The 71,688-nt window shown below is 33.2% G+C and overlaps 3 protein-coding genes and 2 long non-coding RNA genes across 11 annotated transcripts in view; 1 reads left to right on the top strand and 4 right to left on the bottom strand.

Moving 5' to 3' along the window:
• Window positions 1-9,641: 9,641 nt before the first annotated feature.
• On the bottom strand, window positions 9,642-11,969 carry LOC123905284. Its single transcript, XM_045954895.1, has 2 exons — window positions 10,596-11,969; window positions 9,642-10,253 (listed from the first exon to the last, which is right to left on the bottom strand). The coding sequence occupies exons 1-2, from the start codon at window positions 11,967-11,969 to the stop codon at window positions 9,642-9,644; spliced, it is 1,986 nt and encodes a 661-aa protein (XP_045810851.1).
• A 925-nt stretch (window positions 11,970-12,894) lies between these two features.
• Window positions 12,895-13,767, bottom strand: LOC123911334. The gene is made up of 3 exons (XR_006810458.1): window positions 13,696-13,767; window positions 12,995-13,041; window positions 12,895-12,917 (listed from the first exon to the last, which is right to left on the bottom strand). It is a non-coding gene; the product is annotated as an uncharacterized LOC123911334 (long non-coding RNA).
• An 81-nt stretch (window positions 13,768-13,848) lies between these two features.
• LOC123911333 lies at window positions 13,849-14,860 on the bottom strand. Its single transcript, XR_006810457.1, has 5 exons — window positions 14,769-14,860; window positions 14,457-14,514; window positions 14,308-14,349; window positions 14,140-14,181; window positions 13,849-13,915 (listed from the first exon to the last, which is right to left on the bottom strand). It is a non-coding gene; the product is annotated as an uncharacterized LOC123911333 (long non-coding RNA).
• Window positions 14,861-27,097: 12,237 nt separating this feature from the next.
• LOC123908949 lies at window positions 27,098-43,536 on the bottom strand. Its single transcript, XM_045959699.1, has 2 exons — window positions 42,920-43,536; window positions 27,098-27,337 (listed from the first exon to the last, which is right to left on the bottom strand). The coding sequence occupies exons 1-2, from the start codon at window positions 43,495-43,497 to the stop codon at window positions 27,220-27,222; spliced, it is 696 nt and encodes a 231-aa protein (XP_045815655.1). The 5' UTR covers window positions 43,498-43,536; the 3' UTR covers window positions 27,098-27,219.
• A 7,112-nt stretch (window positions 43,537-50,648) lies between these two features.
• The window catches only part of LOC123907790 (serine/threonine-protein kinase ATM-like), a 31,577-nt gene continuing 10,537 nt past the window's right edge, over window positions 50,649-71,688 (top strand). The window contains exons 1-41 of one of the 7 annotated variants that reach the window (XR_006809385.1): window positions 53,634-53,655; window positions 53,795-53,870; window positions 53,953-54,054; window positions 54,172-54,251; window positions 54,353-54,595; window positions 55,152-55,230; window positions 56,135-56,175; window positions 56,296-56,348; window positions 56,469-56,552; window positions 56,654-56,934; window positions 57,440-57,541; window positions 57,660-57,733; window positions 58,578-58,757; window positions 58,849-58,949; window positions 59,233-59,466; window positions 60,073-60,185; window positions 60,270-60,371; window positions 60,461-60,559; window positions 61,256-61,328; window positions 61,546-61,879; window positions 62,251-62,361; window positions 63,061-63,143; window positions 63,242-63,334; window positions 63,684-63,895; window positions 64,059-64,158; window positions 64,259-64,433; window positions 64,535-64,752; window positions 65,196-65,239; window positions 65,665-65,740; window positions 67,207-67,272; window positions 67,339-67,402; window positions 67,541-67,685; window positions 68,218-68,372; window positions 68,608-68,819; window positions 69,192-69,276; window positions 69,391-69,488; window positions 69,580-69,678; window positions 70,643-70,674; window positions 71,118-71,169; window positions 71,279-71,337; window positions 71,412-71,470. Coding sequence is in view for 1 of the 7 variants with exons in the window: in XM_045958173.1 (XP_045814129.1) it covers window positions 51,488-51,614; window positions 52,745-52,940; window positions 53,033-53,189; window positions 53,445-53,495; window positions 53,563-53,643 (612 nt within the window). In the remaining 6 variants the exon portion in view is untranslated. Of the gene's footprint in view, window positions 50,940-51,331; window positions 51,615-52,744; window positions 52,941-53,032; window positions 53,190-53,444; window positions 53,496-53,562; window positions 53,656-53,794; window positions 53,871-53,952; window positions 54,055-54,171; window positions 54,252-54,352; window positions 54,596-55,151; window positions 55,231-56,134; window positions 56,176-56,295; window positions 56,349-56,468; window positions 56,553-56,653; window positions 56,935-57,439; window positions 57,542-57,659; window positions 57,734-58,577; window positions 58,758-58,848; window positions 58,950-59,232; window positions 59,467-60,072; window positions 60,186-60,269; window positions 60,372-60,460; window positions 60,560-61,255; window positions 61,329-61,545; window positions 61,880-62,250; window positions 62,362-63,060; window positions 63,144-63,241; window positions 63,335-63,683; window positions 63,896-64,058; window positions 64,159-64,258; window positions 64,434-64,534; window positions 64,753-65,195; window positions 65,240-65,664; window positions 65,741-65,963; window positions 66,015-67,206; window positions 67,403-67,540; window positions 67,686-67,760; window positions 67,899-68,217; window positions 68,373-68,607; window positions 68,820-69,191; window positions 69,277-69,390; window positions 69,489-69,579; window positions 69,679-69,739; window positions 70,195-70,642; window positions 71,024-71,117; window positions 71,170-71,278; window positions 71,338-71,411; window positions 71,471-71,688 lie in introns of those variants that run through there. The other 6 variants (XR_006809386.1, XR_006809387.1, XR_006809388.1 and 3 more) reach the window with 6 other exon arrangements.

Raw genomic sequence — 71,688 nt, forward strand, 5'->3', positions numbered from 1 at the left:
AACTCTGAATTCTGTGTATACAAGCTCTGAACCTCTGATCTAGTGTTTTTGCACTTGTAGTTCAAATACTTTGTATTCATTGTATTTGCTCTCGTTTAGGTTCTTCTAAGAGCAATTGTATACTTTCATCTATTTTACTATTTCTAATAGTTGAGGAAACTTAAGCTTGTGTGCTTAAGTGTGAAGTCTTAAGCTTGTGTGCTTGAGCATTGTGGTGAAGTCTCTTGCTTGTGTGCTTGAGCATTTGTAATCTTGTGTGATTATAGTGAACTCCCTTGGAAGTGCAAGGGGACTGGACTACTCTCGTTTTGTGAGAGGAACCAGTATAAATTTGCTTGTGTGCTTTCTCTCTCTCTATCTTGTTATTATTTGTGTTACTTATCCGCTGCTAACGTAGTTAAGTTAAGAACTTTGAAAAAGTTTTAACTTAGCTAAAACACAATTCAACCCCCCCCCCCCTTCTTGTGTTTTCACACCTTCAACTTTAAGAGTAATGCTAAGGTCACACTCTTAAACACACTCTTTTGACACACTCCTATAACATAATGTCACATCACCCTCAATTAGGGGTGTGCAAAAAATTTGGTTATCCTTAACCAAATTACTAACCAATCCATATCCAATTTTAGTTTGCAAAATCCATTTAAAAAAAAACCACACCACTTCAATTAAAAAACACCAATTATAAACCATAACCACATTTTGTAATTTGGTTTGAAATTGGTTTGAAAATTTAGGCCCAATAGCTAATTCAGGCCCAATCTTCAATTTTTTAAAATTCTTTATTATATAATAAAATAATTAATTAAAAGAGGTTAGGTAACTTTATTCGCTCACTGTAATGGTAAGGCTAATAATCAGACTTTCTGTTTCCTGGCTTCGCTCGAGATCTCCGAACGAAGTTCCTTACCTTAGCTGGATCTCGCTGGTGCCACCTAAACGGTAAGTAGGCGACGGATGTGTGACGTTTGGAGTTGTCGTTACCGATAAAACACAACTTTTCATAACTTAATGCCGGGAAAAGTGAGTTCAAAGAATTACCTTCTATGTAAAAGACGATTTCCTCCTTCACTAGTAGAGTACTGGTACTCTATTTGAATTTGATTCCTACCTAAATAAGGCCCCTCCCTAGTCCTTATTCTCTTTTTATTCCTTATAAAATGAAAGATTCATTCTTTAGCCAGATCAACATCCTTCTTCCTATTACCTATCTCCAGATCAAGATCCTAACATGATTTAAGCCATAACTCCCACTAGATATGACCTAAACTTGTCAAATGCAAAGACAACAGCCCTTCTCAGTGGTGGGCTGAGCTTCACTTGCATAATAGATTGAGGAGATTTGAAGTGGTCTATAATTTACTGAGTACTCGGTATAACTCACGCATTCTTATACAAACCAGTGCAGACGAAGTAACACGAATATCTCCGGTAGTCAGTCTATTTCCATCAGCCGGCTGGAGGACCGGTGGTCAACCGGTGGTCAACGCCGGACCACCGGCGGCCGGTGCGGCGGCGCTCCGGTCAGGACGACAGCAGACGGCGGTTTTCGGCGGACCTCCGGCGACTTTCGCGGCGGTCGGTGGTGGTGCTCCGGTGACCGGCGATGGTGCTCCGGCGGCCGGCCACCACCAACCACCCATACTATTTTAATATTATTTTATTTTAAAAATCAGATTTTTAATAATTATTTTAAAAATAATTAAAAAAATCTGATTTTAATGTTTTTAATTTTTAAAAATAATTAAAAAATTCAGGTTTTTTTTAAATAATTAAAAAATCAGTTTTTAATGTTTTTAGCTTTTCAAAAATTTAGTATTTTAATTTTTTTCCTATTTATTTGTTTTTTTTGTATTTAAAAATCAGATTTTTTAATTTTAAAAATTACTCTTTTTTTAAATAATAAAAAATATTTTTAAAACAATATAAAAAATAAGTTTTCGGCTAAGTAAAAAATAATTTGGGTTTAAAAAAATATTTTGTGGGTTGATTATAAACCAATTCAATCATAAAATTAATGAAAAATTATGTTTTTAAAATAATTAATAAATCTATTTTTTTTTAATCAACTAATAAAAAAAATTAGTTTAAGTAAAAAACCTATTTAAAATTGGATCATGTGAATAACTTAAATTTTATTACAAACCGGTTATAAATTGGTTCGATCCGGTTAATAACCAAATCCAAATTAGTTTTAAAAAATAACCGGTTTGTTATTGAAATGGTTTTGGTTTAGAACCAAAACCATCAATTAGGTGTGGTGTGGTTTCCAAACCATGCACACCCCTACCCTCAATTTTCAAGCTTTTGCTTGTTTACCGGTTCAACAAGCTCAAACACAACACCACTTTCTTTCTTCTTTTTTTTTAATTCATGCGTTGCCTATCTTCTCCAAGACTCTCACGGTTGCAGGTCTGCCATGAACTCTAACACAAAAATAGCTCTACAAGCCAACAAAAATATATGATAGATTTGAGTTTTATGAATTACTAATTGCTGCTAAGGAAAAAGTTTCTTATTTTCTTAGGATTTGTAGTACTTATTTTTAACATCATTCTCATTGTCCACCACCAATTCTCACACACTTTCTTTGGTAAAAAATCCATATTCTTCAAAATTCTCTCTAACCTTCTCACCGCCACAACAAGTCAACAAGCACCAGTTTAACAATTAGAGACCAGATCTGAGTCCTATCTAAAACCACAATTTATTTACCAATCATTAAAACCAGATTTCAAAAGCAAGTATGGTGAGTGCAAGGGTTATCGGGGATGCTTAGGGTTATCGGGGATGATGGCGAGCGGTGACTGATTGTTTGAGAGAGAGAGAGAGAGAGAGAGTGTGAGTGATTTGGGCGTTTCAATTTTTGCACCAGCTGTTTCGGTTGCCAGTTACTATGTTTAATGAAAACAGTGACATGACATGCTATTAGAGGATGTGTTGAAACGTGAGTGCTAAAACGAGTGACCATAGCAGTGCTCTTTACTTTAAATTTAGTCTTGGACTGATATTCCCTTAACATATTTATTGATTTTATAATAGTGTCTTAACTAATTAACGTTTTAGATTGACTCTTTAATTAACTTTTTTTATAAGCTTCCTTTGTTTATATTAGTTCTTTTAGTTAATTTTTCTCAAAAGGGGGGAACTTTATCTCAAGTTTAAAAAAGGTTTATGAACTATAATCATATTACTTAACGCCTAACAATATTATTCATAAATAAATTATTTATGCGTATATATAACGAATAACATAAAGTAAAGTTAACATTTTTTGATAAAAACTAACGAAAATGACCAATATGAATAACAAAATTAAAGTTAAAAGATCAATTTGTAACATTAATTAGTTGATGGACCAATATAAAACCGATAAATAAGTTAAGGTATCAACTGTGCAATTTAGCCTTAAATTTACTTTAACCGACTATAACCCATTTTCTCCACTATCTTTTTGAAAAAAATAAACAAATAAATTGTAACTTAATCACCCACATTTTATTTTATTCGTAGAACAAAATAAGTATCACAATATAAGTCGTTTTGATCAAATTACACAGACTAAAAATTGCAATTAATATTGTATGGAAAAAAGAATTATGAGTTATTTTACAAAATTGTCTTTCATTAATAATATATGAAAGATAAATTGAAAAATTGAAAAAAGAGATAATAAAAAGTATTTAATCGTATAATAAGAAAAATAGCATTAAATACGTTATTAGTAATATAAAGTAATTTATAATTTGATACGGAGGAAGTAACAAATTAAATTGCCGGTAAAACTTAAAACAAAAAATATGGAAAATGTAAAGCAAAGTTCACTGTAGTCCTAACTATCATATATAGCAAATTGTGTGACGAGAGAAATGAAGTGGAAAGAAAGTGGCACGTATAAGTGGAAAGAAGAGTTTAGGGGAATATGCTTGGTGAAAAAAGGGAAAAGTATTGTGTTTGTGCTAAAATGGGAAATGAAAGGGAGGGGAAGTAGGGAACCATGAATGAAATAGACTTCATATCGGACGAATTAAAAAATAAATCTGGGAACTACCTACGTAAAAAAAATAAATTAATATGTTATGTACGATTTTTTTTTTAAAAAAAGTTTAGTTTTCAAAATATATATTAAATCTTTTTCGGTTTCAACAACTACTCCTAAATATTTGGAATTTACATGAGGGTATAATAGACAAAATATAACTTTAAATTATCAAAACGACAAGTAATTTGAAACAAATTTTTTTTTGCTAAAACGACAAGTAATTTGAAACGGAGGGAGTATTTGATAAAATGAATAACATTGTGATATTGTTTCATTTCTTTTTACACGTCGTTTTACCTCAGATTTAGCGTTCCTATTAAACTATCGTTTTGATATTTTAACATTACGAATTATCAATTATATCCTTTATTGATTACTCTTATTTTTTTCAATAAATCTAATTAATGTTATATATTTGATTTTTTTTTTGGTACATAACATGTTAAAGTTATTGGAAAGAGAAAATTTGTAAAAAAAAATAAGAATTTATTGGTGGATTAAAAGGAGAATATAATAATAAAAATGTATAAAAATGCAATTTGTTAATTTGGTATTACTATTTCAAAATGACATGTAGAATGAAATTGAGGGATTGATAATTATTACTACTTCATCAACCTTAATTACAAGCAAATTTTTTTTTTTTTAGATTCATTAGATAACAAATGTATATTACCTTAATTATAAATTAGGTACGCTAATTTATTAATGAATCTAAAAAAATGAAAATTTATTTATAATTTAGGGCGGAATGAGTTTTATTTTGGGAGGAGAAGACAAGTGATGTGAAGGATGTGGTCATGAATAACCGGTGGGGTGGAAAAGAGGTGTTTGCCTTTAAATTACTTCCCATTACATAATTAACACATGTACATACGATGTTGTTCAGACATTTTAGTATTTTACTTTAAGAGTAATGCTAAGGTCACATTCTTAAACACACTCTTTTGACACACTCCTATAGCATAATGCCAGATCACCCTCATTTTTTAAGCTTTTGCTTGTTTACCGGTTCAACAAGCTCAAAGACAACACCACTTTCTTTCTTCTTTTTTTTTTAATTTTTTTTTTTTTGGAATTCATGTGTTGCCTATCTTCTCCGAGACTCTCACGGTTGCAGGTCTGCCATGAACTCCAACACAAAAATAGCTCTACAAGCCAACAAAAATAGATGATAGATCTGAGTTTTATGAATTACTAATGGCTGCTAAGGAAAAAGTTTCTTATTTTCTTAGGATTTGCAGTACTTATTTTTAACATCATTCTCATTGTCCACCACCAATTCTCACACACTTTCTTTGGTAAAAAATCCATATTCTTCACCATTCTCTCTAACCTTCTCACCGCCACAACAAGTCAACAAGCACCAGTTTAACAATTAGAGACCAGATCTGAGTCTCTCTAAAACCACAATTTATTTACCAATCATGAAAACCAGATTTCAAAAGCAATTCATTTGGTGAGTGCAAGGGTTATCGGGGATGGTTAGGGTTATCGGGGATGATGGCGAGCGGTGACTGATTGTTTGAGAGAGAGAGAGAGAGAGAGAGAGAGAGAGAGAGAGTGAGTGATTTGGGCGTTTCAATTTTTGCACCAACTGTTTCGGTTGTCAGTTACTATGTTTAATGAAAACAGTGACATGACATGCTATTAGAGGATGTGTTGAAACGCGAGTGCTAAAACGAGTGACCATAGCAGTGCTCTTTACTTTAAATTTAGTCTTGGACTGTTATTCCCTTAACATATTTATTGATTTTATATTAGTGTCTTAACTAATTAACGTTATAAATTGACTCCTTAATTAACTTTTTTTTTATAAGCTTCCTTAATTAACTTTAATTATGTTTGTTTATATTAGTTCTTTTAGTTAATTTTTCTCAAAAGACGTGAACTTTATCTCAAGTTTAAAAAAGGTTTATGAACTATAATCATATTACTTAACACGCCTAACAATATTATTCATAAATAAATTATTTATGCGTATAGATAACGAATAACATAAAGTAAAGTTAACATTTTTTGATAAAAACTAACGAAAATGACCAATATGAATAATAAAATTAAAATTAAAGGATCAATTTGTAACATTAATTAGTTGATGGACCAATATAAAACCGATAAATAAGTTAAGGTATCTAATATAAGACTGGCATAGAGAAGTTAATTAATTTGAATAGTAAAAAATAACACAAGAATGTACCTTGCACCTTCATCTTGCCAATAAGATTTTTCGGTTTAGGTGCAACACCCTCACTCGAAAGCTCTGCATTGCATTTCACCAGTAGCTTCTCTTCTGGTTGAAGTAGCACTTGTCGCAATCTACACATTTAGCCATTAATTACATCAATAACACTCGAAGAAGAAAAGTAATAGAGTACAGACTGAAGAGTCTCAAGTCTTAACTTACCCAAATGCATCCCTTAGTAAAGAACATTCATTTTCCAAAAGCATAGGAGCTTCCATGCACTGCATTGCCCAAGCATGAAGGCACAGACGCGCACAAGCATCATACTCCCTCCGTCCCAAAATATAAGCAAAAAGTGGTCAACCAAAATGAATGTATTTGGACTAAATTTTTAACCAAATACATCCACTTTGGTTGACCACATTTTACTTATATTTTGGGACGGAGTAGTATGCAATTACTGCATGCCATCGTCCAAGAGCACTGAAATGAAATTATGTAGTTATATTAGAATATTCATAAGGAGAAAAATATTCAGCACAAACAAGAATTGGGATATTGATACCTTGCATGCAATGTTGGAAGGCGAGGTGGTTCTGGATTTGAAGTTTATTCATTATATAAAAATGTTTGCTTACATTCAATTTTTGTGCTATTCTATTTCGTGGACCAATTCTTTGCCCACTATCAATCCAGTAAGAAGGAATTCTGCGTTCCTCATATCTTGAAGGTGCAATGTATTATTGAGGTTTGTGCGGTTTTGACGGTGAGAATTGAGACAAATTGGAATTGAGGTTTGTGCAGTGTCGCTGGTGGTTTTGAGCGTGTTAGGGTTAGCGCGTTCTGACTCTGAGAGAGAGAAAGAGAAGGAAGAATGGTCTACTAGAAAGAGAGAGAGAGAGAGAGAGAGAGAGAGAGAGAGAGAGAGAGAGAGAGAGAGTGAATAGGGTTAGGCTAAATTATAATTTTGATCTCTTAAATTAAGTTTAAGTTTTTTATTTCATTTTGGTCCCTAAAATTAATTTTAGCTTTTATTTTGGTCTCTTAAGTTATGAATTTTGAACAAGTTAGTCTTTTAAATTACAAATATTAAGATATTTTGGTATCTAATATGAGGACTAAATTGTCTAAATTTTGTGACTTAAAGTATCAAAGTGTCCAAACAAAATAACCTTGAAGACCAAATTATATAATGTGTGTGACACAAGGGACTAAAATGAAACAATAAAATTTAAGGGACCAAATTTATATATTAAAGATGGAATTCGGATTAAATCAAAGACAAATGAAATATGTATTGGCACATTTTCATTTGATAGGGGTGCATTCAAAAAAGTTGAATCCTTGCGAACATTATATCAATTAAAATTTAACACCTTCAATTTTTTTATTACTTCCCATCCCGTCTTTCTCTTTGGTTTTATCCACAAGCAGTTTCAAGTTATCATCATGCGAAATTTTAATACATTTGAGGTATTTAGAGCTTTATGATTTTGATGGTATAGAAACAATATTCTGACTCAATCTATAACTTGCAGAAACTGGAAATTTTGAAATTGAAATCTTTTTTAAAACTGAGTTGTATCGAAACACTTAACTCGCTTAAAAAATCTCAGACATCTTATCATCTAGAACTGTTTATAATTGGTGTCTCGCGTGTCTTCTTTCATTGGAAAATTTAGAGACACAACACAGGCAGAAGATTGAAAATTTCTAAATAATGAAGAAAAAATAAATACCTTTTTGCAAGGAAAACCATGTTTATTATGCAATTTTTCACTTCCACGTCAAATCTAATTCTCGAACAACCTGTTAAAAAAGAACACAGATTAATACATGTTGAAATTTAAAATTGAAATGAATTGGAAAAGGGAAACTAAAAATAGAGTACTTGCCTTGCCTTGACATGTAGATTGAACTATCATCTAGGAACATTAAAAGAATTCATAAAGCCATTATTAATTGGACTTCAAGGTCTGATTAGTCAGCACAAAACCAATTCCCTCTATTTTGTTCTTCCACATTAATATGACACACAAAAAAGAACAAACTGAACACTAATTGGTCTGATTAGTCACCCAAATAAAATCACCAAACTTGTAAACAACATGGTATGTGGAGTAAAGCTTGTAATACTCTTGATGCACAATCATAGTAGTCACTGAAAGGTCACAGACTAAACCATAACATATACAAACTAAATGTATGTTTATGGATCATAAGAATGTACTTTCTAATTAATATAAGATTCAGAAGAACCATGGTCTTCAATATATATATATATATATATATATATATATATATATATATATATATATATATATATATATATATATATATATATATATATATATATATATATAAAATCAAAGAAAGAAATTAAGGAGATAGTTAGACATATTTTATCAAATACATACCTTTATACTAGACAAGAAAAAATTCACTTATGAGCAAAAAATTCAAAGAACCCATTTTTCATTGCATTAAATAAACCAGACAATCCATTTTGCAACAAGGAAAAAAGAAAGAACTAACTCGTGTTTGATATAGCCGGTGCAGAGTGAGAGACTTTCGAGAATCGCGTTTGAGAATCTATCTAATCGATAGGAATTTTGTTGTTCAATAGTTCTACTGACTTTATAGAGAAAGAATAGTTTATCTATAAGATAATTCACTTGCATTGAGTCATGGACTCATGATGATGGTTTGTTCCTTTCTAGTAGTAGCCAAATTAAGTTTTCTGAAACAAATGCCAGCACAAGTAATATAGTCATAGCCTTTTCTACATACGTAAATATCTTGACACTTAAATCCAAATTGATCATGTTGACTAGCAACAATAAAAATTCTAAATAAGATGTTCAACTTACCTCAGAATAATGTGTGGACACACGATACTCATTGTCTTTCTCCAGCCAAAACTAGACAACACCATGCTCATCCTCTGCTGATGGACACCATTTGATGAAAATTAGGATAGAATTTGACACAATCACTTTTAGGAACAAAATTGAAACAAAGTAAAGGAAAATAGAAGAAATGGAATAAGTAGAAGGGGCGCCACACTCTTTCTAATCCAAGAGAGAATGATAAGCCTATGGATGAAGATCACCACAAGAAAAGGATTCCTTGATAAGATCAATTTTGGTCCAATCCAGAACCTAAGAGCAAATGCTCTCAATTACACAATGTGTAAAACTTAACAAAATTCATTCATTTGGCAAGAGTTACATACCTCCTTTATATAGGAAAGGCTTGTGATGATGTAATAAGCAAAAAAATAACTCCTAAGAAAGCAAAAGGATTTCAACCACTAACTATCATGATAGTGGGGCTGATTTATTACAAGGAAAGTGCAAAATAAAGAAGAGATAGTGGTGCTTTTTTATTTCTTGGTGCACCACTTTCATATGCTTAGTGGAGGAGCTCTTTATTTTCCACTATCCATGCTTGGATGATAATCTTCAACTTTGGTTCTTTTTCTTCAATTTGGGCCAAGCCTTCATCAACTTGGGCCGGACCTTCTATGGATTTGATCATGAAGTGAACTAAGACATCATTGATTCTTCTTGCACAAGCCCTTTTCATAGGACCTCCTAAGCTTTGGATTGCATCACTTATGTCTTGGTTTATGTCCTCATCATTCCCTCCTTCTTGAAGAGAATTCGACCTCGAATTGAACAATTCTTCACCCTTAAGTTTGGACTTCTTTTGTGATTTCAATAATTCTGTTTTCATTTGTACTCGAATCCAATTCCCGGGATCAAAAACAACCACCATCCATCCTTTGTTAGCCTTTTTTGCATAAATTTCAATTTTCTCTCCATTTTTCATTTTCACTTGCTCATGCAATTTTCTCACAAATTCAACCACTTGTTTTTGTGATTCTTTAGTTTGTGGTTGATTGATTCGGTAAGTTGGCCGGGTTGACATGGATGGTCTTAGATTGAGGTCATTGTGATGCTCAATTCCTATTATAGGTGGTAAATCACTTGGTACCTCCTTTGGAAACATGTCTTCAAATTCCTGCAAATGAGTTTCAACACAACTTGGAAACTTTTGTGGGTTAGGAGTGTTAGCTAGCAGCTCCACATTTTTGCAAAATAGAAAATATAGGTGCTGTTTTGAAACAATTGCATTTCCAACCTCTCCTTTTTTTGCAATCAAATTCTCTTTCATTTCATCATTATTTCTTTTGTCACTCTTTTTCTTTTCTTTATCTTTTTCATTCTTTTCTTTTTCTTGCTCATTTTTTTCTCTCATTTTCTTTTGATCTTCTCTCACTTCATTATGACTCAATGGTACAAGAACAATCTTTTGGCCATGATGCACAAAAGAGTATTTGTTGGAATACCCTTCATGACTAACCTTCTTGTCAAATTGCCAAGGTCTTCCTAACAACAAATGACTAGCCTCCATAGGTACTACATCACACAACACAACATCCTCATATTTCCCAATTGTAAAACAAACCTCAACTTGTCTATTAACAACAATTTCAACACTTTCATTAAGCCATTGAAGTTTATATGGCTTAGGGTGAGGTTTTGTTTCTAAATTAAGTTTCGACACTAAACGAGTACTAGCCACATTGGTACAACTCCCACCATCAATAATTAAAGAACATACCTTTTTTTGGACTAGGCATCTTGTGTGAAAAAGGTTTTCTCTTTGAGTGGTGTCTTCTTCTTTGACCAAGTTCCACAACATTCTCCTCACCATGAGTAACTCTCCACTAGGTATTTCTTCTTCTTCTTCATCATTCTCTTCAACATCCTTATTACCTTCCTCCTCTTCTTCATTTTCCTCCATAAGCATAGTTCTCTTTGTTGGACATTCAGATGCAATATGCCCTTTGCCTTGACACTTGAAACATGTAACCTTTTTGTTAGTTGAAACACTTTGAGAAGGTGCAATAGCTTTACCTTTGTTTTCAACTATGGGCTCCGTAGATGATGAAGATGAAGCACCCTCATTGTCTTTCAAATTTGGAGAATTGAAATTGGTGGAACTTCTCCTTGCTTGGCTCTTTCTTTTGAGTTGTTGTTCCACTTTGATAGCTTGGTGTACCAATTCATCCATTTCAACATAGTGATGAAGTTCCACTATGTCACTAATGTCACGATTTAGACCATGAAGAAACCTAGCCATGGTTGCTTCATTGTCCTCCTCCACATTAGCTCTAATTTTGGCAACTTCCATCTCCTTGAAATATTCTTCAACACTTTTAGAACCTTGAGTGAGTCTTTGCAATTTGTTGTGTAAATCCCTATGATAATAGGAAGGAACAAACCTTCTCCTCATGATTCTCTTCATCTCTTCCCAAGTATCAATTGGTCGTTCATCATACCTCCTTCTATCTTTGATCAATTGATCCCACCACACTAAAGCATACTCCTTGAACTCAATGGAAGCAACCTGCACTTTTTCAACATCAGAATAATTGTGACAATTAAAAATTTGCTCAATTTTAGTCTCCCATTCTAGATACGCCTCCGGATCACTCTTCCCAACAAAAGATGGAACTTTAATTTTTATGCCCCTCAAAGGATCTCTCCCTTGTCTCCTCCTACGCCTTCTTTCCTCCTCATCACCACTACCATCATTAGACCTCCTTTCTAACTCATCAAATTTTTGTTGGAATTGTTCACCTTGTTCTCTTAACAATCTCTCAAAATGGTCACGCATGGCTCTCATTTGAATAGCCATAGCTGCTGTTCTAGGTGAAGGTGGACTAGACATGGTTGTGAAATATTTATAACAACAGAAAAAAACTCTAAAACAAAGGAGAAAATGAATAACAAAGGAGACAAAGAAAATTTAGAGTGTGGCAAGAACACACAAAGAGTAGCAATTTTTTTTTTTTTCTTTTTCTTATAATGATATTTGGAACACAAATAATAATGAAAAACAAAAATAAAGACACTTTACCACAATTTGGCCCTTTTTTTTTTTTGGAACTTGCTCTGATACCACTTGATGGACACCATTTGATGAAAATTAGGATAGAATTTGACACAAACACTTTTAGGAACTAAATTGAAACAAAGTAAAGGAAAATAGAAGAAATGGAATAAGTAGAAGGGGCGCCACACTCTTTCTAATCCAAGAGAGAATGATAAGCCTATGGATGAAGATCACCACAAGAAAAGGATTCCTTGATAAGATCAATTTTGGTCCAATCCAGAACCTAAGAGCAAATGCTCTCAATTACACAATGTGTAAAACTTAACAAAATTCATTCATTTGGCAAGAGTTACATGCCTCCTTTATATAGGAAAGGCTTATGATGATGTAATAAGCAAAAAAATAACTCATAAGAAAGCAAAAGGATTTCAACCACTAACTATCATGATAGTGGGGCTGATTTATTACAAGGAAAGTGCAAAATAAAGAAGAGATAGTGGTGCTCTTTTATTTCTTGGTGCACCACTTTCATATGCTTAGTGGTTGAGCTCTTTATTTTCCACTATCCATGCTTGGATGATAATCTTCAACTTTGGTTCTTTTTCTTCAATTTGGGCCAAGCCTTCATCAACTTGGGCCGGACCTTCTATGGATTTGATCATGAAGTGAACTAAGACATCATTGATTCTTCTTGCACAAGCCCTTTTCATAGGACCTCCTAAGCTTTGGATTGCATCACTTATGTCTTGGATTATGTCCTCATCATCTGCATAACTTTTTCACCTATAATAACTAACACTTATCACCAGAATGTGGAAAGGCTTGCATACAAATTTACAAAGAAAGACGAGAGCACTTACCACATTCGCCGCCTGGGAACCCAACTATCCTTCTGTCAAAGAAAGACCTAACAACAAAAATGCTTCCCATGAACCAGAATAAACAATGAAAGAGGACATATATAGAGAATACTTCAGAACTATTATAAATATTAGACAATGTGACTCTATAACAATCATTCGCAAAACATATATGGATCATACTTTATGAACATCTTTATGTACATTTTTTAATGGACAAACCTGGATCTCATAAATAAGGTAAAGAATTAAAAGGCAATTAAGCCAAGAAAATAAAATAAGAATATAATATGTTTTTTTTTTAAGAAGCTAAATTAGCCCACTCAAATTGGCACCAGAGGAAATCGAACCTCAGACGTCAAGAGGAGCACACTCCCAGGTCCCAAGCCAATACCAATGCACCAACCCAAGTGGGTTAAAAATATAATATGTTGAACTTGAACCTTGAAGGGACAAGGTAGCACTACTGACTGAGTAGTGAGCAAAAGTACAGTGAAAGAAACAAGGTTGGATTTGAGACTTTCAAGATTCGAAAATTGCGTTTGCGAATAAGAATTGGACTTGAGGGTCGTTGAGTCAACATCTAATAAGGGTTACATTGAAGCAACATATACCCTAATTTATGTAGACAACAAGAATTGGACTTATGGGTCATAGGAAGAAGATTGAAAATTTCTAAATAATGGAGAAAAAATGGATACCTTTTTGCAAGCAAAACCATGTAATTATGCAATTTTTCACTTCCACGTCAAATCTAATTCTCGAACAACCTATTAAAAAAGAACACAGATTAATACATGTTGAAATTTAAAATTGAAAAGAATTGGAAAAGGGAAACTAAAATAGAGTACTTGCCTTGCCTTGACACGTAGATTGTACTATCATCGAGGAACCATTTAACCATTTCCAAATTTATTTCGTCTGTTATCGAGTCAAGAATTAAACTAATTTATAAAGCCAATATTAGTTGGACTTCAAGGTTTGATTAGTCAGCACAAAACCAATTCCCTCTATTTTGTTCTTCCTCATTAATATGACACACAAAAAAGAACAAACTAAACACTAATTGGTCTGTTTAGTCACCCAAATAAAAAATTAAAAATAACAAATATTTATGTACTTAGCAAACAACTCATTGAACTTACTTGTCATATGATCTGCTGCTATATTAAATTAAATTTTGGTACCTAAAAAGATGTCTTTAATAATCGTTAAAATGAAAAGGAAAAAAAAAACAGTTGAAATTAACAATCAAATTACTAAGAAGTTAATTAAGAAGGCACCGATGCCTCACTATAAGTAGTTTGACTTACTTTCAATTGCTTATAGTTTCCATACTACTCCAAAAATGTTCACTACAGAGCAAAAACAGTACCACATGTTCAAAAGTGTCATTTCCACTAAATTTAAGAGTTTAAGGGTGAGAAGCGAAGAGTTTAAGAGTGAAAATAGTATGTTATACCTCATATTGGTATTAAACTTTCACCATAAAGGCGTTGAAAAAGAAGTTGGATTAAAAACTGCAGGGACATAAAAGTTAAAATAAGTAGAAGGAAACAAAAGTAGTGGATAGGACACCATGAATATAATCTTCACGATGTTTGAAACAGTCATATGGTACGCATGAATCAAGGACTTGTATCTTAGTGTGAAGTACACTTGATAACAAAGAGAGATAAATGAGGCACAACCTTAACAACAAAAAGATTGCATATGTGACAACACAACATTTACGCGTGCTTAAAAACAGGGAAAACAAATATCAATACTTAACTTATTGAGAAGAAACATGCGAAGAAAAAACTCCTGAAACTTCAAAAGAATGAATGAATATCCATTTATTTATTTTCCTTTGGAGAATGGACCGTCTGAAGGTGTGAAAACACAAGAAGGGGGGGGTTGAATTGTGTTTTAGCTAAGTTAAAACTTTTTCAAGTTCTTAACTCAACTATGTTCGCAGCGGATAAATAACACAAATAATAATAAGAGAGAGAGAGAAAAGCACACAAGCAGTTTATACTGGTTCCTCTCACAAAACGAGAGTAGTCCAGTCCCCTTGCACTTCCAAGGGAGTTCACTATAATCACACAAGATTACACCTGCTCAAGCACACAAGCAAGAGACTTCACAACTATGCTCAAGCACACAAGCTTAAGACTTCACACTTAAACACACAAGTTTAAGTCTCACACTTAAGCACACAAGCTTAAGTTACACACGTAACAATAAAGTATATAAAAATATACAAGTGCTCTTAGATGAACCTAAAGAGAGCAAATACAAGTATTACAGAGTATTTGGCTAAAGTGCAAAAACACTTGAGAGAGGTTCAGAGCTTGTATATCAGAGAGTTCAGAGTTTGTTCAGCGCACGTTCAATTCTTGATAATTGTATATATGTTGTAGCTGAATCTTCTAGTATATATACCACTAGAAAAGAGTCGTTGCAAGAGAACCGTTGGAGTTGATAACCTTTTGTCTTCAAGCAGTCTGTCTTGATGCAGTTGGTTGTATCCAAAACTAAGAAAGAGTTTCAGGTACTTTGACTACTGCAGAGTGGACTTTCCTTATTCAGCTAACAAAACTGAAGACCCACGTTCTCAAGACAGGACAGACAAAACAGAGGTAGCTGAACTGATCAGGCTTGAAAGGTCCTTTTCTCCATTGGTAGAAGAGTTGACTGGTGAAAGGAATCTTCACAGCTTTCAAAGAGATCTTCAGAGTTTGATGAAGCTCGTAGACAGACAGAAGTACTGAAGTCTTCATCCTCTGAACGTTGTAACCTCTGAAGTCCAACATCTTCTGAGCGCTTGTGAACTTCTGAATTCACATCCTCTGAACTCCACTCAGGACTTAAATGATGCTTATATCTGCGCACTCAAAATAAATTTTTAGTCCTTCCAATTGTTAATTAATACTTTGTTATCATCAAAACCTTTATAGATTTAGGGGCAAACATTTTTAAATCAATTTTGTTCCAACAATCTCCCCCTTTTTGATGATGACAAACATAAGTATTAATTGACAATTGTTGTTAAATTAACTTATCATGTTTCTCTTAGGTTTCTGAGGTTTGCAAGCTCCCCCTAAGATTGATACTCCATAAAGTCTGAACTTTATGTTTTATCCATGATATTTTAATTTAGTATAAGATTAAGATGTTTGAAATAGAACAAATTTCATATCTTTCTTCAGAGTGAGAGGTTTGCAAGCTCTCCCCCTAAGTCTCATAAGGCTAAGTTAAAATTGCACTCTTAACTTATCCTTACTTATGAAATTTATTTTAGTTTCAACTAACTTAGTCTCCTCCTTGAAATACGTAAAACAACTTAAAAGTAACAACTTTTAACATAACAGATAAAAGCGAGATAAAAGGCGTGGTTTCAGTTTTGGAACATATCAATTAATGCGTAACTACTCCCCCTTTTGTCATTATCAAAAAGTAAGACAAAGTTATAAAACCAAGACAGTCAAAGAAGAAAGAGTGGTTGTTACAAAGGTGAATTAATTTTAAAAACAAAAACCAACGCGCTCAAGGGTTTATAAAAAGGAGCGATTTAGCATGCCTGCTTCACGTAAAATCAAGAAGAAACAAGTGAAGCAAGAGAAAGTAGGAATAATGAAAAGATTTAGTTTACGCATCGCAGAGTTTAAGAGAAAGAAGAACGAAGAGAAACGCGAGGACGAAGAGAAGGATAAAAAAGACAACAAGAAACCAGAAGATGCTGAGATAATAATCATCTCATCAGACTCTGAAGCTGAAGAGAATGAAGATGATGCTGACTATGTTGAGTTCTTGGCTAGCTATGTTCCAGAGGAGGAACAAGAAGAAGAAGAACAAGAACAAAACCCAGATCCCATAGAAATTTCATCAGATGATGCTGAGGAGAAATCAGAGATTTCTTCTGAGTTTTATCCATCTGATTAGGATTAGGTTGTCTTTTTCTTTTTCTTTTTACCAATGTACTCAACATGGTTAGAGCATTAATAAAAAAATTTTCGTTTAAAAGCATCTTGTGTTCTTATGTTCTTATTTATCAAAAAATTAGCACAAGCAAAACAAACAAAACATAAACCAAACCACATAACAAATAGCTTAAAAAGAAAATTGTTCAGAGGATAAACAGAGAATAAAAAGAAAGCATAAAACATGTGCATAGAATCCTAGGGTTTCTTAAGAAAGGCTAAGAGTTGGTCGAATTTGTCATTCAAGGATCCCACATTGGAAACTAAACCATCCACCTTGGTTTCCAATGTCTCTTGAGCAGCTCTTTGACGTTCTAGACCTTCTTGCTGTTCCCTCAGGGCTTCTTGAAATATTTGCAACTGATCTGCCATAGCAGGAGCTTGATCTTCAATCACAGGTTCTGGTTCTTCAATCATAGGTGCCTTGCCTTTATCAGAGGGTTCTCCTTCCTCTGGATAGTCTATCATCAGCACATCCTCTTGATTCTGAGAGGCAAGCACATCCAGTACATCCTCTTCTGTGGCATCTTCATTCTGTAGCTCATTACCCAACTCAGCAACTCTAGCAGCAGCTTCTTCCAGACGTTCATTCTCAGTCCGTTGATCCTCAAGACGTTGCAGAAGAGTAGAATCAACCCAGCAATCTTGAAATTCAGACAAACGCCTCACAGCAGCAGCTATAGCAACAAGCTTAGCACGCTCATGCTCTTCATGATTGAATGGCGTTAACCTTTTCAACTCAGCCCTAGCTAGATTGTTCCTCATGAAGCTTATACCTTCCAGATCCCGTTTACCAATAACAGCCTTAACCTTTGCAGCAGCAACATCCAAAGCATTGCAAAGCCTTGCCTTAATGCTTGATACTTCAAGATCCACATCAGAAGGACAAACTAAGAACCTGTCCTTTATTGTAGATAATCTAAGCAAGTCTTCATGAAATTGAGTGGATAGATTTCTAAAAGTGTTGGATGATGATGGTGAAGGATTGGGAATGGTAGAGAGAGTAGGTATTTCAGGAGTAGGGTTGTCAATAATCACAACTTCTACCTCTGAAGGCTTGGGAGCACAAGTGTGAATACGCTCAGGAGAAGCAGGTTCAGCACTTGGGTTAGAATGAGGTTCAGGGGTTGGTTCAGATGATGAGATGTCAGAAGTTGATTCAGGGTGAATATGTTCAGGAGATGGTTCAGGGGATTTATGTTCAGGAGATGGTTCAGGAGTAGTTTGTTCAGGGGTTGGTTCAGGAGATTTGTGTGGAGAAGGTTGTTTTGTGGGAGAGGTTGGTTTAATGACAGAAATATCTGGTTGAGGTTCAGATTGTGGAATGTCAGGTTGAGGTTCAGGTTGAGGTGATGAAGGTTTAGGAGGTGAGCTAGATTTGTGTTGAGTTTCATGAGAAAAAGGGTGATTATTAAGAGGGTCAGGGCTCAGATGTTTTTCAAGCTCAGATAGGGGGTTATCAGAGGTTGGATTATCAGTGGTTGGTAAAACAGTTCTGAGAGGTTTGGTGTAACCTAATCCAATCTCATTTTCATTAAAAACATACTTAGACGACTTACCTTTGTCTTTGGAAATAGGAGCAGGTCTTTTCCTCAAACGAGCAGCAAGAGTCTCCTCATCAGATTCAGTTTCATCTTCAGAGTCAGATTCCTCAGATGAACTGTCAACTTCAACAACCATAGGCTTTTTGGAAGCTCCTTCAGCAGCCTTGGTTGCAGTTTCTTCATGCTTCCTCTTAGTTCTTTGCTCAGCCATAGATTGCTCAACCTTAACCTTCTTTTGAGCCAAAAGATCTGGCTTTGGTAGATCATCTTGAGCTTCAGCCTTTCTTTTAGGTTTCCTCTTAGGATTATACTGACTTACAGGAGCAGGAGGAATCATACTTCTATCAACAACAAATCCTTCTTGTCTGAGCACCTCCAAATAGTCCTGAATAATGTGCTCAGCATCAGCTTCAGATATAAGTGGATAGCCTGCGACATACAGACGATCCTCAAGCCTAACAGTGAACTCTTGTGGGGGAGCAACAGGCTTAGATGCAATCAAACGCATCTTGGACAGAAAGTTAGCATTCAGAATTTCTGGATAGAACCTCTTCTCAACCAATTCAGGGTGGAACTTCCTCAAGTTCTGAACAACATGACCTTGATGCAGAAGGTCAGACAACAGCCTAGGATAAACTATAGTAGTTTTCCTCTGAGATTTACTTGCAAAAATGGCTTCACAGATACGTTCAAAAAAGTAATCTCCAAGATTAACCTTCTTTTCAGTCAGAAGAAAGTACAGCAGATGACGATGCGTCCAGGAGATTGTATCAGTCCCACCAACCCTTGGACTGATAGCAGCTAGGATGATCTTGAAGAGAACTCTACATTCATCAGTCAAACCCTTGACCTTCCCTTTCAAAGAGAAATCTGTGCAGATGAGATGCAGAAGATCATCCCTGTATCTTGTATCCTTTTCAAACACATCTAACTCTATCCCAGAGTTAGGTAGACCAAGAAGAGCATTGAGATGGATAGGCGAGATTGCCATGTTCATCCCACAGATATTTGACCTAATCTGTACACCTGTATAATCCAGCAAACCCATTTCCTTCCTAGTTTTACCCTTCAGACTAGGATTCCTCTCAATAGCAGCAAGCTCTTCCTTCTTAGCTTCATGCTTATCAAAAACCTTTGCTTTCATCCAAAATTTCTTCAACAAATCTGGATAAACGGGACCATTAAGCATGTCGAAGTACTTATCCCATCCCTGAGCGATAAAGTACTTTTTAACATCAAACCCATTAGCTTGTAGACCATCAAAATCAACCATCTTCTCTGAGAGAAAAGTAAGTTCAGATTCTGGAAACTCCATCTCGTTCCCAACGATCTGAAGGTTCTTGAATATGAACGGTGGAATCCTTTTTGACGAAGAAGACGAAGTACCAGCCATTGTTGGAGATTAGGGTAAGGTTTGGAAGACTAACGAGAGAGAAAGAAAGTTTGTGTTGGAGGTTTAGAGAGAATATGAAAGTGTAGGTTGTGAAAGTGAATAGTGTGCAAGTGTATTGTGTAAGTTTATTTAAATGAGTACAGTTAACACGAAAATAGCAAATATGGGAAGTTACGCTAATTGACAGAAAGTTGAATACCAAAAATCATCATTAACCACCCACTACCTGACACACGTAGACCACGTGCAGAAAATTTACTCGGTAACTGCTATTTTAATGGACAACTGTTCAGCAGTGAATACTGAACGTTTCCCACTTAAATAGTTCAGAGCCTCTGAGTTATTTAAAATTCTCTATCAGAGTCAAGTACTTCAGAGCTTGTGTTTCAGATGTTCTGAATCATAAGTTCTGATATACATAACCTCTTACACTTTAATTGCCAAAAACAATTTTTCATTCAGAGATTGAAAACATGTTCAGATGTTTCTTTATAAAATCAAATCTTTCAACAGATAAAGCTTTAGTAAATATATCAGCCCATTGATTTTCAGTATCAACAAACTTAATATCTATAATGCCTCTCTGAACATAATCTCTGATAAAATGGTGTTTAATTTCAATATGTTTGGCTCTAGAGTGTAGAATAGGATTTTTAGATAAATGAATGGCTGCAGTATTATCACAATATAAAGGAATATTGTTACTGCTTACCTGATAATCTTCTAACTGATATTTTAGCCAGAGTAGTTGTGTGCAACACTTAGCTGCTGAAATGTATTCTGCTTCCGCTGTAGACAAAGCTATAGTAGTTTGTCTCTTACTAGCCCAGGAGATAAGGTTTTCACCAACAAATTGACAATTGCCACTTGTGGATTTTCTTTCAATTTTATCTCCAGCATAGTCAGCATCACAGAATCCATTTAGCACATAATCATTAGATTTCTTATAGAGAAGTCCAAGATTAGTTGTTCCTTTCAGATACCTAAAGATTCTCTTTACAGCAGTAAGATGAGATTCTCTGGGATCTGACTGGAATCTTGCACATAAGCAAACACTGAATAGAATATCTGGTCTAGAGGCTGTCAGATAGAGTAAGGAACCAATCATACCTCTGTAGACCTTTTGATCTACCTTTCCTTCATCATCTGACTTGCCCATGTTGGTAGTTGGATGCATAGGAGTATTCATTATCTTGCAGTCATCTAGATTGAATTTCTTCAGAAGTTCTTTAGTGTATTTTGATTGATGAACATAAGTTCCTTCCTTCTTCTGATTGATTTGAATTCCAAGAAAGAACTTCAACTCTCCCATCATGCTCATTTCAAATTCATCCTGCATTATCTTAGAAAAACTCTTGCACAAAGCAGCATTAGTAGAACCAAAAATAATATCATCAACATAAATTTGAATAATTAAAATGTCTTCTTTGGTTGTTTTTCTAAAGAGTGTGCAGTCAACCTTTCCTTTTTCAAAACCCTTTTCAAGAAGGAAATTACTGAGTCTATCATACCAAGCTCTTGGAGCTTGTTTCAGACCATACAGTGATTTCTTCAGTTTAAAAACATGTTCAGGGTTTGAGATATCTTCAAAACCAGGAGGTTGCTTAACATACACTTCTTCAGAAATAAAACCATTTAAGAAGGCACTTTTAACATCCATCTGATATAAGGTTATTCCATGATTAACAGCATAAGATAGAAGTAACCTGATTGCTTCAAGTCTAGCAACTGGTGCAAAGGTTTCAGTATAGTCAATCCCCTCTTGTTGACTATAACCTTGTGCAACCAATCTAGCCTTGTTCCTTACCACTTCACCTTGTTCATTCAGCTTGTTTCTGAATACCCATTTTGTTCCAATAATGTTCTTGTGTGAAGGTTTAGGCACTAGAGTCCATACATCATTCCTTTGGAATTGATTCAGCTCTTCTTGCATTGCTACAATCCAAGCATCATCCTTCAGAGCTTCATCAATCTTTGAAGGTTCCATCATTGAGATAAGACCAACTAATGATTCCTCATTTCTCAGTTGAGATCTTGTCTTCCTTGGACTATCCTTGTTGCCTAATATTAGTTCCTCTGGATGTGATGATTTGTATTTGAAAGTATTTCTTGGGGGCTCATCATCTTCAGACTCATCAACATCAGGTTCAGCAGATGCTTCTGTTCTTGGTTGTTCAGAGTCTGTAGGAACTATTGTGTTCAGAGGTACTTCAGAGAATGGATGTTCTGAGTAGTTTGGAATATCTGAATATTGATCCTCTGATACCTGAAATCTAGATAAACCTTCCACAAGCTCTGACACTTGGTCAGGCTCTTTGTCATCAAATTTGACATGCATACTTTCTTCCACAGTGTGTGTTTCAGAAATATATAGTCTGTATGCTTTTGAGCGTTCAGAATATCCTATAAAGATACCCTTATAACCTCTAGCATCAAATTTCTTTAGATGGACTTTGTTATTTAAGATGTAACACGTACATCCAAACTGATGAAAATAAGAAATATCAGGTTTTCTTCCTTTGAACAATTCATAAGCAGTTTTGTTCAATTTAGATCTGATATAGATTCTATTTTGAACATAACATGCTGTGTTTACAGCTTCTGCCCATAAAAACTTTGCTACATTTGTTTCATGCATCATGGTTCTGGCCATTTCTTGCAGAGTTCTATTCTTCCTTTCTACAACCCCATTTTGTTGAGGAGTTCTAGGAGAAGAGAATTCATGCAGAATGCCAAATTTTTCACAAAAGTTTTCAAAAGGTTCATTTTCAAATTCTCCACCATGATCACTTCTAACTTTTAAAATAGTGTAGCCTTTTTCATTTTGAATTTGTTTGCAGAAGATGCTAAACTCATCATAAGCTTCATCTTTTGTTCTTAGGAATTTTACCCAAGTCCATCTACTGTAATCATCAACAATCACTAATCCATACTTCTTTCCATTGATTGAAGCAGTGTTAACTGGTCCAAAAAGATCAATGTGAAGAAGTTCCAATGGTCTTGAGGTAGAGACAATGTTCTTAGGTTTAAAAGAAGATTTTGTAATCTTTCCTTTTTGACATGAACCACAAAGTGTGTTTGAGTGATATTTGATTTTAGGTAAACCTCTGACAAGGTCAAGCTTGCTAAGCTTGGAGATTAACCTCCAGTTAGCATGGCCTAACCTCTTATGCCAGATCCATTTTTCTTCACTCAAGGTCAAAAGACACATCACTTTTTGTTCATTCAAATCAGAAAGATTAATTTTATAAACATTGTTCTTTCTCAGACCTTTGAAAATCATGGTGTTATCAGATTGTTTAGACACAGTACATGATTCCTTATTAAAGACAACTACATAACCATTGTCGCAAAATTGACTTATGCTCAATAAATTATGCTTAAGTCCATCAACTAACCAAACATCATTAATAGATAGGGAGGAATTACCTACTGTACCTGTACCTATTATCTTTCCTTTCTGATTTCCTCCAAAACCAACAGAACCTCCTTCTTTCATAGTCAGCTTAGAGAATAGTTGTTTATCACCAGTCATGTGCCTTGAACACCCACTATCCAGATACCATGAATGATTCATGATACTTCTTTGAGTGACAGGCTGTATGAGAAACAACTTTAATCACTACGGTGGAACTCTTTATCACAGTTAATGATAAGGTCATCCCAGTATTCTTCCTCTTCATTTATCAAGTTCTGATTGTTATCTTGAGAACTTGTCAGCCATTGGTCAAGGACATAAGCCCTTCTTCCTTTGCATAGAACTTGTTTCCAAACTCTAGGTAGGACATATCCTTTCCTAGTTGGTAAATCTGAATGATACATAATTTCAGCTTTTGGTACCCATCTTCTGGGTCCACGCTTGTTAGTCCAAACATGCTTATTATGTTGTCTAGTGTTAGAGAAAGACCTTGGTTTGGAATAATAACCTTTTTGAAATCTTTTCTTTGTTTGAAATCTGTTATTGTTCCAAGATTTGGATTGTTTATGATTCCAGGGTTTGTATCTATTATCAATCCTATTTTCTGATTGATTATATCTACTGACTCTAGAATCATAAATAATCTGAGTCTTGTACTTCATCTGAGATTTAGAATTTTTCTTTTTAAAAACTTCTGATGTTTTAGGTTGACTAACTTCAGGTACTGAAGTTCCTTTGAATCCAGAATTTGAAGTTTCAGATGTTGAAGCTTTCAGAACTTCTGAACTAATGTTCTCAGGTTCTGAACAACTTCTATCTTCTGAACTTTTCTTTCCAGATCCTGAAGGACTAGGTTCCTCTGAGCTGTCAGCTTCTAAATCACTCAGATCATCATTGTCATTTTCACAAATGCCAGGATTCTTTCCCTCTTTACTTGGTGGAACAACATAATAAACCCAAGATTTTCCAACCTTTTTGGCAAAGGTCTTCAGCTTTGAATATGTTCTACCATATTCATAGCCAAGTCCTTCTCCTCTATGTCTCAAGACATTATAAATTCTATTAGCAGCTTTGCTCTTCCCAAGGTTGAGATGCACAAACTGTTGAAGAGCTATTTCCTGCTCATCAATAGGTTTGTGACAAACAGCACAACCCTTTTCAAAGTCATCTACTCTATTCAGAGTTTCTTGATATAGACCTTGAAAATGTTCTGCTTGCTCAGTCAGAGTGTTAAGCTTTTCTTGTAAAACTTTTTGTTTACTTAACACTCTGAGATGTTTCTCAATGACCTTGTTAAGTGCAGTTATAAGTTGAGATTTAGAGCAGTCAGAAAATACCTCATCAGTTACTTCTGAATCTGATTCTGATTCATCGTCTGAGTCTACATCTGAGTCAGCTGAAGCCATCAGGGCTAGATTTGCCTCTTCTTCTTCCTCAACTTCTTCCTCAGATGATAGCTCTTCAAAAGTAGCCATCAGACTCTTTTTCAATTTGCTCTTGAATTGTTGCTTCTTTGAGCTGTATCTTTTGCTTTTGTCTTTAGCAGACATTTCTGGACAATCAGCAATAAAGTGTCCAGGCTTCTTACAGTTGAAGCAATTCTTCTGATCATCCTTTTTGCTGACAAAATTTCTGGAGCTGTTACCTCCTCTGAAATTTCTTTTGTTAAATCTGTTCCATTGCTGAAACTTGGTGAATAAAGCAAACTCATCCTCATTCATCTCATCCTCTTGACCATCAGCAGAAGATTCTTCTTCAATATCAAGAAGCTGAGTCTTAAGAGCCTTAGAAGTAGTCTTAGTTGACTGTAAAGCCACTGACTTAGACTTCTTCTTAGTTTCTGAGTCAGCATCCAGAACCATCTCATGGCTTCTGAGATTGCTTATCAGAGCTTCAAGACTCAGAGTCTTGAGATTTTGAGCTTCCTCTATTGCAGTGACCTTAGGTCTCCAAGCAATAGGAAGACTTCTCAGAATCTTCTGAACATGGTCATAGGTTGAATAACTTCTCTTAAGAGCTTTAAGCCCAGATACAAGGATTTGAAACCTTGTAAACATAGTCTCAATGTTTTCATCTTGTTGCATAGTGAAAAGTTCATATTGCCTTATCAAAAGACTAGCTTTAGCCTCTTGAACCTTTTCATTACCATCATAGGTAGCACACATAGAATCAAAGATAGATTTAGCAGTAGACTTGTTCTCTATTCTGACATAATCCTCATGTCTAATAGCTCCAACAACAATATCCTTTACTCTATGATGTTTTGTGTAGATTTTTAGGTTAGCTGGTGTGAGTAACTTTCTATTCTCCATGGACAACCTACCATGTTCATTCAAGTTTTCAAAAGTTACTCCCAACTCAACCAAATCCCACAACTCATGATCAATAGCAGTAATATTGCTATACAGTCTCTCTTTCCACCATTCAAATAATGAAGCATCACCATTGAATATAGGGGCTTTTCTATTGCCACTATGTTCATGTGATTCATTACTTAAGTAGTCATAACCAAAAGCATTTCTAGGACCACCACCAGCACCACTGGCCTCACCTTCACCAGTAGTTCTAGTACTACTATCATCTCCTCCAGACATAGTGTTCTCACAAGATCTTTACTGTCTCACTGTTAAGTGAAAGTAACAGACCAGGCGCTCTGATGCCAATTGAAGGTGTGAAAACACAAGAAGGGGGGGGTTGAATTGTGTTTTAGCTAAGTTAAAACTTTTTCAAGTTCTTAACTCAACTATGTTCGCAGCGGATAAATAACACAAATAATAATAAGAGAGAGAGAGAAAAGCACACAAGCAGTTTATACTGGTTCCTCTCACAAAACGAGAGTAGTCCAGTCCCCTTGCACTTCCAAGGGAGTTCACTATAATCACACAAGATTACACCTGCTCAAGCACACAAGCAAGAGACTTCACAACTATGCTCAAGCACACAAGCTTAAGACTTCACACTTAAACACACAAGTTTAAGTCTCACACTTAAGCACACAAGCTTAAGTTACACACGTAACAATAAAGTATATAAAAATATACAAGTGCTCTTAGATGAACCTAAAGAGAGCAAATACAAGTATTACAGAGTATTTGGCTAAAGTGCAAAAACACTTGAGAGAGGTTCAGAGCTTGTATATCAGAGAGTTCAGAGTTTGTTCAGCGCACGTTCAATTCTTGATAATTGTATATATGTTGTAGCTGAATCTTCTAGTATATATACCACTAGAAAAGAGTCGTTGCAAGAGAACCGTTGGAGTTGATAACCTTTTGTCTTCAAGCAGTCTGTCTTGATGCAGTTGGTTGTATCCAAAACTAAGAAAGAGTTTCAAGTACTTTGACTACTGCAGAGTGGACTTTCCTTATTCAGCTAACAAAACTGAAGACCCACGTTCTCAAGACAGGACAGACAAAACAGAGGTAGCTGAACTGATCAGGCTTGAAAGGTCCTTTTCTCCATTGGTAGAAGAGTTGACTGGTGAAAGGAATCTTCACAGCTTTCAAAGAGATCTTCAGAGTTTGATGAAGCTCGTAGACAGACAGAAGTACTGAAGTCTTCATCCTCTGAACGTTGTAACCTCTGAAGTCCAACATCTTCTGAGCGCTTGTGAACTTCTGAATTCACATCCTCTGAACTCCACTCAGGACTTAAATGATGCTTATATCTGCGCACTCAAAATAAATTTTTAGTCCTTCCAATTGTTAATTAATACTTTGTTATCATCAAAACCTTTATAGATTTAGGGGCAAACATTTTTAAATCAATTTTGTTCCAACACCGTCCAACAGAGGAATCAAAATAAGGACTTTACTCAGTGGCCTTCAGAAGATCGACATAATTTTATAACGACGTTTCTAGATGAATGATAAGTGGAAATACTTGAGCTAGAGACAATAAAAAATCAGTTACGATGCATAAGACGATCCTAATATGCATAGTTCTTCATAAGCAACCCAATGTAATGGATCCAAAGATAATGCTTGATTGAAGTGATGAATGACACTTTTCAGTCTATCGGTATACCTGAAATATTACAAAACAAAACAGGTTAAAAAAAATCATTCCCAGAATAACTAAACAGAAAACCAATCAATAAACTAAAAACAGTGCCTTGAAAATCTTGGATATAGTTCAATGCAAAAACACATTCTTCAAAGTAGTTCTAAAGTAGTACGGGCAAATAAATGGGGCAACTAAAATTCCCTAGCTACAAAGAAGAACCAAAATATCTTGATGCTTCTTTCTTGAATTGTCCTCTTTGTTGATGTGGTTCCTTAATCCTTAGTCCTTATCCAGTATCAGTAAGTCATTTTCATTGTCTATTGACTAAGAATCTTAGTCAACCAAAACAGGTTCGGTTTAGCAAAAAGAATATCAATATCACATCTTTACTTACTATAAAAGATAGAAGTTGCAACCCTAATTGGATGACATCATGCATAATGTCATTGGAAACCCTAACTCCTTTAAGAACCCTAATCTATCATGGCCAACCATCTCTTGACACCTATAAGCATGTGTGGTCCTATCATGTGTAGTCCAATAGTGATATGACAAGTGTGTCATGATCTTTGCACTTAGTGTCTTATATCATGTGTGATGCAATAAGTCCAATGCTCATGTGACAATTGTGTTTTGGTGATCACTCAAGAAGCTTTTGGAACCTCCATCTTGCATGCATTGGCCACATATATCTTCTTCAAGCCAAATGACACTCTAATCAAGTGACAAGTGTAGTGTTTCTACTATCCATCCATGATTTTGCATAATACCATTTGCTGTGTTTCTTCTCTACAATTCATCCATGATTTTGCATAATACCATTTTATGTTTTTCATATCCTCATTGCATTGCAACTGGAAGAATTTCATTGGCTTTAAAAGTTTTTCTTAGCATCCATCTATCCTCTTCCCTTTCAAACACTCTATATAAACTCTTTTCAATCCATCAAATACACACACTAGCTTAACCTTTCATTCACCACCCTCACTCTCACCGACACACACCACACACATCAATTTTCTATCTCTTTCACAACCTATATCACATTAAATCACATCAATTTTTTTTCTCTTTCACAACTAACATCACCTTAAATCTTCATATTCTTCCCCAAAACCACCACCACCACTACTTATCTTTTTTTATTCCTCTATCTCTCACAAACAAGATTGAAAAACAACAACACAAATTTTTACACAAAAAATTTACAAAAAAGAAAATAAAATAAGGAAGAATAGAGGATTCAATCACTTTGTTTAAGGGCTTGCTCAATCCATCTATTTAAGGTGCATCAAGTCAGAGCAAAAATCATGCAACTATAAGAAAAAGTAGAGGATTCAAGCACTTTGTTTAAGAGATTGATTTTGAAGAAAATGAAATTAAAATACTTATGAATGTTGTTTATTTTGTTTAAACTTGAGAGCATTATCAAGTAATGTGATGAACATGTTGTAACAATATATGTTTTTCTAAGATTTAGTGAAACTTAACAACAAACAAATGAATACAAAAAATCATTGGCTAATTATTTGTAATTAATATGACAATATCCCTAGAAAAAAAGTGTATCCCTATGAATGCTATTTGTAAGGGATTAATTATGAATGCTATTTTTTAGGGATGGTTGATAACTAAATTATCTCTATCTAAATCTTTCCATATTTTTAGTTACACAATTTAAGTTTTTCGCATTCTTCTCTGAATACTATTTTCTTCTAAGAGGTGATTAGATTTGTAAAACAAAAGGAAAATGATAATTATTTGAAATCAATGACTCATCTCACCACACAAGTGGACTTTGATTTCCGCTGACTTATGATTAACTTATATCATTCCAACTTATGCTTTACGATTAACTTATATCATTCCCGTATTACTTTCCATCTCATTTATTTATCACCATTTCATTGTTGGTCTTTGAATATGATGAGACTCATTCGCGTGTTAAATTTGATTAATGTACCACTTTGCTCATATAATTGGGTAGTATAACTTTGTTAATAAGTATTTTAATATCAACATCCATGATTGACAACATCCATGATTGACATATATATGACATTCCGTCGAACCCGTGCAACGCACGGGCAGTCGACTAGTACACAGAAAAGCAGCTGCTCCATGTAATAATTTTCTATTTCAACAAAATCTGTAAGCAGATTTCAGACAATGTCTATTAACATGAAACACAAAAAGTTAAGGGAAAGCGAGAGTGTTCGAGAGGGGGGGGGGGGGGGATATAGGGCAGGTGATTGTCAGTGTGATGCCCTTGTGGTTTATCAAGTTATGATCTCGTTTACGATAGTTCTACATAAATAAAGATGATTCTGGTAAAGGCGGGCACGCCATGAACGTATGTATGATATGGAACATGGACATGCAAATGTCAGATGAAGAAACAACATATTGCAATCTGTAAACAAGCCCAAGAAGGTAATGACCTGCTGCACCATTTATAGCCTTATGGTGTTTGTAGTCGTTTTTATGGTTTTTGGCCAATTTTAGTGTTTATAGTCGTTTTTATGGTTTTTGGCCTATTTTAGGGTAGATATTTGGTTTTTGGCCAATTTTAGTGTTTATAGTCGTTTTTATGGTTTTTGGCCAATATTAGTGTTTGTAGTCGTTTTTAATGGTTTTTGGCCAATTTAAGTGTTTGTAGTCATTTTTATGGTTTTTGGCCAATTTTATTGTTTGTAGTCGTTTTTATGGTTTTTGGCAAATTTCAGTGTTTGTAGTCGCTTTTAATGGTTTTTCGCCAATTCTAGTGTTTGTAGTCGTTTTTAATAGTTTTTGGCCAATTTTAGTGTTTCTAGTCGTTTTAATGGTTTTTGGCCTATTTAATGGTAGATATTTGGTTTTTTGGCCAATTTTAATGTGTATAGCCGTTTTTATGGTTTTTGGCTAATTTTAGTGTTTGTAGTCGTTTTTATGGTTTTTGGCCAATTTTAGTGTTTGTAGTCGTTTTTAATAGTTTTTGGCCAATTTTAGTGTTCGTAGTCGTTTTTAATAGTTTTTGGCCAATTTTAATGTTTATAGTAGTTTTTATGGTTTTTGGCCAATTTTAGTGTTTTAAGTCGTTTTTATGGTTTTTGGCCAATTTTAGTGTTTATAGTCGTTTTTATGGTTTTTGGCCAATATTAGTGTTTGTAGTCGTTTTTAATGGTTTTTCTCCAATTTTAGTGTTTATAGTCGTTTTTATGGTTTTTGGCCTAATTAACGGTAGATATTTGGTTTTTTGGCCAATTTTAATGTGTATAGTCGTTTTTATGGTTTTTGGCCAATTTTAGTGTTTATAGTCGTTTTTATGGTTTTTGGCCAATTTTATTGTTCGTAGTCGTTTTTAATAGTTTTTGGCCAATTTTAGTGTTCGTACTCGTATTTATAGTTTTTGGCCTATTTTAGGGTAGATATTTGGTTTTTTGGCCAATTTTAATGTTTATAGTCGTTTTTATGGTTTTTGGCCAATTTTAGTGTTTTAAGTCGTTTTTATGGTTTTTGGCCAATATTAGTGTTTGTAGTCGTTTTTATGGTTTTTGGCCTATTTAACGGTAGATATTTGGTTTTTTGGCCAATTTTAATGTGTATAGTCGTTTTTATAGTTTTTGGCTTATTTTAGTGTTTGTAGTCGTTTTTATGGTTTTTGGCCTATTTTAGTGTTTGTAGTCGTTTCTATGGTTTTTGGCCTATTTTAGGGTTGATATTTAGGTTTTTTTTGCCAATTTTAGTGTTTGTAGTCGGTTTTATGGTTTTTGGCCAATATTAGTGTTTGTAGTCGTTTTTAATAGTTTTTGGCCAATTTTAGTGTTTGTAGTCGTTTTTATGGTTTTTGGCTAATTTTAGTGTTTTAGTTGTTTTTATGGTTTTTGGCCAATTCTAGTGTTTGTAGTCGTTTTTAATAGTTTTTGGCTAATTTTACTGTGTATAGTCGTTTTTATGGTTTTTGGCTAATTTTAGTGTTTTAGTTGTTTTTATGGTTTTTGGCCAATTCTAGTGTTTGTAGTCGTTTTTAATAGTTTTTGGCCAATTTTAGTGTTTATAGTCGTTTTTATGGTTTTTGGCCTATTTAACGGTAGATATTTGGTTTTTTGGCCAATTTTAATGTGTATATTCGTTTTTATGGTTTTTGGCTAATTTTAGTGTTTGTAGTCGTTATTATGGTTTTTGGCCAATTTTAGTGTTTGTCGTTTTTAATAGTTTTTGGCCAATTTTAGTGTTCGTACTCGTATTTATAGTTTTTGGCCTAATTTAGTGTTTGTACTCGTTTTTATGGTTTTTGGCCATTATTAGTGTTTGTAGTCGTTTTTATGGTTTTTGGCCTATTTTAGTGTTTGTAGTCGTTTCTATGGTTTTTTGCCTATTTTAGGGTTGATATTTAGGTTTTCTTTTGCCAATTTTACTGTTTGTTGTCGTTTTTATGGTTTTTGGCCAATATTAGTGTTTGTAGTCGTTTTTAATAGTTTTTGGCCAATTTTAGTGTTTGTAGTCGTTTTTATGATTTTTGGCCTATTTTAGTGTTTATAGTCGTTTTTATGATATTAGGGTTTTTGGCCAATTTTAATGTTTATAGTCGTTTTTTTGGTTTTTGGCCAATTTTAGTGTTTGTAGTCGTTTTTAATGGTTTTTGGCCAATTTAAGTGTTTGTAGTCATTTTTATGGTTTTTGGCCAATTTTAGTGTTTGTAGTCGCTTTTAATGGTTTTTCGCCAATTCTAGTGTTTGTAGTCGTTTTTAATAATTTTTGGCCAATTTTAGTGTTTCTAGTCGTTTTTATGGTTTTTGGCCTATTTAACGGTAGATATTTGGTTTTTTTGCCAATTTTAATGTGTATAGTCGTTTTTTTATGGTTTTTGGCTAATTTTAGTGTTTGTAGTCGTTTTTATGGTTTTTGGCCAATTTTAGTGTCCGTACTCGTATTTATAGTTTTTGGCCTATTTTAGGGTAGATATTTGGTTTTTTGGCTAATTTTAATGTTTATAGTCGTTTTTATGGTTTTTGGCCAATTTTAGTGTTTTAAGTCGTTTTTAATAGTTTTTGGCCAATTTTAGTGTTTGTAGTCGTTTTTTTGGTTTTTGGCCAATTTTAGAGTTTCTAGTCGTTTTTATGGTTTTTGGCCTATTTTAGGGTAGATATTTGGTTTTTTGGCCAATTTTAATGTTTATAGTCGTTTTTATGGTTTTTGGCCAATTTTAGTGTTTTAAGTCGTTTTTATGGTTTTTGGCCAATATTAGTGTTTGTAGTCGTTTTTAATAGTTTTTGGCCAATTTTAGTGTTTGTAGTCGTTTTTAATGGTTTTTGGCCAATTTTAGTGTTTATAGTCGTTTTTATGGTTTTTGGCCTAATTAACGGAAGCAATTTTGTTTTTTGGCCAATTTTAATGTTTATAGTCGTTTTTATGGTTTTTGGCCAATTTTAGTGTTTTAAGTCGTTTTTATGGTTTTTGACCAATATTAGTGTTTGTTGTCGTTTTTAATAGTTTTTGGCCAATTTTAGTGTTTGTAGTCGTTTTTAATAGTTTTTGGCCAATTTTAGTGTTTGTAGTCGTTTTTATGGTTTTTGGCCAATTTTAGTGTTTATAGTCGTTTTTATGGTTTTTGGCCAATTTTAGTGTTTGTAGTCGTTTTTATGGTTTTTGGCCAATTTTAGTGTTTATAGTCGTTTTTATGATTTTTGGCCAATTTTAGTGTTTGTAGTCGTTTTTATGGTTTTTCGCCAATTTTAGTGTTTATAGTCGTTTTTATGGTTTTTGGCCTATTTTAGGGTAGATATTAGGGTTTTTGGCCAATTTTAATGTTTATAGTCGTTTTTATAGTTTTTGGCCAATTTTAGTGTTTGTAGTCGTTTTTAATGGTTTTTCGCTAATTTTGGTGTTTATAGTCATTTTTATGGTTTTTGGCCTAATTAACGGTAGATATTTGGTTTTTTGGCAAATTTTAATGTGTATAGTCGTTTTTATGGTTTTTGGCCAATATTAGTGTTTGTAGTCGTTTTTAATAGTTTTTGGCCAATTTTAGTGGCCAATTTTAGTGTTCGTAGTCATTTTTATAGTTTTTGGCATATTTTAGTGTTTGTACTCGTTTTTATGGTTTTTGGCCTATTTTAGGGTAGATATTTGGTTTTTTGGCCAATTTTAATGTGTATAGTCGTTTTTATGGTTTTTGGCCAATTTTAGTGTTTGTAGTCGTTTTTAATGGTTATTCGCCAATTTTAGTGTTTGTAGTCGTTTTTATGATTTTTTGCCTAATTAACGGTAGATATTTGGTTTTTTGGCCAATTTTAATGTTTATAGTCGTTTTTATAGTTTTTGGCTTATTTTAGTGTTTGTAGTCGTTTTTATGGTTTTTGGCCTATTTTAGTGTTTATAGTCGTTTTTATGATTTTTGGCCAATTTTAGTGTTTGTAGTCGTTTTTATGGTTTTTGGCCAATTTTAGTGTTTATAGTCGTTTTTATGGTTTTTGGCCTATTTTAGGGTAGATATTAGGGTTTTTGGCCAATTTTAATGTTTATAGTCGTTTTTATAGTTTTTGGCCAATTTTAGTGTTTGTAGTCGTTTTTAATGGTTTTTCGCTAATTTTGGTGTTTATAGTCATTTTTATGGTTTTTGGCCTAATTAACGGTAGATATTTGGTTTTTTGGCAAATTTTAATGTGTATAGTCGTTTTTATGGTTTTTGGCCAATATTAGTGTTTGTAGTCGTTTTTAATAGTTTTTGGCCAATTTTAGTGTTCGTAGTCATTTTTATAGTTTTTGGCCAATTTTAGTGTTCGTAGTCATTTTTATAGTTTTTGGCATATTTTAGTGTTTGTACTCGATTTTATGGTTTTTGGCCTATTTTAGGGTAGATATTTGGTTTTTTGGCCAATTTTAATGTGTATAGTCGTTTTTATGGTTTTTGGCCAATTTTAGTGTTTGTAGTCGTTTTTAATGGTTATTCGCCAATTTTAGTGTTTGTAGTCGTTTTTATGATTTTTTGCCTAATTAACGGTAGATATTTGGTTTTTTGGCCAATTTTAATGTTTATAGTCGTTTTTATAGTTTTTGGCTTATTTTAGTGTTTGTAGTCGTTTTTATGGTTTTTGGCCTATTTTAGTGTTTGTAGTCGTTTCTATGGTTTTTGGCCTATTTTAGGGTAGATATTAAGGTTTTTGGCCAATTTTAATGTTTATAGTCGTTTTTATGGTTTTTGGCCAATTTTAGTGTTTGTAGTCGTTTTTAATGGTTTTTGGCCAATTTAAGTGTTTGTAGTCATTTTTATGATTTTTGGCCAATTTTAGTGTTTGTAGTCGCTTTTAATGGTTTTTCCCCAATTCTAGTGTTTGTAGTCGTTTTTAATAATTTTTGGCCAATTTTAGTGTTTCTAGTCGTTTTTATGGTTTTTGGCCTATTTAACGGTAGATATTTGGTTTTTTTGCCAATTTTAATGTGTATAGTCGTTTTTATGGTTTTTGGCTAATTTTAGTGTTTGTAGTCGTTTTTATGGTTTTTGGCCAATTTTAGTGTTCGTACTCGTATTTATAGTTTTTGGCCTATTTTAGGGTAGATATTTGGTTTTTTGGCCAAATTTAATGTTTATAGTCGTTTTTATGGTTTTTGGCCAATTTTAGTGTTTTAAGTCGTTTTTATGGTTTTTGGCCAATATTAGTGTTTGTAGTCGTTTTTATGGTTTTTGGCCTAATTAACGGTAGCAATTTGGTTTCTTGGCCAATTTTAGTGTTAGTAGTCGTTTTTAATAGTTTTTGGCCAATTTTAGTGTTTGTAGTCGTTTTTAATGGTTTTTGGCCAATTTTAGTGTTTATAGTCGTTTTTATGGTTTTTGGCCTAATTAACGGTAGATATTTGGTTTTTTGGCCAATTTTAATGTTTATAGTCGTTTTTATGGTTTTTGGCCAATTTTAGTGTTTTAAGTCGTTTTTATGGTTTTTGACCAATATTAGTGTTTGTAGTCGTTTTTAATAGTTTTTGGCCAATTTTAGTGTTTATAGTTGTTTTTATGGTTTTTGGCCAATTTTAATGTTTATAGTCGTTTCTATGGTTTTTGGCCAATTTTAGTGTTTGTAGTCGTTTTTATGGTTTTTGGCCAATTTTAGTGTTTATAGTCGTTTTTATGGTTTTTGGCCTATTTTAGGGTAGATATTAGGGTTTTTGGCCAATTTTAATGTTTATAGTCGTTTTTATAGTTTTTGGCCAATTTTAGTGTTTGTAGTCGTTTTTAATGGTTTTTCGCTAATTTTAGTGTTTATAGTCGTTTTTATGGTTTTTGGCCTAATTAACGGTAGATATTTGGTTTTTTGGCCAATTTTAATGTGTATAGTCGTTTTTATGGTTTTTGGCCAATATTAGTGTTTGTAGTCGTTTTTAATAGTTTTTGGCCAATTTTAGTGTTCGTAGTCGTTTTTATAGTTTTTGGCATATTTTAGTGTTTGTACTCGTTTTTAATAGTTTTTGGCCTATTTTAGGGTAGATATTAGGGTTTTTGGCCAATTTTAGTGTTTGTAGTCGTTTTTATGGTTTTCGGCCAATATTAGTGTTTGTAGTCGTTTTTAATAGTTTTTGGCCAATTTTAGTGTTCATAGTCGTTTTTATAGTTTTTGGCATATTTTAGTGTTTGTACTCGTTTTTATGGTTTTTGGCCTATTTTAGGGTAGATATTTGGTTTTTTGGCCAATTTTAATGTGTATAGTCGTTTTTATAGTTTTTGGCATATTTTAGTGTTTGTACTCGTTTTTATGGTTTTGCGCCAATTTTATTGTTTGTAGTCGTTTTTAATAGTTTTTGGCCAATTTTAGTGTTTGTAGTCGTTTTTATGGTTTTTGGCCTAATTAACGGTAGATATTTGGTTTTTTGGCCAATTTTAGTGTTTGTAGTCGTTTTTATGGTTTTTGGCCAATTTTAGTTTTTATAGTCGTTTTTATGGTTTTTGGCCTATTTTAGGGTAGATATTAGGGTTTTTGGCCAATTTTAATGTTTATAGTCGGTTTTATGGTTTTTGGCCAATTTTAGTGTTTGTAGTCGTTTTTAATGGTTTTTCGCCTATTTTAGTGTTTATAGTCGTTTTTATGATTTTTGGCCTAATTAACGGTAGATATTTGGTTTTTTGGCCAATTTTAGTGTTTATAGTCGTTTTTATGGTTTTTGGCCAATTTTAGTGTTTTAAGTCGTTTTTATGGTTTTTGACCAATATTAGTGTTTGTAGTCGTTTTTAATAGTTTTTGGCCAATTTTAGTGTTTATAGTTGTTTTTATGGTTTTTGGCCAATTTTAATGTTTATAGTCGTTTCTATGGTTTTTGGCCAATTTTAGTGTTTGTAGTCGTTTTTATGGTTTTTGGCCAATTTTAGTGTTTATAGTCGTTTTTATAGTTTTTGGCCTATTTTAGGGTAGATATTAGGGTTTTTGGCCAATTTTAATGTTTATAGTCGTTTTTATAGTTTTTGGCCAATTTTAGTGTTTGTAGTCGTTTTTAATGGTTTTTCGCTAATTTTAGAGTTTATAGTCGTTTTTATGGTTTTTGGCCTAATTAACGGTAGATATTTGGTTTTTTGGCCAATTTTAATGTGTATAGTCGTTTTTATGGTTTTTGGCCAATATTAGTGTTTGTAGTCATTTTTAATAGTTTTTGGCCAATTTTAGTGTTCGTTGTCATTTTTATAGTTTTTGGCCAATTTTAGTGTTCGTAGTCATTTTTATTGTTTTTGGCATATTTTAGTGTTTGTACTCGTTTTTAATAGTTTTTGGCCTATTTTAGGGTAGATATTAGGGTTTTTGGCCAATTTTAGTGTTTGTAGTCGTTTTTATGGTTTTCGGCCAATATTAGTGTTTGTAGTCGTTTTTAATAGTTTTTGGCCAATTTTAGTGTTCGTAGTCGTTTTTATAGTTTTTGGCATATTTTAGTGTCTGTACTCGTTTTTATGGTTTTTGGCCTATTTTAGGGTAGATATTTGGTTTTTTGGCCAATTTTAATGTGTATAGTCGTTTTTATAGTTTTTGGCATATTTTAGTGTTTGTACTCGTTTTTATGGTTTTCGGCCAATTTTATTGTTTGTAGTCGTTTTTAATAGTTTTTGGCCAATTTTAGTGTTTGTAGTCGTTTTTATGGTTTTTGGCCTAATTAACGGTAGATATTTGGTTTTTTGGCCAAATTTTAGTGTTTGTAGTCGTTTTTATGGTTTTTGGCCAATTTTAGTTTTTATAGTCGTTTTTATTGTTTTTGGCCTATTTTAGGGTAGATATTAGGGTTTTTTGCCAATTTTAATGTTTGTTGTCGTTTTTATGGTTTTTGGCCAATATTAGTGTTTGTAGTCGTTTTTAATAGTTTTTGGCCAATTTTAGTGTTCGTAGTCATTTTTATAGTTTTTGGCCAATTTTAGTGTTCGTAGTCATTTTTATAGTTTTTGGCATATTTTAGTGTTTGTACTCGTTTTTATGGTTTTTGGCCTATTTTAGGGTAGATATTTGGTTTTTTGGCCAATTTTAATGTGTATAGTCGTTTTTATGGTTTTTGGCTAATTTTAGTGTTTGTAGTCGTTTTTAATAGTTTTTGGCCAATTTTAGTGTTTGTAGTCGTTTTTAATGGTTATTCGCCAATTTTAGTGTTTACAGTCGTTTTTATGGTTTTTTGCCTAATTAACGGTAGATATTTGGTTTTTTGGCCAATTTTAGTGTTTGTAGTCGTTTTTATGGTTTTTGGCCAATTTTAGTTTTTATAGTCGTTTTTATGGTTTTTGGCCTATTTTAGGGTAGATATTAGGGTTTTTGGCCAATTTTAATGTTTATAGTCGTTTTTATGGTTTTTGGCCAATTTTAGTGTTTGTAGTCGTTTTTAATGGTTTTTGGCCAATTTAAGTGTTTGTAGTCATTTTTATGGTTTTTGGCCAATTTTAGTGTTTGTAGTCGCTTTTAATGGTTTTTCGCCAATTCTAGTGTTTGTAGTCGTTTTTAATAATTTTTGGCCAATTTTAGTGTTTCTAGTCGTTTTTATGGTTTTTGGCCTATTTAACGGTGGATATTTGGTTTTTTTGCCAATTTTAATGTGTATAGTCGTTTTTATGGTTTTTGGCCACTTTTAGTGTTTTAAGTCGTTTTTATGGTTTTTGGCCAATATTAGTGTTTGTAGTCGTTTTTATGGTTTTTGGCCTAATTAACGGTAGCAATTTGGTTTTTTGGCCAATTTTAATGTTTATAGTCGTTTTTATGGTTTTTGGCCAATTTTAGTGTTTGTAGTCGTTTTTAATAGTTTTTGGCCAGTTTTAGTGTTTGTAGTCGTTTTTAATGGTTTTTGGCCAATTTTAGTGTTTATAGTCGTTTTTATGGTTTTTGGCCAATTTTAGTGTTTTAAGTCGTTTTTATGGTTTTTGGCCAATTTTAGTGTTTATAGTCGTTTTTATGGTTTTTGGCCTATTTTAGGGTAGATATTTGGTTTTTTGGCCAATTTTAATGTTTATAGTCGTTTTTATAGTTTTTGGCCAATTTTAGTGTTTGTAGTCGTTTTTAATGGTTTTTCGCTAATTTTAGTGTTTATAGTCATTTTTATGGTTTTTGGCCTAATTAACGGTAGATATTTGGTTTTTTGGCAAATTTTAATGTGTATAGTCGTTTTTATGGTTTTTGGCCAATATTAGTGTTTGTAGTCGTTTTTAATAGTTTTTGGCCAATTTTAGTGTTCGTAGTCATTTTTATAGTTTTTGGCCAATTTTAGTGTTCGTAGTCATTTTTATAGTTTTTGGCATATTTTAGTGTTTGTACTCGTTTTTATGGTTTTTGGCCTATTTTAGGGTAGATATTTGGTTTTTTGGCCAATTTTAATGTGTATAGTCGTTTTTATGGTTTTTGGCTAATTTTAGTGTTTGTAGTCGTTTTTAATAGTTTTTGGCCAATTTTAGTGTTTGTAGTCGTTTTTAATGGTTATTCGCCAATTTTAGTGTTTACAGTCGTTTTTATGGTTTTTGGCCTAATTAACGGTAGATATTTGGTTTTTTGGCCAATTTTAATGTGTATAGTCGTTTTTATGGTTTTTGGCCAATATTAGTGTTTGTAGTCGTTTTTAATAGTTTTTGGCCAATTTTAGTGTTCGTAGTCGTTTTTATAGTTTTTGGCATATTTTAGTGTTTGTACTCGTTTTTAATAGTTTTTGGCCTATTTTAGGGTAGATATTAGGGTTTTTGGCCAATTTTAGTGTTTGTAGTCGTTTTTATGGTTTTCGGCCAATATTAGTGTTTGCAGTCGTTTTTATGGTTTTTGGCCAATTTTAGTGTTTATAGTCGTTTTTATGGTTTTTGGCCTATTTTAGGGTAGATATTAGGGTTTTTGGCCAATTTTAATGTTTATAGTCGTTTTTATAGTTTTTGGCCAATTTTAGTGTTTGTAGTCGTTTTTAATGGTTTTTCGCTAATTTTAGTGTTTATAGTCGTTTTTATGGTTTTTGGCCTAATTAACGGTAGATATTTGGTTTTTTGGCCAATTTTAATGTGTATATTCGGTTTTATGGTTTTTGGCCAATATTAGTGTTTGTAGTCGTTTTTAATAGTTTTTGGCCAATTTTAGTGTTCGTAGTCGTTTTTATAGTTTTTGGCATATTTTAGTGTTTGTACTCGTTTTTAATAGTTTTTGGCCTATTTTAGGGTAGATATTAGGGTTTTTGGCCAATTTTAGTGTTTGTAGTCGTTTTTATGGTTTTCGGCCAATATTAGTGTTTGTAGTCGTTTTTAATAGTTTTTGGCCAATTTTAGTGTTCATAGTCGTTTTTATAGTTTTTGGCATATTTTAGTGTTTGTACTCGTTTTTATGGTTTTTGGCCTATTTTAGGGTAGATATTTGGTTTTTTGGCCAATTTTAATGTGTATAGTCGTTTTTATAGTTTTTGGCATATTTTAGTGTTTGTACTCGTTTTTATGGTTTTGCGCCAATTTTATTGTTTGTAGTCGTTTTTAATAGTTTTTGGCCAATTGTAGTGTTTGTAGTCGTTTTTATGGTTTTTGGCCTAATTAACGGTAGATATTTGGTTTTTTGGCCAATTTTAGTGTTTGTAGTCGTTTTTATGGTTTTTGGCCAATTTTAGTTTTTATAGTCGTTTTTATGGGTTTTGGCCTATTTTAGGGTAGATATTAGGGTTTTTGGCCAATTTTAATGTTTATAGTCGGTTTTATGGTTTTTGGCCAATTTTAGTGTTTGTAGTCGTTTTTAATGGTTTTTCGCCTATTTTAGTGTTTATAGTCGTTTTTATGATTTTTGGCCTAATTAACGGTAGATAAAAACGACTACGAACACTAAAATTGGCCATAACCGATAAAAACGACTACAAACACTTAAATTGGCCAAAAACTAAAGAACGTCCCTAAAATAGGCCAAAAACATTAAAACCCACTACAAACACTAAAATTGGCCAAAAACCATATAAACGACCTAAAATAGGCCAAAAACCATAAAAAAAAAACGACTACAAACACTAAAATTGGCCAAAAACCATATAAACAACCTAAAATAGGCCAAAATTAAAAAAACAACTACGAACACTAAAATTGGCCATAACCCATAAAAACGACTATAAACACTTAAATTGGCCAAAAACTAAAGAACGACCCTAAAATAGGCCAAAAACATTAAAAACCACTACAAACACTAAAATATGCCAAAAACCATAAAAACGACTACAAACAATAAAATAGGCCAAAAAGCATAAAAACAACTACAAACACTAAAATTGGCCATAACCCATAAAAATGACTACAAACACTTAAATTGGCCAAAAACTAAAGAACGTCCTTAAAATAGGCCAAAAACATTAAAAACCACTACAAACACCAAAATTTGCCAAAAACCATATAAACGACCTAAAATAGGCCAAAAACCATAAAAAAAAAAACGACTACAAACACTAAAATTGGCCAAAAACCATATAAACGACCTAAAATAGGCCAAAATCAAAAAAACCACTACGAACACTAAAATTGGCCATAACCCATAAAAACGACTACAAACACTTAAATTGGCCAAAAACTAAAGAACGACCCTAAAATAGGCCAAAAACATTAAAAACCACTACAAACACTAAAATTGGCCAAAATCCCAAATATCGACCCTAAAATATGCCAAAAACCATAAAAATGACTACAAACACTAAAATTGGCCAAAAACAATAAAAACGACTACAAAAACTAAAATTGGCCAAAAACCATATAAACGACCTAAAATAGGCCAAAAACATTAAAAACCACTACAAACATAAAAACGACTAAAAACACTAAAATAGGCCAAAAACCATAAAAACGACTACAAACACAAAAATTGGCCAAAAACCATATAAACGACCTAAAATAGGCCAAAAACTATAAAAAAACAACTACAAACACTAAAATGGGCCAAAAACCTTATAAACGACCTAAAATAGGCCAAAATCAAATAAACGACTACGAACACTAAAATTGGCCATAACCCATAAAAACGACTACAAACACAAAAATGGGCCAAAAACCATATAAACGACCTAAAATAGGCCAAAAACTATAAAAAAACAACTACAAACACTAAAATGGGCCAAAAACCTTATAAACGACCTAAAATAGGCCAAAATCAAATAAACGACTACGAACACTAAAATTGGCCATAACCCATAAAAACGACTACAAACACTAAAATTGGCCAAAAACCTTATAAACGACCTAAAATAAGCCAAAATCAAATAAACGACTACGAACACTAAAATTGGCCATAACCCATAAAAACGACTACAAACACTAAAATTGGCAAAAAAAACTATATAAACGACCCTAAAATAGGCCAAAAACATTAAAAACCACTACAAACACTAAAATATGCCAAAAACCATAAAAACGACTACAAACAATAAAATAGGCCAAAAAGCATAAAAACAACTACAAACACCAAAATTGGCCAAAAACCATATAAACGACCTAAAATAGGCCAAAAACCATAAAAATGACTACAAACACTAAAATTGGCCAAAATCCATATAAACGACCCTAAAATAGGCCAAAAACCATAAAAACGACTACAAACACAAAAATTGGCGAAAAACCATATAATGATTCACCCCTTTCCTTCTAATACCTGAGTTTTCTCTCTGAATATCTGTTTTGTTTTCTAAGAGTGTGAAACCAGAATGAGGAACCAGATACTAATAATCCCTGTAATAACTCCTTCCTAAGTAATAGGGACATAGTGGGAAATATGATTTTACTTCTCGAGCTAAGTCAGCACCCTTTGAGTCCCACTACCCCTAATTTTTAGCAACCACAAGTTGTCATATTTTTACCTATATATGACTTACTTATAAAACATGCTAGTCAAGACTTTTATTTTGATTATCACATTTAATACCCTGTAGATCACACACGTCCTCACTTCTATATATTTATATTCTTATCTACACCTCATGTCATATTAGATTCAGCTCATTATAATTAGTATCATAGTTCACACATGTATTAGTAATAACAACACCAGCACACATATTATCCAATATCAAATTTATCTAATCCTTCTTAGACTAATTTTTCTATCATAGTCTCCATAAATTGACCACCCAAATAATTAAATTGAAATGTGGAATTCTAATTAATTAATTAAAAAAAAGAGGATGTTACATTCTTACCCCCTTAAAATAGTTTCGTCCTCGAAACTGACACTAGAAAAGAGATCCGGATACTGCTCCTTCATCTTATCTTCCAACTCCCAAGTAGCATCTCCTGTAGCTTGATTCCAAATGACCTTGACCAAAGGAATTTTCTTGTTCTTTAACTGTTTGATCTTCCTGTCAGCAATCTTTGCAGGGGGCACTTCAAAAGACAAGTTATCATGCAATTCCACTGTATCAGGTTCAATTATATGGGAAGGGTCTGCTATGTACTTCCGCAACTGCGAGACATGGAATACATCATGAATATTGGATAGTAATGGTGGTAATGCAATCTGATAGGCTACCGGTCCCACTCGAGCGATAATCTCGTATGGTCCAATAAATTTTGGAGACAACTTTCGGGACTTGATAGCTCTCCCAACACATGTGGTAGGCGTAACTCTAAGAAAGACATGATCACCCTCTTCAAACTCCAATGGCTTACGGCGTTTGTCGGCATAACTCTTTTGACGATCTTGCGAGACCTTCATCCTTTTCCTTATCTCGCGAACCTTCTCCGTAGTCTGTTGTACCATCTCCGGCCCGACAATCATATTTTCTCCGTTCTGGTACCAACACAATGGCTGATACGATTATGAGTTCTCTAAGCATGTGGAAGGAAACTTATAAAAAAATGCACAAAAAAATATTTGGATGAAGATGCTTGAGCCCAACTTGAAGCCCATTTCACATGATAAGAAGCATCTTTGGGCTAATTTATGGTCTAATAATATTGGACTAAATAGAAAACAATTAAGTCCAATTTTCTTTATTTTTATTGTAATTTTCGTTTTTGGTATTTGGAGGGTTTTTAGATGACTTTTAGTTGCTCCCTAGGCTCTCTATATGCTTCCTAGTGGTGCACTAAGTCATTATAGTGGCTAGTGGGAATTTATAAGCATGTTAGTGAGAATTTTCTAAGCCCTATGGTGAATGTATGGTAATGGACAATAAATCCTACTATGTAAGGATATGCTATAAATAGGACTATCATGTACTTTTCAAACAACTTGAAGTTTAATATAATTTGAGAGTTTTCTTGTAAGAACTTTTCCTTTGTTCTTGAGATAAGAACTTTATAGTGTTGGTTCTACCGGCAGGTCGCGGTTAGGGTCGCACTTTATTTGATAACTTTGGTTCTACCGGCAGGTCGCGGTTAGGGTCAAGTTCCTCTATATCTTGATAACTTTGGTTCTACCGGCAGGTCGCGGTTAGGGTCAAGTTCCTCTTTTACCTGTTTTTCAAGACGATCCTAAGCAGTCGCTTATCAATGGCGTTTGACATTTGCGACCATATAAAGCTTCATATGGTGCCATTCCGATGCTTGTATGAAAACTATTGTTATAGGTAAACTCAACCAAGGGTAATACACTGTCCCAACTTTCTCGATCATCTAACACACAAGCCCTTAAGAGATCTTCCAATGATTGATTTGTCCTCTCAGTCTGTCCGTCGGTCTGCGGATGGTAAGCCGAACTCAAACTCAATTTGGTTCCCAAGGCTTTATGTAGTTCTTTCCAAAAATGAGATGTAAACTTCGGGTCTCGGTCTGAAACGATGCTAGAAGGAACACCATGGAGCCTTACAATCTCAGCAATGTAGATCTCCGTGTACTTTGGCATTTTGTAAGTAGTCTTCACTCCTAGAAAATGAGCAGCCTTAGTCAGCCGGTCCACAATCACCCAGATCGAATCATTCTTCTTCTGTGTTTTTGGCAATCCTGTGATGAAATCCATAGAAATACTGGTCCACTTCCACTCTGGTACATCTAATGATTGCAGCTTCCCTGCTGGTCGCTGGTGTTCTATCTTTGCTTTTTGACAATTCAAACAGGATGCAACATACTCAGCAACTTGCTTTTTCATTCCGGGCCACCAGAAATTTTGTTTCAAGTCTTGGTACATCTTTGTCATTCCCGGGTGAATACTCAACTTGCTTTTATGAGCTTCATCCAAAATCTTCTTCCTTATTTCTGCAACATTTGGCACACATATACGTTCATTACATCGCAAGATATTATCTGGTCCAACTTTAAAATCTGATGCTTTCCCTTGCACCATCAATTCCCTTCTCTCTTGTATGAGGTCATCATCTTGGTGATTCGCAATCTCTTCCATCAATCCATTTGCAACCTTAATCATGCTCAACTTCAACGATCCAGGTGAAAAATCCACATCCAAATGCAAATCCCGAAATTCCTCCCACAATTCTTGCTGTCTGACCATCACTGTTGCTGAAGCTGCAAAAGCATTTTGCCTACTCAGCGCATCTGCTACCCGCTGCATTCCGTTAGTTATTTTAGTTCTTGCTATTAAGTTTGACCGTTAACTCAACAAAAAAGTTGATGTGACAATTTTTTTGGACACACACCAGCTTCCTGAGTTGGCACTAGGGACGGGGAAACAATCATTTTGGTCCCTGAATGTGCAACTCTCTATCATTATGGTCCCTTACTCAAGAAAAAATACAAAATAGTCTTTAACCCTGCAATCCATTAGTCACTTTGGTCCCTAATGTTAAAAATGGTCGTTAACTTTATAAAAAAAACTTATGTGACACGTGGCACGTAGAGTTAACACATTTGTGTGACAACTTGATGGATGATATGGTCAGGGACTAAAATAACATTACTTTTTTTCTCTTCATTTCTTATTCCTCCCATTCTTCTTCGTCTTCTTCATACATTCAATAACCTAACAACAATCTATTTCTGCTTCTTCTTTCACATTTTGTTGTTATGCATACTTTTTTTTTCTTCATTTATTTATCATCTTCCTCTCATTCTCTTTACCTTCTTCATACATTAAATAACCTAACAACAACCCATTTTGCTTCTTCTTCTTTCATTTTTTTTTGTTGGATTTCACCATCAGTTTAATCTGGTTTGGAGGTTAGTTCTGACATAAAATGGTTCCGGCTCCTCCCAATTGCAATTGTGCGTAGAGCTGTCAAAACGGGCGGCCCGGAACATTTCGGGCCAGCCCGGTCGGGGTTCGTTGGGCCGGGCTAAAAAGCTCGGATAAAAAACGGGCTACCAAAATTAGTGCATGAGCTTGGTCCGGTACGGGTTGTCGGGCTTTCGGGGTGGCCCAATTTATTTTTTATTTTTTATTTATTTTACGTTTAGTGCTCAAAATCAACATTATAAGTAGGATCAATAATTTTCACGGCCGTATTTTTACCCATCCGCTATCTACGTCGCACGCCCTACTTTTACTCATCTGCTACGTACGAGTTTCTCGCGCCCTATTTTACTCACCTACTACTTTCTCGTGCGCCCTTCTTTATAAAGTTAGCAACAATTTTTAATGCAAGGGACCAAAGTGACTAACGGATTGCAGAGTCAATGACTATTTTGTATTTTTTCTTGAGTCAGGGACCATAATGACAGCGAATTGCACATTCAGGGACCAAAATGGTTGTTTCCCTGTCCCTCGTGTCAACTCAGCAAGCCGACGTGTGTCCAAAAAAATGTCACGTCAGCTTTTTTGTTGAGTTAACGACCAAACTTAACAGCATGAACCAAACTGACTAATGAAATGTAGATTCAGGGACTATTCAATAGTTTTTCCTCAGTGAGGGACCAAAATGACAGTGAATTGCAAATTGAGGGACTAAAATGACCATTTTTCCAAAAATTGATTCTCTGTATTAATGCGTTCTTGTCGTAATAGCTATTTGTTGCCAACCAAAGGAAACCACCTGATATTATTGGCATACTTGTTGCGAACAGAAGCAAGCTTCTAATATTGTTGGGCGAGTTGAAAATCGATAAAGGTAAATGATCTAATATTATTTGTCAACAGTTTACATTTGTTTCAATGGTATCATGTTTCGACATTGCATGTTTATTAGGATTTTCAGAGGATGAACAATTTGAAGCTGACAAAGCTCAAGTTATGAAGGAAGTTGCCGCTCTTGAACCTTGAACCTAAGGAGTAGGGACCATCCTTGAGCTCCATATTGTGTGAAATAGCAAGTTGCATTGCGCCATTTCATTTCATTCGATTGACTATTGTTACAGTTCTTTTTAGTCTTCATTTTGTCCGCAATAATACTTAAGTGATGTTGTATGTGATGGGCTTGAAAAAAATAGTGAGGCCCCAAAAATCTTGAGGCCTAGGGCTGTGGGGCGGCCCTGATTGCGAGGTTGAGAGAAAATTGACTTTAGTGATAACCACCATAAGTCCCTTACTCGAGTTGTATCTATGCCTCTGAATTTGTATATCATTGTTTGAACCTGTAATGAGTCAAAGTTGATCTGCCACTCCGACCAAACAAAACACCGCACAAAGACGGGACAACCAAAAAGCACAAGACGACGAACAAACCAACCAGGCGACAAAAACATAAAGGAAAAAAAAACTGAAATATATGTGAATAACACTTATTTAAATATATGTTTCAAAACAAAAACACTTATTTAAATAGATGACAAGAAGGAACGATGAAAAGAGGTGATTTCGAATAAAAAAATGATCCAAAATCACCCCTCTCCAGTAGATAAATGATAAAAAAAAGGTTAGGGATGATGAGAAATAATTAGGGGCGACAAGGATGAAAAAGAGAAGGTCATCAAACAGATTAATATTTCTTCTATTAATTAAAGTTGAGACAATGTTAATTTAGTTTTTTCTGAATGGCTTTTAGATTGTTTTCAACGCATCTAAAATGATCTATTCTGAATTGTAAGGGTTGAGTACCCCTTGTACTCCTTATAATTCATATTTTGCTTATTAAAAAAAAGAAGTTGAGATGATACAATTAACTAAAACATTAATTAAATTATTAAGACAATTCTCTTTAGACGATTATTACTACTTTTAGGCTTAATTGCAGTTTTGGTCCCCTTATTTTATAATATTTATGATTTTGGTCCTCCTATTTTAAAATCAAACGTTCTTGCCCCCCTATTTTAATTATTATTATTTTTTTTTTTTTTGCATTTTTGGTCCTCCATCCCATTTTTTAGCTAGTTGGCATTTGGCAAGAAAAACGCTTATGTGGCAATACCACGTGGCAAATAAAATGTACATATTAGTAAATGTCTTTTTTTTAATAACAAATATAATTAGAAAGAATAAAAGAAATAAATAACATTTTAAATAAAAAATTATATTCTTATACAAATAAAAAAAACATTTAAGTAAATAAAAAATAAAAGAAATAAATAACATTTTAAATCCGAAAAACCAAAAGTTGCTAAAAAAAAATTATGTAAATCTGCAAAAACTAAAATTCCTCACCATGTTCCTCTCTCAACTCCCTCTTTCATATCACAATCTACCATCCACCATTTTTTTGGGATCAAGACGGGTTAGATGAATATCCGATAAATTTTTGGTTTTGACCTTTTCTTCAAATCGATACTTCTCCATATGTTAATCTTTCAATTTATGTATTGTTGAAATCTGGGCGATGAAAACGTGGATGCCTATATTGTTGAATTCTAATCAGTGTTTGTTGAAACTGGATAAACTTTTGGATGCTTTGACTTTGTGAAATTTGAAAAGTGATTTTTGTCGGTTGAAAGTGGAGTGTGAGGATGGTGAACAATGTTGATTTCTGTTATCCTTACATTGATCTTGATTATTGATGTTCATGTAGTTTAGTATTTTGATTTTGATGATTTGATTGGATATTTATTCATAGGTGAATGGAATAGAACAAATAATATTTGGGTTTTTATTATCGAGTTTTAAGACTTAAGTTGAAACTTGTTGTTTTTTGGATAATTTTTTTAGAGAAAACATTATGAATATGAAGAGGGGAGGAAGAAATATGAAAACACTAAGAAGTTAAAACACAAAAACACTATAATAATTTTTAAAAATTATTTACTTGTTTTTTAATTATTTAATTATTTTAAATTTTATTTGATATTTTAAAAAATACAGTTGCTGATGTGTATTTGTTATTTTCCACATGGTATTGCCACATAAGCGTTTTTCTTGCCAACTAGTTAGAAAAATGGGGTGGGGGACTAAAAGTGCAAAAACAAAAATCAAAATAGAGGGGCAAGAATGATTGATTTTAAAATATGAGAACCAAAATCGCAAATCTTGCAAAATAGGAGACCAAAAGTGCAATTAAATCTTACTTTAATAATATTTTTATAGAATTTATTTAAACTCGTTTGGTAATTTTTCAAGTTATTTTTTAAATCTTTATTAGTGGATTCCTTTCAATTAACTTGATAATTAAATGTTTCTTAAAAAGAGTTTCAATTGCACTATTTACATTAACCATTTATGTAAAAATGATAAAATAACACATCAAATCATATAAAAATTGTAGTTGATTATCAAAAAAAATAAAAATAAAAATTGTAGTTGTGCTTAAAGTAGATCTCAAATGTTTTGTAAATTCAACATTGTTATTGTAAAAAAATTATTTTTCATTTAGCATTAAATATTCTAAAAATAATGTACATCTTTTTATATAGCTTGAAGATTATAAATAAACAAACTATCAATAATCAAATTAATATAAATTATTTATTGTAAAAGGGAATAACGTGAATAGTTATTATTAAATTTTATACTAAAAAATTTATGTCAAAAATAAATAAATTTTATACTTAAGACTAAGTCGCCCTAAAGTGTTTGAATGGTATATTGGTACATATGGAAAAAAGTCGTTTGAAAACAAAGTTTGTTCATTCAATTTATCTAAAGGGAATAGTTAAATTTTGGTGTAGTCTTATTTTTAATTCCCATAATACCCTTAATAGTTTTTTTTAAAACTATTCCTAACTTCTACTCTTTTTTTCTTAACTTCTATATTAAAAATTTCTATCTTAATAATTTATTCTATCGAACAAAAAATAAACTAGCTAACTTCTATATTTTTTTATTTTTTTTTCATTAAACTATTCATGTTTTTATTTTCATAAAATCAGACCAACGTTCCTTTTTTTTTTAAAAAAAAAAACTACTCTATTCCAACATTCATTTTCCTTTCACGCGGTGTTTCCTAAAATAATATAATATAATAATATAGATATAGATTTCTGACAATTGATTAATCACATTTAAAATAATTGAGGTTAATTCAATTATTGAAGTATTTATAAGTGTAATATTATTGTTTATATTTATTGAATAACGATATATGATTGTATATATTAATTTTGATCATGTTGGAAATTGGGAAATTCTGTTTAATTTGATCATGAATTAAATTAACCACATTTTTTAGTATTATAATTAAACCGAGTATTATACGTAAAGGAAAAAACCAGCGGTTGAAACATCAATAATCTAACAAATTATTAGATTACACCATCTTTTAATCGAGATTCAAACTTTAATTCACTATAAGTCGTGGAAATCTATCCTCTTTTGCTAAATACCCAACCGACCTATTAGTAATTCACTAATTAATCTTAAAAAACATCAAATTTTTTATTTTTATAATGTCTACTATTTAAATAACGGAAGAAGTAAAAATAAAACGCAGAAGGTGTGCTTTGCGAAAAGCACCAGGAAAAAAAAAACTCATCCATATTTCATATCCAAGGGACCAAGACCCCAACTTTGGGTTCATATTTAAAATGGACAGTTTTGTAAAATCAGAAAAGAGGAGGTGTGTTTGTCAAAGTTGGGGGTGGGTAGTAAACTAGTAATCCTCTAGCATGGAGTCCCATTTTCTCCTCTGTTGTTTACTACTACTAATCAACCATTAGAAACTCTTTGAAAAAAAATTAAAATAAAAAATATTATAACGTTAAGAAAAAAAATCAACACCATTAAAATTTAAAACAAAGGCTTAGCTTTTAATCTCAGCTTGCGCTCTCTCTTAACACTGAAACAACGGCCGAAATTGGTCTCCGAGAGTATAAAACCCTTCATTTTACCGTTACATATCTCAACGCCGCCTCTACATAACTTGATGTGTAACGGCTAATTCCGTAGCGACAATGGGGAAAATCAGTTCCAGAGACGTTCGAGAGATTGTAGAAAATCTCTCATCGGAGAAAGTTAAACCTCGCTAAGTAAGTAACCTTCAATCCCTTTCAAAACTCACTATTCACATTTCTTTACTTCATCGCTGCGAAAACTTTTTCACTATTCGTTTTAGGTTTTAATTTCATGCATACCGTGTTCAATTTTCTTTTGAAATTCGTTATTCTGTTCTATCGGATTTCAATTTGTATGATTATCACTGTTTTGATTTGGATAAAGAAGTTGTTCATCTATTTTTTAATCTAATTTTAATTAGATTATTATAGTTATTATAACCCTAAACCCTAAAAAAAAATGATGCTGTGTTTGTTATGATTGAGTTGGATAATCTTTATTTATTATTGAATTTTCTTTTCTGTGTACATGCTTCGAGGTTCTTGTATTCGATTCTAATTCGTGGTACTATCTTTTACATTACCAGGAAGGGATCAAGTTGTTATCCACATCGACCGGTGACATCACCGGCCGACCGGTGACATCACCGGCGACGGTGCCGGCGTTGAAAAAGAAGAGGGGGAGACCAAGGAAGTATGGACCAGATGGTAAGCCTGCAGGGGCTGTAACAGCGCTTTCGCCTATGCCGATTTCATCGTTGATTCCGTTGACTGGAGAGTTCTCTGCTTGGAAAAGGGGTAGAGGGAAGCCTGTTGAATCTATCAAGAAATCATCTTTTAAGTTTGATTTTGAAAGTCCACCTGGACAAGGTACTATTTATAGCTCTTTGATCTTTGAAATGTTTTGAAGCCTTTAATTTTAGCAAGTCCTTGTGTTTTTCAAATTTTTTTGTTTGTTTGTTTGTTTGTTTGTTTGACTGTTACTTATGTTGTTAAGATTAAGATTTTGTTTTTACTGTTACATTTGCAGTTTTTAAGAATTGAGATTGAAAATTCATAATAAATCAATGAATTAACATAGCTTAATGGCCCTTGTCATTTTCCTTGTAAATAGAGGAATAACATAATTTATTTTTTATTTTTTATTTTATTTTCATTTTAATTTTGCTTGTAGTTATGACTTATGATTTATAAGGAGGTAGTTTTTTTCTCTGATCTGTGTTTTTTGTGTGAAATTTGTATTTGTGCCTTTGTGATAACATAACAGTGTTTATATTTGGGGGGTGGGGGAGTGGACCCTTAGCTTAGATTCCTTTTCAGATCTGAATACAAATTGTGGGTGGATATTTTTGTGGTTGAAAGTGAGTTTTTGTTTATGTTTAGGGTAGCATATGGTGCTCCTTATTTTCCTTTATGAGAAGAAGAAAAAGATTGCATGCATTAGAGTAAATGAAGGGACCAGCTAGAATGAGTCTAATAGTTTTCTAGTTTGTCATGTAGAATTGGTCTATATGACTATATCTAATCTAATCTAATAATTAATTTTAACAGCTTACTAATTGCCTTGTTGGCTGATTTTAATAATTGGTTACAAAAGCAGGAATTTCAATCCGAAATATTTCCAAAATTTTAATTTATTCATGATTGTGGATACTAAGTGGTCTCTTAGAATGGTAGTATCAAACAATATTGTAGTCAAATGCATTGAAATGAATTTTTGGTCATAGGGATGGAGAGAATCAGTGAAGGTTTTAGGTAGAATTTTCAGAGGAGCTACTAAATGAGAGACTTTAGTGAGATCACTTAAAAGTTAAAACAATCCCTTTTATTTGTTTTATAGTATCATTATCTTTATATCATCTTTTTCTTTTCAGATGAGGAAGCGCGTTTATTGCAGTATGTTTTTGCAAACATGAAGCGTGCACCGTTGTGACTTCTAACCACAACTGTGTGTTTTAATCTTCCGTTTTTGTTCTTCTAATCAAATTCTTTATGGCTAGGCCTGGTGATGCTGTACATTGAGAAGGTTGAAGCAAGCTTGAATGGGAAAAACATAAGTCATTTTACTTCCAAAGAAGAGGTCTTCCGCAATATCTTAACTCTTCATTCACTTTTGGATTATCCTCCTGGAGACTACCCTGTTAATCTACGAGAAGACATTGTTAAGGGATTTGTCAAGATCTGTTCATTCATTAGGTATTTCCTAAGGCGATTCAATGTTTTTCTTTTTTACTATTATCATTATCTGCTAGAGTACAATATGGCTTTTGTTTTGTTACTTTCTTCAGGGAAGAAGGAAAGATATCACACAAACTTGTTGAATGTATCAATACATATTTGTTAAATGATGGTCCAAATTTGGGCTTTCAGTTGTTGGAGATTCATAATGCTATGCAGGAGTTAATGTTTCAATGTTGGCTGACAACACATGATCGAGTGCTTAAGGTCTCTCACGGTTGCACTTATAACAAATAAACTTATGAATTGCATTTACATTTTTCAAATTTCTCTATTATTATTTCTATTGCAGGATTCCCTAATGGTCTATGCAAGGACACAGTTAAATTTAATTAGAGGTGCTGATGATAGGCAGTTATTGGTAGAACATCTTTTGGATGTGATTTATAAGGATCTTGATCAGGGTAGCGTGTCTAGTCTTCAGTTACATGACTGCCTAACCTTCAATTTTCTGCATTACAGGCTTGTCCAAAACTGATTGACAGATTTAAAGAGATAGAAGAAAATGTCAAGGTAGGTTAGCCTTTTTTTGTTGTCTTTTATGATCCAAGATTGTTTAGCTGACATGGATATGTTGCAGATGGATGTATTTAATACGTTCATCGAGCTCTTGCGTCAATCTGGAAATGTCACAAAAGGTGATCTGAGATACGTTCATTGAGATTTGAAAGAGGTGATCTGAGATACTACATTTTACGTTGAGAATCATCTCATTCCCATTATATTTTTTTTTCCATATTCAGTGTGGAAAATTGACATAATTTCTATTGCATTTCAATCTTCTAACTTTACTTTGTTTTCATTTTTTCCAGAAAAGTGGTTTCGTTTATCAATCATGAGTTTCATAACACTGTGGCAGGGTTGCAATGCATCTCTCTTATAATTTTTGTAATGCCAATATTTTTTTTCAGTAAATTTTTACTTTGTTGTCGATGGCTTTGTTCTCAAGAAATGAAATGAATGTTAACAGGCATCCTTGGAATAAGGGGAAGACTGTTCTTCTCATAAGGTGGTTAGTGCCCAGCAAGCTGAAGACCTAAAATTGAAGGAAAAGAGGAAGCGGGAACGAGAGGTATGAAGTGTTTCCCATTCTTGTTCTGCATACAGATCAGTTTGTTTTGTTACATATAAAATGTACATAAGGTTGCATGTACTCTTTGTTTATTTGATGGAAATATCTTTGATGCAGAAAAATTTGCCTAGAAAGAAGCACAGAAAGTTGAAACTAGAGAGATGTTGGAGGATGACGAGCAAGATGACAAACCAAAAGTAAGCCCCCATTACCTGTTAACTCTATATGGTTAAGGTTGGGATGTATTTGTTATTCCCCACTTTCTGTTCCACTTAAATTGAAATGCATAAAATTGCAGGGTGAGGGGACAAATAGGAATGAAAAGGATTGACACATGCTGATCTTGCTTACCGACGTGCAAAAGCAGGAAAAGCCACCACCAAGAGGGCACTAGACTCTGGCAAGATTTTGAAGAAGCCTCAAAAGAAATCTAATATATCTAATCCTTCGCGAAAGACTTCCTCTTCAAGGACAGAAGAAATGCAAAGAGAGGTTCTGGAACAGGAAAGAAGGCGAAGAAGTCATTCAAAAGCAAGTCAAGGTATCACTTAAAAATCTATCTCATTTTTTAAACTCTTATCTGATCCTTTTAGGCATTGATAAAAATATTAATTTCATTCTTGATCAACTTATAAAAATGTCTTTTGTTTCAGTTATGTGATTGATGTGGAGTTGTGGACTGAGGCTTTCTAGGGGGCAACTTAACAAATAATGATATAATCCTTTTCATTTTCTTGATGCTAAAAAAAAAGTCTAAACATTTTTACTTCAATCCTCCATAACTCTCCCAGGTATTTATGTGCGTATAGTAACTATGATGTTCATAGTTGTAGTTTCCCTGTGGTTTGGGTTTTATTTTTGTCTGTCCCCATATACTACCAAGGTGATGCTGCTCTATTTTCCAACTTTACCCTTTTATCAAAATTCAAATACTTTCATATACCCCTCCAATCAAAACAACATCTCGCGTAACATAGTAACCTCTTGGCAGCGGTTTCCTTTACTTTATTTCTCCAATTCTCCAACTGCTATTTTCTTCTTATTTTCTTGAAAGTTTGGTTGCTGAAAATTTAGAAAGATGAGACTTCAATTTGAAGGAATTTTGAGAGGAAGAGAGGGATCGTGAGAGGGTGACTTGAGATTTGAAGGAGGTGATCTGAGATACTACATTTTACGGTGAGAATCATCTAATTCCCATTATATTTTTATTTTTATTTTTTCCATTTTTTAGTGTGGAAAATTGACATAATTTCTATTGCATTTCAATCTTCTAACTTTACTTTGTTTTCATGTTTTCCAGAAAAGTGGTTTCGTTTATCAATCATGAGTTTCATAACACTGTGGCAGGGTTGCAATGCATCTCTCTTATAATTTTTGCAATGCCAATATTTTTTTCCAGTAAATTTTTACTTTGTTGTCGATGGCTTTGTTCTCAAATTGAGAACCCAAAATCTGCACTACTCACTAACTCAAGTTGTTTTGCATATTATGTTGTGCAATACTCTTGATATATTCAAAGTTCATCTATTTTCATATCATCCTCTCTACCTCTTTTGTTTTTTTATCTAAATCTTTTTAAATCACAATACTTTGGTTTTTGTTTGTTTACAATGTTTGATCTACTTCTACTATATTTTAAACGTATAGCTTTTGTCTTTTCTATGATCACTTGCGCTTGCAAGTTATTATCTTTCACCTTGGAGTGAGACTACATTGATTAGAATTTAGAACCTACCATTTTTTATTTTCTAAAATCAACATTGCATTGTAGTCTTGGAAAAGTGAAAATAATGAATCTGAAGAATGCTTTGCCTTTGATAAGGTAATATAGGTTTCCATTACCTCTGTTTCAGGCTTGATTTATATATAAACTGACGATGTTTGATTCGAAAACGATGCTTCTACTCTTAAACTAAAATGTTTTCCTTTTAATTAGTCTGTTTTTTAATGTTACCGGAGATTTTATTGTGTGAATCGACTTATATTAGAGATATCCAAATATTAGTCCCTAAAATTAATCATTGTATTTTTTATTTTGCACGGGCATACGGTAAACTAAATGACGATCGTCTGTTGGCAGTTGACATAGAAGAGAGGGTGTGAAAGGCACAAGTTAGTTGGGTTAGTATCTTTTAAAAGCCTATCATGATTTCATTTTCACACTAATGCCTTTTCAGCTATGTTTGCAATTCTACATGGATTTAAAGTTTGTTTTTTGTGGCTTATTGTTTTTTGATGCAGAAAAATTTGCAGTTGACATAGAAGAGAGGGTGTGAAAGGCACAAGTTAGTTGGGTTAGTATCTTTTAAAAGCCTATCATGATTTCATTTTCACACTAATGCCTTTTCAGCTATGTTTGCAATTCTACATGGATTTAAAGTTTGTTTTTTGTGGCTTATTGTTTTTTGATGCAGAAAAATTTGCATAGAAAGAAGCGTAGAAAGTTGGAAGCGGCTAGAGAGATGTTGGAGGATGACGAGCAAGATGACAAACCAAAAGTAAGCCCTCGTTACCTGTTAACTTTATATGGTTAAGGTTGGGATGTATTTGTTATTCCTCACTTTCTGTTCCGCTGAAATTGAAATGCATAAAATTGCAGGGTGAGGGGACAGATAAGAATGAAAAGGCTGGATTGTCACATGCTGATCTTGCTTACCGACCTGCAAACGCAGGAAAGGCCACCACCAAGATGGCACTAGACTCTGACAAGATTTTGAAGAAGCCTCAAAAGAAATCTAATAAATCTAATCCTTTGCGAAAGCCTTCCTCTTCAAGGACAGAAGAAATACGGGAGTTATTCCAGACGAAGGATAAAAAGCCATAATAGAGAGGTTCTGGAACAGGAAAGAAGGCGAAGAAGTCATTCAATAGCAAGTCACGGTATCAATTAAAAATCTATCTCATTTTTTAAACTCTTATCTGATCCTTTTAGGCATCGATAAAAATATTAATTTCGTTCTTGATCAACTCATAAAAATGTCTTTTGTTTCTGTTATGAGATTGATGTGAGGCTTTCTAGAGGGGAACTTAACATTATTTTCATGATCTTGGTGCTAAAAAAAAGGTCTAAACATTTTTACTTAATATCCACCATAACTCTCCCAGGTATTTATGTGCCTATAGTAACTATGATGTTCATAGTTGTAGTTTCCATGTGTTTTGGGTTTTATTTTTGTCTGTCCCGATATACTACCTAGGAGATGCTGCTTTGTTTTCCAACTTTACCCTTTTATCAAAATTCAAATACTTTCATACCCCTCCAATCAAAACAACATCTCGCATGACATGTTAACCTCTAGGCAGCGATTCCTTTCCTTTATTTCTCCAATTCTCTAACTGCTATTTTCTTCTTATTTTCTCGAAATTTCGATTGCTGAAAATTTAGAAAGACAAGACTTCAATTTGAAGGAATTTTAAGAGGAAGAGAGGGATTGAAAGAGGGTGACTTGAGATTTGAAAGAGGTTATCTGAGATACTACATTTTACGGTGAGAATCATCTAATTCCCATTATATTTTTATTTTTTGCCATTTTCAGTGTGGAAAATTGACATAATTTCTATTGCATTTCAATCTTCTAACTTTACTTTGTTTTCATTTTTTCCAGAAAAGTGGTTTTGTTTATCAATCACAAGTTTCATAACACTGGCAGGGTTGCAAAGCAGCTCTCTTGTAATTTTTGTAATGCCAATATTTTTTTTCAGTAAATTTTCTCTTTGTTGTCTATGGTTTTGTTCTGAAATTGAGAACCCAAAATTTACACTACTCACTAACTCAAGTTGTTTTGCATATTATGTCGTGCAATACTCTTGATATATTCAAAGTTAAACTATTTTCATATCATCCTCTCTACCTTTTTTGTTTTTTTTATCTAAATCTTTTTAAATCACAATACTTTGGTTTTTATCTAAATCTTCTACTATATTTTGAACGTATAGCTTTTGTCTTTTCTATGATCACTTGCTTGCAAGTTATTATCTTTCACCTTGGAGTGAGACTACATTGATTAGAATTTAGAACCTACCATTTTTTATTTTCTAAAATCAACATTGCATTGTAGTCTTAGAAAAGTGAAAATAATGAATCTGAAGAATGCTTTGCCTTTGATAAGGTAATAAAGGTTTCCATTACCTATGTTTCAGGCTTGATTTTTATTTAAACTGACGATGTTTGATTCCAAAATGATGCTTCTACTCTTAAACCAAAATGTTTTGCTTTTAATTAGTCTGTGTTGTTTAATGTTACTGGAGATTTTATTGTGCGATTCGACTTATATTCGACTTATATTACTGGAGATTTTATTGTGCGTAAAATTAATCATTGTATTTTTTATTTTGCACGGGTATACCGTAAGCTAAATGATGATCGTCTGTTGGCAATTGGCTTAGAATGAGACTTCTCAGGTATTTCCACTTATATTAGAGATATCCCAATATAATAGTACGTAAAATTAATCATAGTATTTTTTATTTTGCACGGGCATACCGTAAACTAAATGATGATCGTCTGTTGGCAATTGGCTTAGAAAGAGACTTCTCAGGTATTTCCACTTCTCTAGTTCTTGATGTTATTGCTTATTTTTCTTCATCTGGCACTGGCATATCTGAGTTATGACCCAAACTTTACTGACAACATGGAGGAGGATACTGATGATGAAGGTCATGAAGAGGAGGAGGATGAGTATGTGGCTATGTGGTTATTGCCTGTATGGTATTCATATTTGCACAATAATTTTCTTGTTTATAATGTCATATATGCAATATTATTTTCCAGCGAGCGTGCAAATGAATATACAGATGATGAAGATGCCAGCTGGAAAGTTCGCAGAGCAGCAGCTAAATGCTTAGCTGCATTGATGGTTTCTCGTCCTGAGTTGCTTTCATAGCTGTATGATGAGGTATCTTTTCTTTCACTTATTGGTAATCTGTAATTAAACTATTCTTCTCTTTATTTTTCCGAGATATTTCTGTTCTTCCATCATTTTATACCCCGGGTAATGAGTAAACATTTGGTTTCCTAGATTTATAGTTTGTTTAGAAGTTTTGGTATCCATATGTTTTTCCAATAAAATTTCTTTTATCCCAAAGAAATTGTGTAATTGTTTGTGTGTATGGCTGTTCACTCTCTTTTATAATCTTCAGTTACCTGACTGGCCTAACCTTCAATTTTCTGCCTTACAGGCTTGTCCAAAACTGATTGACAGATTTAAATAGATAGAAGAGAATGTCAAGGTAGGTTAGGCTTTTTTTTTTTGTCTTTTATGATCGAAGATTGTTTATCTGACATATGAATATGTTGCATATGGATGTATTTAATACGTTCATTGAGCTCTTGCGTCAATCTGGAAATGTCACAAAAGGGCAGACTGATGTAAAAGAAACGAGGCAAGTGGCTTCTGCTTTTCTTATGTGAAAGTACGTTGTGTCCAATTTTGTTTTATTATTTGTTTTGATGTTGGAAACTTTATGCAATGGGTGCTTGTGCATTCAATCCGAACACTTCTAGGTTTATTTAAATCTTAAGATCCACTGTCAAATGATATTTTTTTATATATAAACTAGTTGCGTAGAAGATATCAAAAATATTCCTCAATTATTGATATATAAATTTTATATATTGTTGAGCACTAGTAATTCATACCTTAATTTAAGGACTTGACATTATGTAACCTATGTCTCCTGTAACCTATATCATACCTCATATTTTCCATGTTTTCCAGAAGATTTGTAAGCTATGTCATTTGTTATCTTAGAGCACTTCTGTTATGAATGGTATCTATGGCTTCGTTGCTGCTTTTACAGATATAGCACTAATTAAATTTATATCTAAAGCTCCTTGTATGCTTCCAAATTCTAATATATATATGTAGTAATACTAATAAGCTTTGTCAAGAGCAATACGATCATTCACTGCGGCTATCACTTCAACTTTTCTATAGTCAAGCCCAGTTTTTACAATTATTACCTCATAACTCATACTATGTCACAAATTGACTGTCTCAACACTGACATGCAATGCAGTCCTAACTGGTTGTTGAAGCAAGAACTGTCAGAGATTGTCAAGTCTATCAGTAGGTAGTTGCGTGAGAAATCCATCAAAACAAAGGTAGTTAAATATATAACCAAAAAAAAAGGTAATTAAATATTTAAGCATTAAACTTGGTTGATATCCATTAAACTCAAGTCTAAAAAATTATAAGCATAGTTTGTCCTTGCAGGGTGGTGCCTTTTCTGTTTTGAAAGAACTCGTTGTTGTCTTGCCCAACTGTCTTGCAGACCACATTGGGTCACTCATTCCTGGAATTGAAAAAGCATTAAATGTAAGCAAAACTCTCTTGAGTTAAACCTTTCTGTACTCTTACGTGGTTTCTGCTATTGATCTATATTTTGTTATTATTTTTCTTTTCAGGACAAATTGTCTACCTCAAATTTGAAGATCGAAGCGCTGATATTTACAAGATTGGTATTATCTTCGCATTCTCCTGATGTATTCCACCCTTATATCAAGGTAAGAGTATGAGGATTTGTTTGATTTACTCTTTGAATTGGTTTAACCACTTGTATTTTAGGGGCACAATGGCAGTGCCTTGAAATTCTTTATTTGTTACGGTATTAACTTTTCTATTTTCTGATACTCAAAATTTTTAAAAAAATTACGATAGTATGTATGATTTTATAGATTGGATGTTTGTTGTCCTGTTTCACATAATTTGGATTGGAAAGTTACAAAATTGAAATCCTAAAATCAAAATGCTACCCCCTTTCGTTTCCCTCTCCCATTCGTTTGCACGCAGACTAAACTTGAAATCCTAAAATCAACTTAAACACCATGAATCCTCTCCGCTGCACATCACTCACTCACTGATTCATTCGTTCTGATTCATTCTGTCGCATCAATTTTCAGTTTCGACTTCCTTTTGGTTTCAACCTCTTACTTTCCTCCTTTTATTATAAGTCATCTCTCATCTGATTATCTTCGACTTTTCATTTTCTTCGCACATCTGAAATGCTCCTCCTCATACGTGCTCTCCTTCACCGATGAAGGTAACGACGACCCAAACTTTTTTTTCCCTGTTGCATTATTTAGTCCCCAATTGCTATTTTTTAAACCTTTTTACGTTGTCCATATGGTTATGTCATTTTATTGATTTGCTTTCTACTCTAATTTGAAACCTAATTTCTTAATTGTTGCAAATGGTAAAAGGAAACGGGAAGATAGAGCATGGTTGAGATTTCCCAAAAATGATAAGAGATAGAATTTGTTATCGAATAATCAGGTGACTATATCCAAACAAACCCATTCATTCTCTTTAATTTAATATTTTCTAATTATTTCTAATGTTGAATATTAATTGAATATTCATTCTCTTTAATTGAATATTTTCTAATGTTGTCTCCTAATTAATATTCACATTTTTTTAATTATGAATTTGGGGATCTTTGATTTTGTTTTTATGAAATATATGGTGACTAAACCCGTTCCTGGGAGTCAAGGAGAGCATGGTTGAGATTTCCCAAAAATGATAAGAGATAGAATTTGTTATCGAATAATCAGGTGACTATATCCAAACAAACCCATTCATTCTCTTTAATTTAATATTTTCTAATGTTTTCTAATGTTGAATATTAATTGAATATTCATTCTCTTTAATTGAATATTTTCTAATGTTGTCTCCTAATTAATATTCACATTTTTTTAATTATGAATTTGGGGATCTTTGATTTTGTTTTTATGAAATATATGGTGACTAAACCCGTTCCTGGGAGTCAAGGAGAGCATGGTGTTATTGGATCAGCGAGAAGAATTCCTTTAAATGATATTGCATAGGTAACGGTAATGAATCAATTTAAATGCAATTTTTTATAGTATTGTAATTATTATTAATTGAAATATACTTCTGCAACTGCTATTTCAACCTGCTGTAGTGATTTTGGACGTACAGCTATTTCTGCAACTGCTATTTGCATCATGAAGTGTGTTGGTTGTGTCTGTTTTATAGCAATTGTGCTTTGAACCAAATCTGCCCTGTTTTTGCAGCATGGTTATTTTTCACTATCAGAATATAATTAGCCTTCTATGAAAGAAATTAAGTTAGAGTTTTTGAATTTGATTTTGTATATCTTCAGTTGGTTCTTCATCTTTAAAAAAGCATTGTTCTACAGCAAAATCATCACTGACAACAAATTCATTGAAGGCAGGGAAATATACAGTACATAATGGTACATTTATTCATCGTGCAAGATGTTCACTAAGAGCTTCGTTTAGGCGGAATGTGGAATCTATCAAACCACGTCATATTGCATTCTAAGGTAATTATGTTTGAATATGCTATTGTTTTATTAAAATCATAACTAAACAGAATGGAACTGATTATATCATTAAAAATATTTGTACTCTGTTTAAAAAACCACCGACTGCTATAATAGATGCAATATCAACTCTTATGACTATTATCTAGTTGTTTATAATAACTTTTCCTATCTGACATAACCAGCAGATAGAAAATATAAGTTCTTTATTGAAACATATAATTGTAAATATAAGTTTTTAACCTATCTTCTTTAAGTATCTTTTTTTTAGTCAAAAATAACATTCTTATTGTACAGATGTCGATATTACATTGATTAATCATCATGACTGGAACCAAATGATATGCGCAACTAATGCTAAAGAATCGGATATACCGTCTAATTCGGGTTTTCTAATTTAGATATATCCGCTTTTTTATTAACAGACTACTTATTCAGGTTTTTGTTTTTCATTTATCTTTTTTATTCTAACACAATCAAATTTATAACTTTTTATTATTTTAGGGAGTGATATAAATGTTGAAAACTTTCTTAGAAGTTAATACAGAAATAGATATACCCTCTAACTCAGGTAGTCTTATCATAATCTATTTCTTATGTAGCAAAATAAAATTTAAATTGTTATAAAAAAAAATTAAATTTAAATTTGATTGCGTCACTGAGTAGTCTTTGAATTTCCCATTTATTTACAATGTTTAGGCTCAACTACAGCATGCCTGATGAGGAAAATTCTGCAAGTAATTGAGTTACGCGTTTCAAATCAAGCAGAAAGCAAGGAAAGTGTACGTTTAACATTCTTTATGGCATTTTTTTTGCAAAAAAGTGATCGTTTTATAATTCTATTGAACAATGACTAATTTAATGTGCTGCCTATCTGAAGCAAAACCATATTTTCAAGGCACATGAGGGGAAGTACCAAACAGAAATAAATGCACTTGAAAACTTGGTGGTAGGGACAACCGAAGGGAATGAGGTATTTTCCTTAGTTATGCATCGGAGGCATGTTAAATATAGATCCTTAGCTCTGTTAAATATACTCTTCTTATTTTCAATGTCATTATTTTGTCGCTGCTCATTTGCGTTGCATCTTAGAGTAATGTTTTTAATTTCGGTGAACTAACTAATAAATATTGTGATTAAATAATTTCAAATATATTGAAAGTTTGAAGAGGATAAATGTATATTCAAAATTGAATCATATTTGACTGTGTTATTTGGACTTCAAATTTTCTTTTACTTGTTGATTCAAATCATTTAAAATGTTGTTTTTAATTCGACCGTGTTATTTGGACTTCAAATTTTCTTTGTTTAATGTTTAACAGCTTACTCCCGCCGCACCGTGTAACTGCAAAATTCTGTTCCTCGTGCGCCGAGAGATGGTGGACTCAACAATGGAAACCCTAGACTCAAAACCACTGTCTCCTTTAACAACCACCGATTGCAAACCTCAAATCTCTTCTCCACTTCCCTGTTCCATGTTCGCCGTAGGGTTGCACTTCTATCTCTCTTTCTCCGATACATTCCATTCTCCGATGTATAATAAAAATCAAATTAATCAATAAATCTTCACTTTATTTGTTTCTGATTATGATGATATGTTATGTTGCTTATAAATCTCCAATCAAAGTCTTCTTTATGAATGATTATTTTCAATTCAACTAGTTTGTTTGTTTATTTGTCTGTTTGTTGCTTCTCAGATTCCCTAACTAACTAACTAACAACATTCCACATTACTCATACAACAATAGTGCCACTGCAAACATGGCCAACCTAGCTTTGCCCGGGATACTTGGAAAGGTAAGGTACTTTATGATTGTTTTTGTGTGCGAAGAAATCTTATTATCGACTATTTACTTGTTTGTGCCACAACATAACCTAACCATACAATGATTCTCAGACACAGATGATTGGGAAGGATAAAGATCAGAGATAAATGGTCACTTCTGATCTGGTTAGTCAGTTGACCAAACCCACTTTTAGGGCCGATTCTGATCTCGAACTTAAATTGAAAAATATCATCATACAACAACTTGACATGCTGCTAGTGATGTTTCTGGACTTGCTGTCAAATGGTACATATATCTTTTTACCAACCAACCAATATTATATTATCAAATCACTCTCCACATTACAGATTAAGTGTTGTTTTAATTCTTTTTGTTATAATTTGCAGCCTTGCTCCGTTAGTCAGGAAGATGAATGAGCCAAGGGTTGTCGAAATGAGCAGTCAACTGTGTGACAAAATACTTAACGTGAAGGATCAACATCGGGACACTGCTAGCATTGCTTTGAAGACAGTTGTTGCTGAATGCTGAAGTTTCTACCCAATCCCTTGCACAATCTAATCCTTCCATTCTCTCACCACAGTTGATAAAAGGAATTACTGGCAAAGTAAGTCCTTCAAACTTACCAAACCATCTGTCCTTATATCCGACTCATTCTGCCTTTACCAACTTCCATTCTCTCTCATCTGCATTTCTCTCTAATGTATGCATTTAGATTATTCAGTTTGTACCTTTTGGTCTCTCACCTGCAATCTGATACGTACCAATTCAAGAAAACAAGAAATTTTCCAAAAACAACTCTTATATCTGTCACTTTCATTTTACATTTTTAGATTTATATTTCTTAAAGAAACGCAAAGCATCCTTTTCCTTTACTTATAGGCATACCATGTCACATGTTGTAGAGATTTGCACATCACTACTACCCTTGGTAATCTTAAGAATCTGGTTCGCTCGAAGGACTTTTGTTTATATTGATAAAATAAGATGTTAATTAAGGGTTTTTGCTCTATTATTAATATCTGCCAGTAAATTTGGTTGGTTTTTCAGTTTATATTTTTGGACGGCTCTTGGCAATTTCTACTGGGAACACAGTAAGATGTTAAATCCTGCTCAGGGTTTTTTATGTTTACTTATTATTAACTATTGTTTATTCAAATTTGTTATGAAAGTATAAACTATGTATATGCACCTTTTAGCTGATTGTCAAGCACAAAACACATGCTTTTATACATATATACACAAGACAGATTTTATACTTAGCTAAACTAGGGTGTTTTGTTGTATTTTAAAATGGTCATGCTACTAGGACAGATAACTTGCTGATCTAAAAACTTGTGCCACCGGCATTCTCATTCCTATAAAATGAATTTATAGTAGTTAAAAGCCAATTGTCAACACAGCACCACATGTTTTGTTTACATTTTATATTCTTTCAAAGTTCAAAGTTTTTTTTGTTATTTGAAAAGTTGTATTTATATTCATTTTTATTTGTTTGGAGCATTTGTCTCATCTGCAGATGCCAGCAGCAGCGGAAGACACAATGATGGTACTGAAGATGCTGGCCTTGTTGGTCATATATTCATCTAAATGAGGTTTTTTTTTCTTCTTTTCATGACATGTTAACTAGTACAATTTTAAGTTTTATAATCTTTCTCTCTAGAACATTTTTCCGATATACCTCTATATTAACAAGAGAACATATTTTTTTTTTCACGTCTCTGCATTTTTTGTTTTCTTTTCTTTTTTAGAGTGGGGTTGGAAAGCACTTTTAGCTACTATTCCTAATTATTTTTTTTTGTCTTCCTTTGTTCATAGGAGATTTTTATAATTTCCTTCATATTTTCTACAAAGCGGCTTTGAACTGAAGTATGCATCCTAATTTTTGTTGTTTAATTTAAAGCTTCCAAATGTTATTTTTGGCGGATTTCTAGAAGTCTTAGTTCTTGTTGCTGCGAAATTACCATTAATAATCATTCCAATCTCATCTGCCTTAGTTTTAGCTCTCCTACACCTCCATTATCTGCCTTTCCAGTCACGTTTTGTGAAGCCCATATTATATTTTCCATTTTGAGTGTTTTGTATGTAATAACTGACAAGTTTAATGGTTAGTGAGCTTTATATCTTGGTGGGGGTAGTAGAATAATTAAAAAAAATTATAGTACTTGGTTGTATTTTAGAGAATAATATAGAATATCTTGAGCTATGTCTCAGGACTGTGTCTATTTTTGTTATATTTCATGATTTGATTTTGAATTTGATCTGGGTTAAAATTTCAGTAAGCATTATGGTTGGTTTCCTTATTCAATTAGGGTTAGTATTCTAGGATTAAGATATATAAGGGTTAGTGGCTAGGGCTTATTCTTTTTTATAAAACCATAATCTCAGTAGATTATTTCTCATCTAATCTTCTTTACCAAAGATCCTATAACTTCAACTTGTAAAACGAGGTCATTTGGATATGAAAAACCTTCCTCGTCAGAAGTAGTTTTTGCTGTCAATATTATTTAAAAAGTAACAGAACTTCGTGGCAAAATGTCAATGTGTTGAAGTTTAACCACCTAGTGATTGCTCTGTTCCATGGACCCCCTTAGGAAAGAGCTATACCTGAGGGCTGAGGCGAGGCTGCTTCTGTGATTTAGCTTACTTCACTAATCGTGTGAAATGGTGCATCTGCTTGTGTATTGAGCATAAACCCTAACTTCCGGTTTAATTTGCTTACATGATTCGTCCTAAGGTTTTCGATTGCCAGTGATTTGAGGATTTAAGACTTGGTTTTTGTTAAACTGAACTTAATTAGGTATTTCATAATTCTGAAGTCTGAACATATGGGTTTTGTTAAAGGGAGATGCAATTCGATTTTCACTGGAGTTTTGCTGTGGTATTATCCACCAGTGCCAACTGCCAACAACTTAGTTTTTGTGCTTTTGTTTATAGCATTTCAGAAAACTCTAGGTTCAGTCTTTTTCTGTCAAATTCTCTTGTGTTAACAAAATTATGCTGACTATTAAATTAAACGAAAGAGATGACCATTCTAACGTATTTTATTTTGTTGTTCCAGTCAACCTATAAAAAGTGCGAGCCACTTCTCATCTTCACGTGCGCAAAATCATTTTGAGCAGCAAATGTATGTGAACCAGACAACTGATGAGTGGAAACGAGTGGTATATTCACACTAGACCTTTTTTTGCAGGCACATACACTTACAACTCAGGTATACTGCAGAAGAGAAGTGCTGATTGTTGCACTAAGAAAAGGTTCTTGTTGTTTTGTTTTGTGTTTTTTCCAGTTGAGGATTCTTGTGCTGTTTTCTATTTCTCACTAGCATCTCCATGTGAACTGAAATATCTTAGCTACTGTAGTTTGAAATTTGAATTGGGTTTTTCTTTTTTCAGGGACAATGATTTGCACCGGTTACTTTTTATGCCTTATGGCCTACCAGACGGTGCTGAGTTGGCTTACTATGTCAAAGGACAGTTTTCTTGATATAAGCCCTTCACAGTTTGAAGCCCATGCTGGAATGGCGGCTAGGCGTCAACCGTGAGTAGACTGTTAAATAACTAAATTTACTATTCTGTTTTTCTTCATCTCAGAATGCTTTTTGTTCTTTTGCAGTTACCAGTTACCGCAACATATATACTTCCAATGGATTGACACTTCATGATATAAGATACCATAATATCAAGTTATTATAAAATATTTTCTTATCAATTAATCTTAATATGTATTATAACATACCATAATATTTATTTGCTGATATTGTTTTTATTTTAATTTTTTCTTATCAATTAATCTTATTATGTATTATAAGATACCATAATATCAAGTTATTATAAAATATTTTCTTATATTCCAACATTCTTAGTTCCCCATGTTTTCTTTATACCACTTAATAAAATCCTCTGTTTATTATTTAAAAATAAAAAATCCTCTGTTATCCGATGCATCATTAGACAATGACAATTGTAGTTTGTTGCATACCTGGTATAGCTTGCATATCACGGTTTCTTACTACCTTTGATGCCGGCAACAAGGTATTATAGTATTATGGTCTTTTCTGTTTCAATTACAGCCTGCTTAGGATTGCAGTGTACCAGATAGTGGTTGGCATTGTCTAAATTGTAACGATAATACTAGTGATGGAAGACGTGTGAGGCCAATCATGATTCGGTTGACACGGGTTGATAAAGAACCAGAATATGAAATGGGTGGATGTGTTGTTTGCAGGTATGTGATATGATTGTGTTTGTTTATCTTAAAATATATCAAATCAATCACATTTTGGCAAGTTTATCGGGAAGTAGTTTCCTTTCACCTAAGGAAAGGATGTGCAATTTTACTTTCAATTAAGATTATGGTTATAGATTATGGATTATGATGTGTCATGAGATCATGTGTTCAATAGCATATAATGCTAAGACTTCAATGCAATGCATGTCATGAAATCTATTCTTGTGGTAAGACTTGGTGGCCAAGGACTACGAAACAGATCGAAGTTGATTTAAATTTCACAAATTTCTTGGGAAAACACTTCCAGATATCTTTGCTCCTCCCAAGAATCATAAATCGTTATTACTCCCTGAAAATAGACCTGTTTGTGTTACAAAACTCCCAGAGGACTGCCACTATGAGCTAGAGGTGAAGATTTGTGGCGGTAAATTCAATTTCCAAATGGTATTTGCATTTCTTTCATATAGCACTATACAAATTTATATCTAAACATTGTTCCTTAGGTTAAAGTTACAAGAGAATACCCATTTTTGCATATGATCTTAATAGATAGCTAAAGCTCCATTTATGTGTGAACATGCTTCCAAATTCTAATATATATATATATATATATATATATATATATATATATATATATATATATATATATATATATATATATATATATATATATATATATATATATATATAGTAATAATAATAATAATAAGCTTTGTCATGAGCAATACGATCATTCAAGTTTTCTATAGTCAAGCCCAGTTTTTACAATTATTACCTCATAACTCATACTGTATCACAAATTGACAATCAATGCAGTCCTAACTGGTTGTTGAAGCAAGAACTGTCAGAGATTGTCAAGTCTATCAGTAGGTAGTTGCGTGAGAAATCCATCAAAACAAAGGTAGTTAAATATGTAACAAAAAAAAAAAAGGTAATTAAATATTTAAGCATGAAACTTGGTTGATATCCATTAAACTTAAGTCTAAAAAATTTTAAGCATAGTTTGTCCTTGCAGGTTGGTGCCTTTTCTGTTTTGAAAGAACTAGTTGTCTTGCCCTACTGTCTTGCAGACCACATTGGGTCACTCATTCCTGGAATTGAAAAGCATTAAATGTAAGCAATACTCTCGAGTTAAACCTTTGTGTACTCTTGCGTGGTTTCTGCTATTGATCTATATTTATTTTGTCATTATTTTTCTTTTCAGGACAAATTATCTACCTCAAATTTGAAGAACAAAGCCCTGATATTTACAAGATTGGTATTATCTTCGCATTCTCCTTATGTATTCCACCCTTATATCAAGGTAAGAGTATGAGGATTTGTTTGATTTACTCTTTGAATTGGTTTAACCACTTGTATTTTAGGGGCAATGGCAGTGCCTGGAAATTCTTTATTTGTTACGGTATTAACTTTTCTATTTTATGATACGATAAGAAGAACTTAATTTTTCCATTAAAAATTTTAAAAAAATTATGATATCATGTATGATTTTATAGGTTGGAATGTTTGTTGTCCTGTTTCACATAATTTGGATTGGAAAGTTACAAAATTGAAATCCTAAAATCAAATCGCTACCCCTTTCCTTTCCTTCTCCCATTCGTTTGCACGCAAACTAAACTTGAAATCCTAAAATCAACTTAAACACCATGAATCTTCTCCGCTGCACATCACTCACTCACTGATTCATTCCGCCGCATCAATTTTGAGTTTCGACTTCCTTTTGGTTTCAATCTCTTACTTTCCTCCTTTTATTATAATCCATCTCTCATCTGATTATCTTCGACTTTTCTTTTTCTTCGCACATCTGAAATGCTTCAGGCCCGAGTGTGAGGGTGTGTGTTGGAAATTCCGCCTTAATTGCGGTCTGCCCCCATCCGCCTAATTGCGGCATTTGGGTTGCCTTCATTGCAGCCTCCAACACTTTCATTGTGTTGGGTGTGAAGGGGTGGATTTAGTCCCACATTGCTTAGAGATATGGCCTATGTAGCGTTTATATAGCTGGGCTATCCTCACCTTACAAGCCGGTTTTGTAAGGATGAGTTAGGCCCAATATAAAAACTGACGATGTTTGATTCGAAAACAATGCTTCTACTCTTAAACTAAAATGTTTTCCTTTTAACTAGTGTGTGTTGTTTAATGTTACTGGAATTTCATTGTGCGATTCGACTTATATTAGAGATATCCCAATAAAACTAATCATTGTATTTTTTATTTTGCACGGGCATACCGTAAACTAAATGATGATCGTCTGTTGGAAATTGGCATAGAAGAGAGGGTGTGAAAGGCACAAGTTACTTGGGTTAGTATGTTTTACAAGCCTATCATGATTTCATTTTCACACTAATGCCTTTTCAGCTATGTTTGCAATTCTACATGGATTTAATGTTTGTTTTTTGTGGCTTATTGTTTATATATTGTTTTGTGATTTTGTAGATGTCCTAATTTGCACCGAATCTTTTTTGTGTGACTTATGTTTCAGTCAAATTATAACCCTTCTCTATCGATGCTTCTTTCATATCTCTGTTTCTTCTTCTTCTTTTTATATTTGGTTTCTACTTCTTCTATTGTCTATTGCTGATGAAATGTGTTCTTCTATTTGGCTTCTACGGTTTTAGTACAGATGAAACTAAAGTTGGCAAAAGCTATGTTTAGATGTTCTCATGTCTATTTCTTAATATCATTCTTAATTAATATATTCTGAAATGTGTTTCTTAATTCATATATTGATGGTCTAAAAAATAGCTTCAATATTTGATGATCCAATACTTGAAAGCAATTGCAATTATAAGTGCAGGTAAATTCTTCATTTATACTAATATCAATCCAAAAGGCGAAATTAATCTTGCTTCATAACTTATCTGTCAATTGCAAAAGGTAAATTCATATATTGTTGTCAATTGCAGTCCGCAGATCCATGTCCTTTGCAACTTCTTTGATTGGTTGAGAAATTCTTCTTTTGAAGGTAAATTTTAAAAATGTGGCAATCTCTATGTAAGTTTAGTATGTAAACCATATCTAATCTTTTGTCAATTGCAGTCCGCAGATCCATGTCCTTTGCAACTTCTTTGATTGGTTGAGAAATTCTTCTTTTGAAGGTAAATTTTAAAAATGTGGCAATCTCTGTGTGAGTGTGTTGTTAATTTTTGTCTCCCATTACATGACTTTCAACTTTGGTGGGATAATAATAAACTGTTATTTGAATAGAATTATCATCTCTCAACTTTGATGATCAATTTTTGCAATGTAAAATTTGTAATTGTTGAATTCAAGTAGCCTTAAGCATGTCATAATGTATGCTGTTTGGATATAAGAT

Source organism: Trifolium pratense, linkage group LG2 (genome assembly GCF_020283565.1).
Source record: "Trifolium pratense cultivar HEN17-A07 linkage group LG2, ARS_RC_1.1, whole genome shotgun sequence".
Taxonomy (NCBI): domain Eukaryota; kingdom Viridiplantae; phylum Streptophyta; class Magnoliopsida; order Fabales; family Fabaceae; genus Trifolium; species Trifolium pratense.

Excerpts from the sequence above, each read along its gene's own strand:
- LOC123905284 (XM_045954895.1), bottom strand. The coding sequence starts at position 11,969 with ATGTCTAGTCCACCTTCACCTAGAACAGCAGCTATGGCTATTCAAATG. Across the intron at positions 10,254-10,595 it reads CTTGGCAATTTGACAAGAAG|GAATTTGAAGACATGTTTCC; the intron begins GTTAGTCATGAA and ends ACTCATTTGCAG.
- LOC123908949 (XM_045959699.1), bottom strand. The coding sequence starts at position 43,497 with ATGATTGTCGGGCCGGAGATGGTACAACAGACTACGGAGAAGGTTCGC. Across the intron at positions 27,338-42,919 it reads GACGAAACTATTTTAAGGGG|GTATACCGATAGACTGAAAA; the intron begins GTAAGAATGTAA and ends GTAATATTTCAG.